Source organism: Physeter macrocephalus, chromosome 9, assembly GCF_002837175.3.
Source record: "Physeter macrocephalus isolate SW-GA chromosome 9, ASM283717v5, whole genome shotgun sequence".
Classification (NCBI taxonomy): domain Eukaryota; kingdom Metazoa; phylum Chordata; class Mammalia; order Artiodactyla; family Physeteridae; genus Physeter; species Physeter macrocephalus.
In genome coordinates, this window is record NC_041222.1 from 53,747,413 (window position 1) to 53,819,501 (window position 72,089).

The following is a 72,089-nucleotide window of genomic DNA, read 5'->3' on the forward strand; positions in this document are numbered from 1 at the left end:
AATATAGGCCCCAAATGGTGATTTGCAAGTCATTTTCATATTTCAGCCTCTTTGAATAGCCATGCTCACAAATGGAAATTTACAATATCGGGCATGCTTGACAATGGAAGGTCTGGATGCCAAGTGAGGAATCTACTTCTAAACGGATGCCAAAGCATTGTGTGTTCCACATATATTCATAACTGCCAAGCAGCCTTTCTAAGTGACTTTTTCTAATTCCTCTGCAGATTATGCTTCTAATTTTTAAAACAGTTAGTTAATAGCTATGGATCTCCCTCAAACTTTCCATTTTTCAAGCATGAAATTCATGTAAAGATTATTTCGCGTAGTTCTGAGAGCATCCCCTTGTCATTCACCATATTCTGAGAACCAATGTGCTCATTTTCTAATCCTTGTTAATCTGTCACTAATGTTGAAGGAAAAGAGCAGTTAACACTGGCAAAAAGTATTAAAATGATCATTTTTTTAATACCCTGTGTCTCTTCTCAGCTTGTTAATCATGGAATAAACACTACTATTTTCAAGTATTATATACAAAAGAGAGTTTAATAATTTGTTGCTATAGATAGGCAGAATCTCTCAAGGAGTCACATAAATACTTTAAACAACAGAAAGGCACAGATTGCAACAGGAGTAGTCAGGTATACTTCATGCTCTCTAGAACACATATCAACAAGAAAGGGTACAAAGTTTTAGACACATCTAAGTGTAAGATCTGGGGGAAAGCACTGTTGGATTGCTTGTCTAAATCTAGAATGATCCTAAAGAAATGTATATATATTTCAAATAAAAAACCTAAATATGAAAAGCAGATAATGTTCAATATTTTGTACAAGCAAAAGCTAGTGTCTTTAGTGGTAGTATGTAAAGATTCTGTTTACCTAAAATTTATACCAATTTACATTGTGTAATCTTAATTTAGGAACATCATTATTCACTCTTTAATTTTCATTGTGTCCAATTTATCTGTTTTGTTTTGTTGTCTGTGCTCTTGGGGTCATATTTAAGAAACGACTGCCAAATCCAAGGCTGTGAATATTTGCTCTTATGTTTTCTTCTAAGAGTTTTATAGCTTTAGCTCTTAAATTTAGTTATGCGTTTCATTTTGAATTATTTTTTTTGTATATGGTGTAAGGTAGGGTCCAAACTTCATTCTTTTGCTTGTGTATATCCAACTTTACCATTACTATTTTTGAACACACTTTCCTTTTCCCATTAAATAACTTAACCACTTAACTGCAGTATCAAGGTTAAAGGAAAAGAGTACTAAAAATAACTTTAGCTACTATAATTTAAGGAATATACAACATAAAAATAGGTAAATTGTGACATCAATAACATAAAAGGGGGGAGTAAAAGGGTAGAGTTGTTGTGTTCTTAACTAGAGAGGGATTGTAATTATTGGCATACATTATTTTATATATTGGTATAAAATCGTTCCATACTATCTTTTATCAGAAATGTAATAACTTCTGAATAATTTACATAAGGTTTGACCTATATTATGAATTAACCTTGAATAATTCTGCCCATCTCTAGGGTGCAGTGTTGACTAGTTTTCTCCATTGACTGAACTGCTTAAGACAATGGGCCAATGGGGATCATATCAGGCAGGGAAGACAACTGCTAGCACCTAGGAATATTAAATCAAGTAGTAAGCCTTTTCTAGTTTCTCCAGTTGCATTTGCTTGAGAAACCTATACCATTTTTTAAAGTCCTTAGGGCAATGTTCATGTCTGATTAACTTTCATTTTTTTTTTGCCTCTCTACCTCACATAGCACCTCTCATACAGTAAGTACAAAATAAGTATTTATAAAGTACACATAAATTATTTAATTAAATGTTAAGTTCTGCAATATATCCCTCCCCTAGGACAGCAATATGATAATTACAGATAACTAATAAATAATTGAATGTATTTAGAATTGTACCAAATAAAGAATCCTACTTTTCTTTTTTTTTTTTGTCTTTTCTTCTCATAGTTTATAATCCATTTAAGGATCCTCAGTCAAGAAAGAACAAGTCTTCTCCAAGTATTTGGCCTCTCCCTCTCTTTTTTTATTTCAAAATTCTTTATTGACCCAAGGAAAAATCATCAGGATGGCAAAAAAAATTCTCCCAGCTTTACTGGGATATATTTGACATATAAATCAAAGTTTAAAGCGTACACCTTGCTGATTTGATACGATTATATATTGCAAAATGATTACCTCCATGGTGTTAGCTAACACCTCCATCATGTCACATAATTACCATTTCTTTTTTTGTAGTTAGAACATTTAAGATTTATTCTCTTAGCAACTTTCACGTACATAATACAGAATTGTAAACGATAATCACAATGCTGTGCATTAGATGATTAAAACATTTTTTAACTGGAATTTTGCAACATTTGACCAACATCTTCTCATTTCTCCCACCTCTCACCCACTGCTAACCACTATTCTACTCTCTGTCTCTAAGTGTTTATGTATAAGTGATATCATACATTGTCGTTTTCTGTCTCTTTCACTTAGCATAATGCCATCATCACCTATCCAAGTTCTTGCAGGTGGCAGGATTTTCTTCTTTCTCATGGCTGAATAATATTCCTTTGTATATATATATTTTTCCCACATCTTCTTTATCCATTCGTCCATTCAAAGACAGGTTGTTTCCATATATTGGCTATTGTAAGTAACACTGCAATAAACATGAGGGTGCAGGTATCTCTTTAATATCCTATTTTCATTTCCTTTGGATATATCTCCAGAAGTGAAATTGCTGGATAATATGGTAGTTGTTTTTAATTTTTTGAGGAACCTCCATATTGTTTTCCACTATGGTTGTACCAGTTTACAGTTCCACCAACAGTGAACAAGGGTATTTTTCTCTCTTCATACTCACCAACACTTGTTATCTCTTGTCTTATTTATGATAGTCATTCTAACAGATATGAGGAGATATCTCACTGTGGTTATGACTTGTATTGCCTTGATGATTAGTCATGTTGAATATCTTTTCATGTACCTGTTGGTCATGTGTATGTCTTCTTTGGAAAAAACAATCAGATTTTTTGATTTTTGTTATTGAGTTGTATGAGCTCTTTATAAATTTTGGATATTGACCCCTTATAAAATACATGGTTTTCAAATAATTTCTTCCATTCTGCACATTGCTGTTTCATCCTGTTGACTGTTTCTTTTGCTGTGCAGAACTTTTCAGTCTGATGCAGTTCCACTTAATGATTTTTGATTTGGTGTCATATCCAAAAAACCATTGCCAAAATCAATGCCAAGAAGTTTTTCCCTATGTTTTCTTAGCAGTTTTATTGTTTCAAGTCTCATGTTCAAGTCTTTAACCCATTTCAAGTTAACACTTCACTTACAGTCATCAGAGGAAAAGGAACAACCTAATATGAGTTTAATGAATTAGAGGCATATTGCCCCTGAGTGCACATCAAAGATTCTCCCATTGTTTTGTACTCAGATATTATAAAAGGGCCTGAGGAAAAAAAAATCAAGTTGAATCCTAAGTCTCTTGAGAGGAAGTACCTGAGTGCTCTTTATTTCTTAAACACAAAATCTCTCAACTCTCCTGGGTAGATATGGAGCCATATTATACAGGGCTGTGGGGCAAGAATTTCAAAGTGGCTTACACCTATGTATTTCACAAATGATTTATCTTTGTACTTCATGAATGATTTACTCCTAGGTATTTCATCATGCATATGCTTTTTTGATCAAAAGTTTTGGGGCTCTAAAAAAAAAATCAGGATTTTTATTTCTATAATGTCTCAATTATACCCCCCCTTTTTTCTATGTTTGTTTCTTCTCTTTTTTAGCGGTTTTTGGAGTTGGTGTCAGGTAGCTATAGAGTATAATGGTAAGCAAAATGAGTATTTTGGTCTTATACATAACACTTGAAGTCCTGACTCCACTTGACATTTCTCTGAGTTTTCTGGATTGAGAAAATAGGCCTAGAGAAATACCATTGTTCTCTATATTGGAGTAAGAAATAAAATGTAGGTTTTTTTAAAAGATAAGGATAAGTTTAACTTTCTATATGCTGGATATATGGTGATTCCTGTGGAAATACTGAAGAGGCAGTTGGATATACAGGTCTTTGAGAAGTGAAGTCTGGGCTGGAAATATAAATGATGAAGTTGCTAAGTGGCTGAGGTCACATAAAGAAAGAACATTGAGCAAGAGACTAGAGTCCAGGCAGAGCACAGATAGAAGAGGTAACTATGTGAAGAAAGTGTTTCCAGATAGAAGATTGGAATACTGGGTAGAATGCTGTTGAATTCTCACATAAGACCAGGACTCAATGTTTCATTTGCATTTAATGACACACAGGGTATTTCATAAATTAATGTTTGTCTACCAAAAATTATTTTCCCATTCTCCATTATGAACATGTAGGAGATGAAAATATACAATTCATTTTACTTTTCCAGCTTCACTGAGATATAACAGACAAAACTTTGTATTAGTTTAAGGTGTACAACATAATAATTTAGTATATATTGAAAAATGATTATCACAATAAATTTAGTTAACACGTCCATCACCTCACAGATACATTTTGTTGTTGTTGTACTGAGACCTTATAAAATCTATTCTCTTAGTAACTTTCAAATATACAATACAGTACTCTTTATGGTCCCCATGCTGTACATTACATCTCAAGAACTTATTTATCTCTTAACTGGGAGTGCCTACCTTTCAACCACCCTCACCCGTATCTGCCCAAACCCCCTTTCCCCTGGCTCCTCACCTCTGGCAACCACCAATCTCTTCTCTGTTTCTGTGAGTTTGATATTTTTTAAATTCCAAATGTGAGATCATACAGTGTTGTCTTCAATTTATTTCACTTAGCATAATTCCATTTAGGTTCATCCAGACTGTCACAAATGGTAGGATTTCTTTTTCATGGTTGAATAGTATTCCATTGACTACATATACTACATTTCTTTATCCACTGATCCATTGTGGGACATGTAATTCATTTCCATGTCTTAGCTATTGAAAGTGATGTTGCAATGAACATGGTGGTGCAGATGTCTCTTCAAGATAGTGACTTCACTTCCTTTGGATATATACTCAGAAGTGGAATTGCTTTTTGAGGAACCTCCACAGTATTTTCCATAGTGGTTGTGCATTGTCACCAACAGTGTACAAGAGTTCCTTTTCTCCATGGCCTTGAAAACACTTGTTATCGCTTGTATTTGATGATAGCCATTCTAACAGGTATAAGGTGATATCTCATAGTGGTTTTAATTTGTATTTCCCTGATGATTAGTGATGCTAAGCACCTTTTCATGTTCCTTTTGTCCATCTGAATATCTTCTTTGGAAAAATGTCTATTCGGGTCCTTTGCCCATTTTTAAATTGAATTAGTTGGAGTTGTTTTGCTTATGAATTGTACTAGTCCCTTATATGTAAGATATGCAATTTGCCAGTATTTTCTCCCATTCTGTAGGTTAAGCTTCTATTTTGTTGATTCTTCCTTTTGCTGTGTAGAAGCTTTTAATTTGAGGTACTCCCACTTCTTTATTTAGCTTTTGTTTCTTATGCTTCAGGTGTCATATCCAAAAAGAAAATGCCAAGACCAATGTCAAGTAGCTTTTCTCCTTTGTTTTCTTCTAGTTTTATGGTTTCATGTCTTACACTTAAGTATTTTATCTATCAAGTTAATTTTTGTGAGTGGTGTAAGATAGGGAGGGGTCTAGCTTCATTCTTTTACATGTAAATATCTAATTTTTCAGCACCATTTACTAAGGAGACTCTCTTTTCTCCATTGAGTATTCTTGGCTCCCTCTCAAATATTAGTTGACTGTATATGCATGAGTTTATTTCTGGGCTCTCATTTCTGTTCCATTGGTCTATGTGTGTTTTTTATTGACAGTACCATACTGTTTAATTACTACAGCTTTATAATACAGTTTGAAATCATGATGCGTGATGTCTCCAGCTTTGTTCTGTCTCACTATTGCATTGCACATTCAGGGTCTTTTGTGATTCCATATAAATATTACAATTGTTTTTCTACTTATACAAAAACTGCCATTGTAATCTTAATAGGAATTTTCATTGACCCAAAAGATGGCTTTGGGTAGTGTGGCCATTTTAAAAATACTATTTCTTCCAATCCATGAACATGAGATATCTTTCCATTTTTTGGTATATTCTTCAGTCTCTTCATCAATGTCTTACAGTTTTCAGTGTATAGCTCTTTCACCTCATTGGTTAAGTTTATTCCTGAGTATCTCATTGTTTTTGATGGTATTGTAAAGGAGATGGCTTTCTTTTATCTTTTCAGATAATTCACTGCTAGTCTATATATGCTACTGATTTTCATATGTTGATTTTATATACTGCTGCTTTACTGAATTTGTTCGTTAGTTCTAACGGTTTTTTGGTGGAGTCTTTAGGATTTCCTCCATATAAAATCATGTTATCTGCAGAGATAATTTTACTTCTTCGTTTTCAATTTGGATGCTTTTTATTTCTTCTTCTTGCCTGATTGCTCTTGCTAAAATTTCCAGTACTATGCTGAATAGAAATGGTGAGACTGGGCACCTTTATCTTGTTCCTGATCTTAGAGAGAAAGCTTTCAACATTTCACCATTAAGTACAATGTTAGCTGTAGTCTTGTATAAATATGCAATTTTTAAAAAACTATATTCCTCATCTTATCTTGCAGATAGGGCAGGTGAATCCATGTAAGCCAAATTCCTTGGCCAGGGCTGACTCAGAAGGCAATTGCTCTTACACCCATTTTCTTTCTGCCTTCCTGCCCAGAATATGAATATAATACCTTCAGCAGGCCATCTTGCAGTGTGAGCATGGAAGCCACCCAATAAGGAATATAGAACTGAAAATAGGAGCCTAGATTTTTAATATATACCCCGCAGCTGCAATTCTGGCCTTTCTTGTTCTTTTCTCATATGAGAGAAATATAAGCCCTTAGAATGATAACACTACTGTTATTTTGGTTCTCTGTTACCAGAAGTTGAACACATGTCATATCTGATACAAAGTAATTATTACAGTTAGTAAGGGCTGTTCCTATTAAGTTGGAAGAAGACAGAAGAGAAGCCACTGAGTAGGTTAAGGAAATTAACTTATTTAACCATTACTAAAAACACAAAATAGGCCTGGAATTAAGTTAATCATTTGCAATACAGTGGTGAGAAGACAGATATGTTATTTGTCACTGTAGAGCTTATGGCCTAGTCACTGGCCATATTTCAATACCCCTTCACCTAAAAAGGTAGTGCTCAGAGTTTTAAACCATCATTTTGTAAATGAAGAGTTGATAAGTCTACCTGTGTATCTTTGAGTTTGCTTTTCCTTTTTCCTCTGGGTTTTTGTTTTTCTTTGTACTTGTTTGTTTCAGTCTCAACTGCCTCCCTTCTCTCTGCACTGCCTCACTGACAAATATATTATTGGAAAACATAATACTCGATTTCCATTTATCTGTCAATCTAGAGTAAGTTGTCTATGACTGAGGTCACAATTGACTTCCAAATGTGATTTTTAAGTATTTCTCCATAGTCATATTAACTAATCTTTCTCCAGTATAGGACAATGTTGACTACTCCCTCCTGGAAGGACTCTCCTTTTCTTGGAATTTGTAATGGTATTCTATTTTGGGATTCCTCCACTCACTTGGAATGCTCAATATTTATAGATTCATTTTTCTTAATGTCAGTGTCTCTCAACCTCCAACCCAGGATCTTTGCTATTTATTCTTCCTGAGAAATGATATCCATGTGTATGGCTTCAATTACCACCTTTGTCTTAATGATTTTCAACATTAGTAGCCCCTAGCCTAGACCTTGATTTTGAGATTCCTTTATTATTTAGTATAGTTTGCTATTACCGTTAGTTCAAGCTAGTTGGCCCACAAATAACTCAAATGCAATCCAATATAATCTATTTCTACATAATAAGCCATGTCCTATTTTTGTATAGTTTTCCCTATTTTCCCATTCCTCTAACAAGTATGTACATCTTTCCATTTTTCCTGTCCAATTTCCTATAGAAGTAAACAAAACCACCATCTGCAACTTTTTCAAGATGAACATATAATTATCTATGATTCAGTCCTCTCTTTTCATAAATCCTTAGCAGCCAATCGGTTACTTATAATCTACAATCAGCTTACAGACATATATGGAATCTGTTCTCTTTCCCCAAATCATTTCCATTATCTTATCTCATCTACTTTCAAATATTCAAAATAAATTTTAATAGGTACCTTTGCTCATAAATATACATTTGTATTTATTTACATATACACATATATATCTAAATTTCTTAATATCTCCTAACTTTAGCTGTGCATAACCATTTATTACTTTAAAAGTCCACATTTTTCTGTAACTCCAAGTCTTCGTATATTCTACACTTTTTCCCTTTATCTATTTTGAAAGTATCTTCTGCATCAAAATAATTATTTAATGTATATCTCTCTTACTGAATACTTATTGTCTCTTCTTTCTCTGAATCTTGGGTTCTATATTCATGCAGGTATAGGAGTTACAGGAGAAATGCCTCCTATTTTGGGAAACAGTTAAACTACTGAGATTTCTAAAAGAGCAGATATTCTGCTCTTCTTCATGTCCATGGTTTAAGGCTAAGAAAGTGGGCTAAGGAAGGTGGGTATTTGTCACAAGTTCTATTTTTCATGAAGCAAATGTCAAACTTCCTAAATTCCAGATTTTTGGTATTTAGCAATGTATCGACAAATAATGCTCGATAATTACATGTTAAAAAAATACAATGTAATGACACCCAGCACTTTTACACCATTCTCAGGTAAAGGTGTATAAGGAGAAATCATAGGAGCAGATAATGTTAACTGTCATGCATTCTAATGACTCTCAATAAGAATTCACTAATACTGATTAGCTGAGAGTTATTAGAATAGGAATAAACATACTATTTCTCATTAAGAGGAATTATTACTTTCTGGCATTCTGTTCAGAATAAAGCACATTGCTAAACTAAAGAGTTAAAATTTAACCTTTGTTCCTGCCTAAATATGTTAAATAACCCATTTTTCATTTTTCCTGACATCTGTGGCCAACACTGTTGCAGTCTCAAATAAGAACAGATTGTGTAACTCCACATTATTTTAGGAAATAGGTGTTACTGCAAGGGATAGAAGATAATGTAATCTGAAGAAATGGTCTTGCTCTACTGTTGTGACAAAGATCACACCTTCCATTCCATGAGGTCAAAGAATACTTCTAATAGATCTAGCATGGTATTCTCCCAAAATCTAAAATAGTAAGCAGCTAATACTAAAGTATATATTAAATGTTGGGCTAACATTAAATGAAGATATCTGTGAAATACTTAGGGCTGCAGTTTAGTCTTTAATATACTTTTAACAATTGAATTTCCAGAAAAAATATATATCATTTGTTCTATTATTCTTATTCTACTGAACATCAATTTAATATGTATATTTATTCGGTCACACATACAAACATACTTTTCTGAATCATTAGCAAAAAGATACCTATGAGTACATAAAACTCAAAGAGAAGGGAAAGAAAGAATATGCTAGTATTTGCAGGTTTCTAGACAGCACTGAATGCTAGCTTCTCTGATAAACCTATAAAGCAATAAGAACTAAGGTAGAGAAGAGGATTTATGCAGCTGTTATATCAGTGCCTCAATAACATTTACTCCTCATTTTACAGATACCCACATATGGATAATATTGAAATTTACATGCTAACCTGTCAGTTTTTCCATAGGTTTTTTAAAAATTATCTATTTTATATATATTAGTGTATATATGTCAATCCCAATTTCCCAGTTCATCCCACCACCCACCCACCCACGTTCCCCCCCTTGGTGTCCATACGTTTGTTCTCTACATCTGTGTCTCTGTTTCTGCCTGCAAACCAGTTCATCTGTACCATTTTTCTAGATTCCACATATATGCGTTAATATACGATATTTGTTTTTCTCTTTCTGACTTACTTCACCCTGTATGACAGTCTCTAGGTCCATCCACGTCTCTACAAATGACCCAATTTTGTTCCTTTTTATGGCTGAGTAATATTCCATTGTATATATGTACCACATCTTCTTTATCCATTCATCTGTCAATGGGCATTTAGGTTGCTTCCATGACCTGGCTATTGTAAATAGTGCTGCAATGAACATTGAGGTTCATGTGTCTTTTTGAATTATGGTTTTCTCTGGGTACATGCCCAGTAGTGGGATTGCTGGGTGCACAGTTTTTCATGTTATTAATATATAAAATGAAGTCCTTTCCAAAAATGTAATTATTTTTTCTACCAAATGATAAATGAAGTAGGCATTATTTCACAAACTTTACATGAAAGTTCAAACAGTAATTTAAAACCACTTTAATTCTCGTTTTGCTTCTTAATTTAGCAGTTTTTGCACATTATCTTAAAAATAAGTATAATGAAGATTTCTATTTACTAGAGCAAACACTGGCATTACATGTTATATATCAAGTTTAATATGCATTATAGAATACTTCTGAATTTAAATACACTATTTTGAATACAAGTATGAATATCAGATAAACATAATTACATTTTGAAAATCATATTTCACATTGCTAAAATGAATATTCATAAATCAAATTTTTATTAGAATTACATTTGATAAGAAAGTTTAAATCATAGCTTAATTATCATTGATCAATGCTCAGCTAGTAACTGTCTACAGTTTTGAAATGCTTTTTAATAACTATCTGCCCCACCCCTTGAGAGGCTACAGTAGGCTCAGCATAAAATTAATATTGTGTATTCAGTGCTGTTAGATTGATCATTTGTATACTTGTTTTGAAACTTGTGTTTAAATGCCCTCTCAAACTCCATTTAACCACAGATCTTGTAGTGTTAATATTCACCCCTTTCCCTTGACACCTAATCTAGTCTTTATTGGCTCTGATGCTAGGCAAGCACTTTAGTTTGCACAGATGGTAATTACCTGTATTTACGATACGGGTTTTGTGAATTGAAAAATCTAAAAAGGAAAAGAAAATAGTTGCAACTGCCTGAGGGTCAAACTTGTGGGAAAGCAGGAATACAAAATCCACAGCAGCTTTAGTGACACATCTTATGTATTTGCTGGTCCAGCAGTACATACATGTTGTCCCCTACTCTAATGTACAATTTGGTGATTCAGGTACTCTGAGATCTTCTATGATGCCTGCTATGGATTCCAGATTTCTGCTTACACAGAAGTTCTGGGTACAGTCCTCTCTATGGATGACATTTATCCACTGCTCCCACTACCAATTACCTAATTACCAATTACCAATTACCACTACCAATGTCCTAAAGAGTATTTCATTTATTTAGTTTTTCATTATCCAGTTGCAAGAGTCTCATACAGGTAGTATTCTCATTCCAGGTTACTTCATAGTTCCCTGGGCACTCTAAAGAGAGCTGTCTATGGCCAAAGAACTAAACCCAATTCCAGACATCTATGACCAAATGAGAACAAGTACTCCATTTTTACAGAAGGGGTGTGGGGTAGTAGCTTCCTATATGAGTGTATGTTCATCCAGCCTCCTTAGCAGTACACAGTTTTTGGAGATCCCTTTCTGCAGCATGACTTTCAGAACGCTCCAAAGCCAAAGACCACCATTACAACACACTGCTCCTGTGGGCAGTCCCCACCCTGTCTGACCTGGCCTCTGAAGCGACTCACATCTTTTTCTCACCATCCACAGTTTGCAGCACTTGTATCACAAATACAAAAACATATTTAACTGGTAATGGCTTGGCATGTAAAAACAATTAAAGACTTACATGATTCATATTTAAAATTTAGATCCTCTGTTATAAAAAAGCTGGATCATACTGCATAGCAGCTAGGGAAATAAGATTTTATTCTTTGAAATGAAGAATTTCAAGGCAACATTTCTTTTAAAAGATACCTAAATACTAGAGCAAAGGAAAGATACTATGCTTATAAGAAGGAAGTCTGATATTTTCAATGAAGTGTGGGGTTTGCATTGCCAAAATAAAAGGTGGGAAGCAAATTCTAGGTATAATCTAAATGATCAATATAGATTTATATTTATTTTTGTCTAGGGGAGAATATTGACCAGCATTATTAGAGCAAAGATATATATTGGGGATCTGAAAACAAAACTGAATAAGTAAAAATGTGATAGTAGGATCATAAATTCTAGGACAGGTATTTTTAAGTCAGTCTTAACTGGAGCAGGGTGCAGAGAGGAGAAAATATTAGTTTCATGATGAGTGAAACTTAAACTACTTTTTCTTTCTCTTTTTCTCTCTTTCAGAGAATCAGGCACAGTGGCCTATCAAGCAGTGTGGTAAAGTGGTTAAGGTCTTGAACTTTGGCAACAGAAATACGTGGATTGTCATTCTAAAGAGTCCTTACATTAGCTTTGCTAAATAACTTTACTGAATCTAGCTTTCCTTACCTATAAATTCAGGATAATGCTACTCAACCATATGGCTGCTATAATAAATAAAATGATAAACAAAAAAAAAACAAGCAGAAGATTTGCAAATAATATATGCCCATGAGTTAATAACTATTCCCATAGTATCTTGAAAATAATACTAAACTGGAAATTAGAATTTAGGGTTCTAGAACCTACTTTGTAAAAACTGCCCCTTTTGGCTTTGCTATTTTCTCCTGAATAATAAGAGCTGGATGAAATAATCTCTGAATATTTTTCTTGAGTATAATGTTTCATATGCCTTCAGGAAAAATTACAATAGTATATGATGTTTCTAAATGATAACTATATTTAAATTTTCATGAACAAATGCAAAATTGATACTTCTTCATTACCAGTAAGCCTGTAAGACAACCCTATCATTTAACTGTATCACTAAGAAAGCTGACAAATTTTATACGGTCATCATCACAGAATTTGACCCTATTACTCCAGTCTACTACTGAGGACCCTGTTACCATCTTACCTACCTCTTCCACAGTTTTAGGCTAAAAGCAAGAATAGTTTTTGGCACACTTTCACTCCTTAGTTAGAATCTACTGAATAAGATAGTGAATAAATCCATTAATTCTTAAACTAGATTTAAGCAACATTGTGAATAACATGCCCTTTTGTGCATTTGTCAAAAATCCATCAGATTTTACATTATGGCTTCTTTGTTGAAATGCATTTCCATTTTCAAACAACGAATATGTTAGAAACATAACTTATTCCTAAACATAGTATAGGGTGTGTCTAGATAAGGGAATCAAACTCATTGTTTTGGTAAGTGGTGATATTTTAACATCCAACAATGTTAAATGTTTATTATTCATTTAGCACTCAAATTAAAGAGATAAAAATGCCATTTTCATTTTTAATGTTATTTAATAGTCATAATGATTATGCCATTATAGACAAATTTAATAAACTATAAAAATTCATATTTAAAATTATTTGATGAAGAATGTAGTTTGTTAGAATTGTATTAAATTCTAGTCATGGTCTGAAATGCAAATCTTAACAGTGACATTGCAAGAAGACAAACATTATTTCTAAAATATTATGCCATGACTATGTAAAACTTAATTGAGCCCAGTAAAAATTAAGTCCAGTAAGATATTTATAATAGAATCATCTAAGTATTTTACATAATGGTGATTCTGAAAATAAATGATTCATAAGTGATTGTGAAATATCTAAAAAGCTTTATGAAAATCAAGAAAGCACAAGAAGTAATGCTTCTCTTATTTCAAGTCAAAAGTCTCAGACTGCAAAGATATTAAATTTCTGGACACTGAACAGTTGGTGTTATACCTTAGGTCCACCTGGGCACTGACCATTCTTTCTCCTTTCAGTTTCTTAATGCAGATTCTAACAGAATGTTGATGTGGGTTGCAAATAAAAGGTGGAGACACAGTATAAATGCATGATATTCCCTATTTTGACAGTGACAACAACAGAAGCATAATCCTTAAGCAGTCACCTAGAAAGAAAAGCTATGCATGGTTATCACCTCACTCTGTATAGCCATTTTGGTTCTATAAACTTCCATGTCATTGCCTGAACAAATAGAAAATTTACAGCAGATATCGCAGATTGTTTGCAAATGTAGCTGTTATAATATTTCCCATCCTTGTACAGATGCATCTCTGCAATGTGACTATATGCTATGACAATTAACAGGTGGAGCTTATTTCTCCATCCCCTTGAATCTGGACTGGTAGTATGTCTGGTTTGATTTGACCAATAGGTTATGGCAGATGTGACATTGTGCAATGTCCAAAAGCTACTGCAGCTCCTGCTCTACTCATCTTGATATCCGGAAGTTGAAGTGTAAAGAAACTCAGTCTAGCTTTTCTGAAGATGAGAGATTTTATAGAGAGACAGTCAAAGCCTACCACCAGAACAATCCATAGGCATGTTAAGTGAGATCATCTTGGATCACCTAGTCAAATGACTACAAACTTGTGAGTCACCAGAGTTGAGATCAGCAGAAGAATGGATCAGCTGAACCTAATTCAAATGATCAACCAAGAAAATCATGAGCAAATAAATGGTCATTGCTTTTAAGTCTCTGTATTTCAAGGTGGTTTGTTATGCAGCAAGAAATGACTGAAAGCTGGTGTGTGTGTATGAGGTTTTGTGTATGTGTGTGTGTATGCACACATGTATGTACATGCATATCTTTATGCATGTACCTAAGTGGTTTACTCCCACTGATCCACACATCAATTGCATGTATTAGGAAAACCAAGCCAAAGATTACAAATTTATCAAACTCTAATAACATGTTGCCATTATGATGTAGACGCCAACATAGTTTTTCCAATAGTGGAAGTCTTAACAATAGTATTTATTTTTACAATCGCACACATTTTTAGCATAATACAATGAGGTGGGTCTTAATACTACACCATGTTATTAAGACATATTTGAAATAAACCCTTTTGAATTTCATATATAAAGAACATACTGAATGTTCCCATAATAAAATGCCAAAATCCTACCTCTTTTTCTACTTCACTACATGAAAGTCTAAACTGTTCAGCAGTAATAACCTATAATGGAAAAGAATCTGACTGAATCACTTTGCTGTATACTTGACACTAACACAACATTGTAAATTAACTATACTTCAATACAAAATTTTTTAAAGAAAACAAAACTGTTCAGCAAAGTGATGTGTTATTTCTACAAACATTTATCAGTTGAATGAGTAAATAAATTATTCAAAAGATAAGCATGAGAGGTATATTTAATATGGTCACTAATGTCAATAAATATTTTCTTTTTTTTCCAATGATAATTTTAAGATGCTCTATATAGGAAACAAATGTGTATTTTTTTAAAAAAAGACTTTACCAAATGTATTTTAGCTGGAGGTCACCACTATAACAAAACTCAAGTCAATGCCAGTGGCAGAATGAGGTTGAATGCATAAAGCCAAAAGAAAACATAAGAGATTAAAATAGCAGATATATATATATATATATATATATATATATATTTTGTTCTAGAGCCTGATTATTTTTTTCTCTGTTTGTAGTTCTGATCTTAGTAAGATCTGTGTTGCCTTCAGATCAGGGTAAAAACGGAGACACTGCAGTGTAAGTTATTACCACTCACCTTGGAAAAGTCTGAAACTCTATTAGGGTGCTGTTAATTTAGCAAATATATGGTGATCTCAGTCACTAGTGGAAAAGTGAGAAATATACCTGGGATTTGTTGCAGAGTTTTTTGGGAAAACTCACTATTCAGTTAATGAGGTATGCTGTCCAATATAATCTGTTAGTCTTGTCATCATCAGTTAGTTTTTGAGTCAACTGGGTAAGAAAGAGAGCCTGGTACCAAGAACAAATTACTTGAATGAATCATTTACCAGTTACTATTAGACCTAATTATAAGACGTATCCTTGTTAGATTACAAATTCCTACATACATTTTCCTACAATGAGGAGGTGATATAACCATTTTATAATATTAAATATTAAATTATATTAATATAATTAAACATCTTGGTAATGATGACAATTATACTAATACAACTTTTGACATTATTCTTACTACTAACTTCTAGTAAGGGTTTGCATTGTTGCTTATAATCCTGGAAAACTAAGAAGCAGTTATTAATGTTCCCATTAGATGAAAGAAGAAACTGAGTCTTAGTTAAGGTTCAGTAGCTTCCAAGTTCACCTTGCTTAGTGACAGATCTGAATTTGAAACCAGATATACTGATTTCAAATCACTTATGTTTGTTTCATTAAACTAAATATTTAATACTCACTGACGTCAATGATTCTTTTAGATAATTACTGAAATAAGCCTACAAAGAAATATAAATCTATTCTACCAATTTAGTAACTGGAACAAAGTAATCTCACTACATAAATAGGATGTCAGATTCGACAGAACACAAAATTCAAAATATTTAAATAAAACTGTAATAGCAAAACATTCCCAAAGTAAAATGTCAAAGGTAATCACTTTAAAAATATTTTAGAAACTGAAAAAAAATTAAAGTTGTTTTTAAGACACTAGGCATTGTGAAAGAAAATACAGTGTTCCTGAGAGATGGGACACAAATGAGAAGAATACTATTACTGCCACAGTTTACAACCTTGAAAGTGTTTTCAAGCACAATGCAATGAGAAGGAACCTGGACTGATCAAGCAGATACCTTGAATAGGCAGAGACATCTGACAACCTATAAAAGTGAATGTGGCTAGATTTCATGGAGAGACTAATGGAAAGGACAGCTGCACAGCAAGAGAGAACTTTGGAGAGCTGTAGAAGGTTCTCTTAGATTATTGGTAATGAGACTGATTAGCACATGCTCATGAAGAAACTACCTGAGGCTAGGGAGAAAATGAAAAAAAAGGATCAGAAGGAACAGTACCTGATATTTACACAGAACTTTAAAAAAGTCTTCATTTTATGTTTGTTCTATTTCTATTTCTTTTTCTTTATTTCTACCAACCATGCTGGAAAACCTCATAATTCACAAGACACTGGGAAGAGTACTCAGAAGGGAATAAATTAGCTCTTGACTAAATGTAGCTCTTGTCCTGCCTGAAGAATCTTTCATGCAAGAACCCAAAGGGTCAAAGGGATTCATAGTAAGGGAGTCATACATAGAACTGTGTCCTAGGATACAAACAAAGTTCAGAATAAGTATAGGAATACAAAATTAACCCACACCCAACAAGGTAAAATGTACATTTGGCACCCAATAAAAGTGTCAGGTGTGTAAAGAAGCAAGATTATATGATCCATTACTGCAAGAAAAATCAATCAATCAATAACTGCTCACCATTGAAAAGATGTGAGAATTAGCCAACAAGAATATTAAAAGAGTTATTATAACTTATGAATACATATTCAAACATCTAGGAATGAAAAAGTACAATGTCTGAGAAGAAAAATAAGCTAGGACTTCCCCAGTGGTCCAGTGGTTAAGCCTCCACGCTTCTACTGCAGGGGCCATGGGTTCGATCCCTGGTCAAGGAAGTTGCATGCGTGTGAGGTGGCCAAAAAAAAAAAAAAAGAAGCTAGACAGGATTAATAGCAGACTAAATATTACAAAATAAAAGATTACTAAGATTGAAACCATAGAAATATAAGCTATCCCAAACAAAGAGAAAATAAAAATATATTACATTTATATATAATATAGGTATATGATTTATTATATATAGTAAATATATATATATAATAAAATACACACACACATATAAAGCATCAGTGAACCATGAGACAACTTCTAATAACCTATCACTCATCATAATGGTACCTTTTACCAAAGATGAACCTACTTTGACATATCTTAATCACTCATAGTCCATAGATTCCCTTAGGGTTCACTTGCTGTTGTACATTCTATGGATTTGGACAAATGTATAATGATACACATACATCACTATAATGACATATAGAGTATTTTCACTGCCCTCAAATTCCTCTGTACTCTGCCTATTCATTTATCCCCTTCCACCTCTGGCAACCACTGATTTTTTTCCCCCAACTTTTTTGAGATATAAATTGACATACAACATTGTGTAAGGTTAAGGTGTACAACATGATATAAACAACTTTTTAAAAGATAGTTGACTATTTAAATATAGAACAGGGCCTAAAACATACGCAAAAGTAAAATGTACAACCTCAGTAACCCAAAGAATAGGAAGAGAAGATGAAAGCACATTATTTTAAAGCTCTTATATTATCCCTTAAATTTAGACTGCGATAATTTAAAGATGCCTGTGATGAACAATGAAGCAGCCACTAAAATGACAAAATCAGGTGTTGTAGTCAATATATCAACAGAGGAGGAAAAATGTAATCATAAAAAATAAATAATCCAATAGAAGTCAGAAAGAAAAGAAAAATGCTCAAAAAATAGGACAAATAAAAACAAACAGAAAATTGTTGAATTTAAGCATAACTATATTATCTTAAGTGAAAAAGTAGTAATAAATATTCAAATTAAAAGGCAGACATTGTCAGATTGCATAAAAAAGACAACTATAAGAAATGTAATTAAGAAATAACATAGATAGACACACATACACACTCTAAAGGAATAAAATATTTGCATAAATCATCTCAGCCAAAATACTTAATAACTACTGTGGTGATTTTAACGTACGTCTACAAACTCCTTGATACTTCTCTGTCCAGTAGGTAGAAATTCATTCCCCTCTTCTTGACTGTAGCTAGATTTAGAGACTCATTTCTAACTAATAGAACATGAAAACAGAAAAATAGTAAGTTTACTGTAGGGAAACATGGCAGATGCTACCTCACCCAAATGATCAAAGTTAATATCACCACTGAGGAGTCATTTTGATATGCATTCCCTGATATGAGAGAAAGACACACAATGTCTGTGGTATTCTTCCTTACAACTCATAATCTCATTGTAATCATGAGAAAAAAACCCCTATATTCATCAAAATAACAGCGCTGATCTTTCAAAATGTCAAATTCATAAAGCTGAAAGACTGAGAAACTGATAGATGAGAGGAGGCTAAGGTGACATGACAACTAAAGGCAACATCATATCCTAAACTGTGCCCTGGAAGAGAAAGAGGGAAAACTGGGGAAATATATATGAGTATTTCAAAATTCATATATTCGAAGTCTGTTGTTTAGTTTATAACATTGCATCAATGTTAATATTTCAGGTTTGATAAAGGCACCATAATTATATAAATGTTAACATCAGGAGAATCTGGGTAAAGGGGATATGGATAGCCTCTGTCCTATCTTTGCAACTTTTTTTTTTTTTTTTTTCGGTACACGTGCCTCTCACTGTTGTGGCCTCTCCCGTTGCGGAGCACAGGCTCCGGACGCGCAGGCTCAGCGGCCATGGCTCACACGCCCAGCCGCTCTGCAGCATGTGGGGTCTTCCCGGACCGGGGCACGAACCTGTGTCCCCCGCATTGGCAGGCGGACTCTCAACCACTGCGCCACCAGGGAAGCCCTGCAACTTTTCTTTAAATTCAAATTCAATTCAAAATATAAAGTTAAAAAGATACTATTTGCAACAGAGTTATTAAAGTATATTTAATAAAAAAATAAGTATGATGTTAGAATGTCCTGTAAGCCATCACAGGTAAGCTTTGTTTGAAAAAACAATCAACTTACAAGTCGAAAATAATTCAGTTTGAAGTTACTTTATTAGAAATAGTACAGAAGTTAAAAAAATAGGTTACCTTAAGATCTCTGAATAAGGAATATATGTCTTCAGACAGTATGACACCATTATCCTAAGTGTTATAGAAGCATCTAGTGTTATAGAAGTGTTATAGAAGCAGGCTAGCGGGTGCACCTCTTGATTAAATGCCTCCACAGAGGGCATTTTAGATTCGGACATTTTAAAAGGGATTATTCAATACTCTCTTTTATTCAAATGTGAATGTAAATGTGAATAATCCCATATCTTTATCCTTCATACAGCAGAGAAGAGAAAGAGACCATATTTTTAAGAAAATCCAAGATGCTGGTCATGGGAAGCAGAAATGACCATTTTTCCAAATCTTTTTCTCAGGTAGGCCTGTTAAGTTTGAAACTGTGTATAGCATAGAATTCAAAGCAATGAGGCCACTGTCTACTAGGATCGCCTCTCACTCAGCAAATTCAATGAGACACTCCTTTATGTCAAGATACCATGTTTAATTGTTTCTGTAGCAGACAGAATACATTTCCTCATAACCAATTTTGAATTCCTATGAGGCTCTCTGACCATTTAGCACTGCCAGGCTTTCTGCAGTTTTGTAGTTTATCACTCTGTTGTATTTTCAAAAGGATTGCCTGAGGCAGTTAGCAGTCAAGTGAAGAGAGAGAAATAATGTGCATCTCATCTCAAGTCATGGTTGGCCCAATAAACATTTCTGGTGCTATATAATCATTTTATGCTGTTTTAACAAAAATGTGTAACAAAATCTTCACAATAGCTCAATGGGCCCACTTTCAAATCTTGCTGCACTCCTCAGGCAGATTCTTAGAAAGGGACAAGGAGAAATTTAACTATATTTACATACACAAAGATAATCCTTATAGACAAGAAAGAATTTAATAGCCCTTCAATTATCTGTGGTTAGAATGAGCTTAAATGCATCTTACCCTTATTAGAGAAACACAGTGTCATGTTACTTTGGCCACCACACAAATCTTAGAAACTATCAACTATCAGCAAGACGCTGTTCTTTCTGTTCTTAATTTTTTGTCCAAAATAACTCTGGATTGGTATTTTGGAGAAATTATATATATCAACTGCAGAAGGTAATTAAAGACATTATAGTGATTTCTGCCCAGTGAAATTCTTATTTAGAGGGCCATCATTGAAGTTGTACACAGCATACACTTCAGTCTTGAAAAGATTGGCAGCTCCCTCTGCTGTTTCTCCAGGTGAGGTGCGAGGAATCAAGGCTCACCTCTTTGTGTAATCTCCTTCCCTGTGATGCTGGACTTTCACAGCTTGTCAATTAATGGTCTTCAAGCTGGCAAGCTTTCAAATACTGGCTGACTTTCAGCAGTATGATGGCACCTTTAGGACACCTGCTTCGAAGACCAATCTACTTCAAAAGAAAGCCTGATACTGCTATTAAAGCAAGGCATGTGAATCACACCCTTTCTTTGAAGCTTTCTATTTTTGTGTATATCCGTCTGGTCTGTTTATAACAGATGCAGGCTTCTGAAAAGCAGTCCTGCTTGGCAATAAAACTTTGTGGCTTCAGAATCTAATTTCTTTTACATTTTTTGCAGAAACATTTTTTTACGAAGCACAGATTGGCTGGTATCTATTCTTCTAGACCTCATTCACATTTGCACAAACCAACTTCTTTAATTTTTTCCATCCTACTGGATACATTTCTTATAATAAAGTCTACATCTCTTTTAACCATGCTTTTGTTATTGTGACTACAGAGAAATGGGAAAGAAGCAGGTGCTATTGTCTCTCTACACAGAATTTTCCAGAAACTTGTCTGCATTTGTAATTCCCTTTTTGTATATTGAGAGAATCTTTTAAATAGCCTTGAATAAAAGTATTCATTATATTATGGTGGCTCAACAATTTTAGCTTAAAAGACAAGGATAAAATAACCTGCTTCATCTGCTAAAACATGTAGAAGCATAATTACTTTCTTTTCTTCCTAAAATGAAATTCAGCTCAAGAGTACAGAGTTCTCCATTATAAATCAATCTAAATATATAAGAAAATAAGAAAAGAACTAAATGACCTCACTCTAGTATCTGTCCTTAGAAATATTACTATTTATGAAAAAGAAGATACTTATTTTTTGAGTTTTTCTATATCAACTAAACATGGGTACTATGACTTTTCAAATGGACTATACTATGACTTTATTTTTTCCAACAAATATCTCTGAAACATGGTAAGTGTAGATTAAATATAAAGGGCAAAGAAAAATCTACCTCTACTTGAAAATAATGACTGTTCTTTGTGTCTAGAAGGAATTATTCTGTGTATAATGGTGATAATATTCTGCATCTCCTCTGAAGTCAGCTATCTGTTTTCACTGCAATGAGATGGAACGGAGAAAGATTTCTATGTACTCCAAAATGTGTAAGAAAATGTCCCTCTACCTTTTTCAAGGTGCTGTAAGGCAGTTATGAATGTTACACTTGAAAGGCTTACAATATTGAAAGGAAGATGTGTACATAAATAAAGTTCAATGGTTAAGAGCCCTACACAAATAAAGATGCAGTGCTTACAGAATTTGAAGCAAATAGCATTTAAGTAAATTGGAAAAATTCAAATTCTGAAACAGTATCATGAGAACAGTCTCTGTTTCTATATAACAATGAAGCAATCAAGTCAATTAAGAAAAAAAATAGTCAATTTCATCTCATAAGCAGATTGCAGAATTTCTCACACTGCTGTTCCTTAAAAGCTAGGCAGATCACTATCTATTGAGAATACTTCATAGATTTTAGAGCCTAGAACATGAAAAGATGGAATGAATAACACAAGGATACTTACACTTCTGTTGTTTGATCATTCAACTGTTCTCTATTCATTCAATAAAATTATGAATAGAAAAGCTTTATTGGCAAATTATGACCAGAAAATGTTGAAATGTATAAAGCTACATTGAATAAAATGGACATAAAGGATCATAACTTGAATTTTAAGAGAAATCTAACTTAGTACTTGGCCAAGGAGCATGAAAAAAATCAAACTGATGTGCATCAATTGTATGATGAGCTTATCAAGACAAGTGATAAAAATCAGTGGTTGAAAACAATAATAACTATTTATTATCCTTATCAAAAAAAAGAATCAGTTATGGGGTGCTATATAAAAATTATCTCCAGTGCCTGTAATATACTCTCTACCACTCTGAAAGTTTACTGAACTAACTCAGCCGCCTCTGATATGTGGCTGCATTACATCTGTCATCTTATGTTATTATAGTATTCACTGGAGCATTGTCCAAAGCCACTTCGTACAGCAGCTGAACTTCGATGGGACACTGAAATATTTCCTTGTCAGGTATCTAGCTCCTAGCTTACTATGCTGAGACCCAATAACTCTGTATTTCCATTTCAACCATGAACTCACACAATTGAAAAACAGGGCATAACAGACATACTTGCAGCTACCGAGACTGTGAATAGAAAACCAAATGACTCTATGATCAGATACCTAATTACGATCTACTGAAATAGTTTGGTGAAACAAACAAACACAAAGTATGATTCAAAAATGACTCTCAATCCTGGAAATCACTGATTCAGGGGATAAGAAATATCTCACATCTGTTTTTAAACGAACAGTGCTTTTGTATATATTTCTTGCCTATCTCTCTGCAAAGTATCTTTTTCTAAATTTTTTATTTTTTGATGTGGACCATTTTTAAAGTCTTTATTGAATTTGTTACAATATTGCTCCCGTTTCATGTTTTGCGCTTTTTTTTTTTTTGGCCACAAGTCATGTGGAATCTTAGCTCCCTGACCAGGGATTGAACTTGCACCCCCTGCACTGGAAGGCGAAGTCTTAACCACTGGGCGGACAGGGAAGTTCCTGCAAAGTATCTTTACAACAGGAAAAAAATGTCTCTTATTCGAAGTACAATACCTAATAAGTAACTGAAAAATTTGGCGCTTGACATTGTTAAATATGAAAAATAAAGTACACATTACTTACTAAACACTGAAAAAGATCTTTGGTAGAAATAGTTTTTAGAGCATCAGGTATATCTTGTTATTAATAAAGGGACAACAGATGCATTATCAACAGTTTAAAGTGTTTTTGTCCTTTTGCAGATGTTAAAAATAATTAACAGTATTTTTATCTGTATTACCCAAAGAACAATGAACAGTATGTTATTACACAAGATTTGATAGTTTCATAAAACATTCCGGTTGGCAAAAAGCTTTGCCATCAAATGTCAATACACCTATATGTTTGGACAGTCACTGCTATATGTTCTTTTCTACTGGTGGTGTTGCATATATTGTCTTTTACAGTTTCATGTTTTGCAGATGAAAAATGTAGAGTATGTTAATAATATAAATTTGTGTGCTGGCTCATTGGACCTTTCTTGATCCATTGAAAATGGCATATTATGTTACTAAGGAAACTGACCGGAAACTGTTTAGTACATCTTCTGTTCTCTGAATTGCTGTCTTCCAACTGTAAATCTTAATGCAATAAATGTTCACTATACACATCAACATGTGTTCTACATTGACTTTTCATGTTTGAAAATTCTGGTATCAAGATTTTGAACTTGCTGTCTTTTCTGTGCGAAAGTATGATCACACGAATTGAAAAGTTTATACCACCTGACTAAAAAGTCTTCTAAGGTTTTATGTCACACTTTCCAAGATAAAAATGACATATTTATATGATACTGAAAAGACAAACATATTGCCAGCTACTCATAGATATGCTTAGTAACGATACAATGATAAAAATGATCATAGAACAACATGAATCAAGTATGTCTGACACTGTATTTGTAATATTTACAACTAAAAAAGTGTTATAGAGCTGTCAAGGGTAACTTTTAAGACTCTTCCTTCACTGTAGTTTAGCTGCATTTAAACTTCTTTCCTAGGAAGTATATTTCTACTTAATGTGTTTTATGTGTCACATGCTTTTTAACTTAGCTTCACTCAAACAGCAAAGAATATTTTAGATGCCATGAACAAACTCTCTACTAGTTACGGCTTTAAACTAAAGCATGAAGTGGATGGAATCAAATGATTAACTTCATTAAAATGGTGACTCATATAATGTGATTTTAAACCAAATAGGTGAGTCTCATCCTAGATAAGGGTAAGAAGGACTAAAGCCTGGTTTGGTTCATGGACATTTATCATACTGGATTTAGAGTACAGCTCTGTATAATCTCTAAGGCAACCGGGTATGCTAAAATAAAGTATAATATGACTGCAATACTCCAGAGACTTCAAAATATGATCAAATTGATGTTTTTCTTTCTGAAATGATTGTACCAATAAGTAAAATTGCTAATAAATCAATAAATCCAAATATAACCATGGATGTTAAAACTATCAGTTCAAAATTAATTAGCCAATGAAGAGTGATAGTTCAAGAAGATAGTGTTTGATGCATTCTATTAAGCATATTTGTGAAGGAGCAAACCCACATTTGTGTGATTCATTAGCTCCTAGCATAACATCATTGTTTATATCCCTTTTGGAAGAGAGTCCTTATTTCTGTTCTATATTGAATTACTATCGAGGCTGGGGTGGGGAAAGCAAACATGTATTAACTATACACTTAGAGAATCAAACAGATTATCTTAAAAATAATTGTGTTCTACAAATACTAAGTTAATATGCTTTAAGTGTGACTATTATTGTTTCACATTTTCTAGACTGTTTCGTAAAAAGCATCACACTTTTAACTTTCTCCAGAGAGTATCATGTGCTGGTGGCTCTGTTTTCGAAACAAACACATAATGTTACTAATTATTTTCAAATAAAATATATTGTAGGAAGCCTTCAGAGAGAAGCACTCATTCTACCTCTAATGCCCTGAACAACTGCTTTATTGTACTCTAGCTTAAATGTGCTGGTCATGTATGTGCTCATACTAATGCATTTCTGCCACTGTATTTCATGCAATTGTGTGGCATGTTGTAGTCATGGAAATGATGAATCCTTGAGTTGCACACCAGGGTCATACTTGGCACTCATTTCCTGGGGTAAATATATATAGGGACAAATGCAAAGGAGACCAAGGGATATTATTTTGATCTAGCTCAAAAAAATAATACGGTGAACTCTGTGGACACTGGCAGACTGGGTTTGAATATATGACCTAGAGATCTGAGACTTAAAGAAACTCTTTAGACTGTCTTTGGCCTGGGAAGGAAAGACTCAGGAAAAAAAATGATAAGAATTTTTAAGTGCAAAATGTCCAGGGCCTACCAATATGTCAATAAATAGTAATGGTAATATTAAGAAACAAAACTTAAAACCAACAAGAATCTCTGTGCCAATACTGTATTAAGAGTTTACGTAAATTGTCTTCTTTCATCTTCAGTATTACCATGTAAAGTAAGTTGGCAGCTGTATTAACTCCAATTAAATGATGAGGACACAGATTTGTTTTTATTAGTGCTTTTATGTGATACTCATATTTTCTACCTCTTTTCAAATCTATTTCAGTAATTTTCATTTGTCTAGAAAAACATTCATTTTTCTTAGTTTTAGAAATTCATTGGAATAAAGTAATTCATTTTAATCTCATACATAAAGTATGTATCTATTTTCACTATAGTTTTTGCTACTTTTACTTTTTAACATTTTGTACTTTTCTCTTTATACCTTATAAGTTCTACTAGCAGTATGTCTCTTTTGTTGGATTTTAAGAAAGTCAGCTTTTAATTTCTTAAAGCTCTTTCACTGTGGATTTTAAATTTTCTGTTTATTGTTCTATAATGTAATTGATTTGTAATATGTGAATGTGGCCTGTAAGGTTCTGATCATTTAACACTTGTAAGGAAGTTCTATATGTCTTGATTAACACTCCAAACATAACTTGCCTAATTACTTAGTAAAAACCTCCCAATTCTTCACCTTACTATTTAGAGTTTTAATTTTTAATTAAAAGTTTTAATTTTGCTAGTTTACTGAACAGAGAAAAAATTAGTTATAATTTATATAATCAATAGCTGGCAACACTTTCTGAAATAATATGTCAATTTCTGAAGCACTATGATTATATTTTATTCCTCCCCTTTTTTGGTTCATTTACATACTTGCTAGTGATTATTTTTCAAAGTATGGAAAAATTTCTCTCATCTTTTTCTATCAGAAATTTCATGATTTTGCATTCACTCTTTCATGATACTTTGTGTATAAAATTCAGAGCTAATCATTACTTTCTAGTATTATTTTGAAAATATTATTTGGTTATATCACTTGGGAGTTCATAAGGAATCTGCTATAAATAAATAAACTTTCATTTATAAGCAATTTGCTTTTCTCTCTGAGAATTATATCTTGTTCCTTTGGGTCTTATAGCTATGACAATTGTATCTTATTTCCTTGCTGTTTTTCATCTTGCAGTGTAAAATTTCCTGGGGTGTGTTTATTAAGGTTTATTCTTCTAAGTTACTGGAATGAACTTTTGATCCAAAAACACAAGGTCTTAAACACTGGGGATTTCTCTGAAATCACCTTTTTGTATATTCTTTTAACATATTCATTCTGATATGGTTTTAAGAACTCTTGTAATATATATATTATAGTCTATTAATTTATCCTTCTTGACAGATGCTTTTATTTTCTTTAAATTTTGACATTGCAGATACCATTAGACCAGAAGGCAACATCAGAGTTTCCTGAATTTCCCTCCTCACCACAAACACATTAAGTGCACAGCTACACATGGAGCAATTCCCTCAGAGAGAAATCTAGAAACTAGGTGAGCGACTCCTATACATCAGGGGACTGAGAAAATATCCTCATCAAAATGCATAAAAAAGGCTGAGACACACTCTTACCTTAAACCCCAACCCTGACCCAGCACCATACAATCAAGAAAGAACCCCTAACTCCCAGCTTTCCCCTGAAGAGTTAAGGTTTGAACTGCACAATTATCACCCCAACTTTTAAGGACACCACCAGAGGGATGGGTTCCTAAAATACCTAGCTCAGAAAGCCAGCAGAGCTTGCATTCATGAGTCTCTCAGGAATATAGCAAACCAAGAAGCAGTTCTTAATGGGAATATGAGTCTTTACCATGGCTATCCCTGCAGGAAGCAGGGCAGAGGGAGCAGGCAAAAATGCCCCTCCCCCAGCCTTTCCATGAAAGGGATTTGACTGCATACCTTATAAGCTGCTGCCTGAGGATCTGCTTCTAATCAGCACACTTCTAGGTGCTGACTGTGATCCTCCCTGGAGCGTCAAATAGCCTGTGGGCAGTTCCCCGCCTTCTCCCTCATGCTTGCTCCAACAATAAAACCAAGCCAGTATCCCCCTGGAAGAATGTTTACATTTCTAGTGCCCCAATTTTTAAGACTCCCACCTGAGGGACAAGACCCTGAATAGTCTAGATATGATAAGTACAAACCTATCAATAACTACTTCAAATGTAAATGAACTAAATTATTCAATCAAGAGGCACAATGTAGCTGAATATATAAAAAAATCAATCCCCAGCTATACACTGATCACAAGAAACTCACTTCAGCATTAAGGAAACACATGACTGAAAGTGAAGGAATTGAAAAAGACAGCCCTTGCAAACAGAAACAAAAATAAAAAAGGGGTAACTACACTTATATCAGAAAAAACAAACTTTAAGCCAAAAACAGTGAAAAGAGATCATTACATAATGATAAAGGGGTCAACTCATCAAGAGAATACAACAATTTTAATATTTATGTAACCAATATCAGAGCACCTAAATATATTAAGCAAATATTAACAGATCTAAAGAGAGAAACAGACAACAATACAATAATAGTAGAGGACTTCAATACTATATTGTCAACAATAAATAGTTCATCCAGACAAAAGGAAAAAATCAATAAGGAAATACTGGAGTTAAACTCAGGTCAGGCCAGATAGACCTAACAGACATATACAGAACACTTCATTCAAGAGCAGCAAAATACACATTCTTCTACATTCTCCAGTACAGATTGTATGTTAAGTCACAAAACAAGTCTTAATTGTTTAAGCAGATAGAAATTGTATCAAGCATATTTTCTGATCATAATTGTATGAAAGCAGAAATCAACTAAAGAAGGAAACTGGAAAAATCACAAATGTAAACAGATAAAACATGCTCCTAAACAACCAATGGGTCAAAGAAGAAATTTAAAAATCTTGGGGACTTCCCTGGAGGTGCAATGGTTAACAATCTGCCTGCCAATGCAGGGGACACGGGTTTGAGACCTGGTCCAGGAAGATCCCACATGCTGCAAAGCAACTAAGCCCATGTGCCAAAACTATTGAGCCTGTACTCTAGAGCCCGTGAACCACAACTACTGAGCCCATGCACCTACAGTCCATGGTCTGCAACAAGAGAAGCCATGGCAATGAGAAGACCGTGCACCGCAAAGAAGAGTAGCCCCCACTTACTGAAACTAGAGAAAGCCCGAATGCAGCAACAAAGACCCAACACAGCCAAAAATAAATAAATAAATCAATTAATTAAAAATCTTGGAATGGGGGGAACCTTCAAGATGGTGGAGGAGTAAGACATGAAGATCACCTTCCTCCCCCCAAATACATCAAAAATACATCTACATGTGGAACAGCTCCTACAGAACACCCACTGAACGCTGGCAGAAGACCTCAGACTTCCCAAAGGCAACAAACTCCCCATGTACCTGGGTAGGGCAAAAGAAAAAAGGAAAAACAGAGACAAAAGAATATAGACGGGACCTGCACCTCTGGGAGGGAGCTGTGAAGGAGGAAAAGTTTCCACACACTAGGAAGCCCCATCACTGGTGGAAACTGGGGGTGGGGGTAGGGGATCTTCAGAGCCATGGAGGATAGCACAGCAACAGGGGTGCAGAGGGCAAAGCAGAGCGCTTCCAGCACAGAGGATAAGTGCTGACCAGCACTCAACAGCCTGAGAGGCTTGTCTGCTCGCCCGCCAAGGCAGGTGGGAGCTGGGATATGAGGCTCGGGCTTCAGGGATCAGATCCCAGGGATAGAACTGAGGTTGGCTGCGTGAACACAGCCTGAGCCACAGCTAGCAGGGAGGGAGTCCAGGAAAAAGTCTGAGCCGGACTAAGAGGCAAGAGGCCATTATTTCGGGGTGCGCGAGGAGATTCAGAGCACTGCCTAAATGAGCTTCAGAGATGGTCACGAGCCAGGGCTATCAGCGCAGACACCAGAAACAGGCATGAAAAGCTAATGCTGCTGCTGCAGCCACCAAGAAACCTGTGTGCAAGCACAGGTCACTATCCACACCTCCCCTCCCAGGAGCCTGTGAAGCCCACCACTGCCAGGGTCCTGTGATCCAGGGACAAATTCCCCAGGAGAACAAATGGGGCACGCCTGAGGCTGTTGCAACATCATGCCAGCCTCTGCCACCACAGGCTCGTCCCACATTCCATACCCCTACCTCTTTCCGGCCTGAATAAGCCAGAGCCCCCTAATCAGCTGCTCCTTTAACCCCCTCCTCTCTGGACGAAGAAGAGATGCCAGAGAGCAACCTACATGCAGAGGCGGGGCAAAATCCAAAGCTGAACCCCAGGAGCTGTGCGAACAAAGAAGAGAAAGAGAAATTTCTCCCAGCAGCCTCAGGAGCAGCAGATTAAATCTCCACAATCAACTTGATGTACCCTGCCTATGTGGAACACCTGAAGAGACAATGAATCATCCCAAAGTTGAGGCGGTAGACTTTGGGAGCAACTGTAGACTTGGGGTTTGCTGTACCTGACTGACCAGTTTCTGATTTTTATGTTTATCTTAGTTTAGTTTTTAGCACTTGTTATCATTGGTGGATTTGTTTATTGGTTTGGTTGCTTCCCTCTTTTCTTCCTTTTTATTACCTTTTAAATTTTTTTATTTTAATAATATTTTAAAATATTTTTATTTTAAATAACTTTATTTATTTTATCTTATTTTTTTCTTTCTTTCTCTTTTTTCTCACTTTTCTTCTGAAGCCAGGTGGCTGACAGGGTCTTGGTGCTCCAGCCGGCTGTCAGGTTTGGGCCTCTGAAGTGGGAGAGCTGAGTTCATGATATTGGACCACTGGAGAACTTCTGGCACCACGTCATATTAATTGGTGAGACCTCTCCCAGAGATCTCCATCTCAACGTTAAGACCCAAATCCACTCAATGCCCAGCAAGCTCCAGTGCTGGACACCCCATGCCAAACAACTATCAAGACAGGCACACAACTGCACCCATTAGCAGAGAGGCTGCCTAAAACCATATTAGGTTCACAGACACCCAAAACACACCACTGGAGGCGGTCCTGCCCACCAGAAAGACAAGATCCAGATTCATCCACCAGAACACAGGCACCAGTCCCTTCCACCAGCAAGCCTACACAACCCACTGACCCAACCTTACCCACTGGGGGCAGACAACAAAAACAACGGGAACTATGAACCAGCAGCCTTCAAAAAAGAGACTCCAAATGCAATAACTTAAGCAAAAAGAGAGGACAGAAAAATATGCAGCAGATGAAGGAGCAAGGTAAAAACCCACCAGATGAAACAAATGAAGAGGAAATAGACAGTCTACCTAAAAAACAATTTAACAGTAATGATAGTAAAGATGATCCAAAATCTTGGAAACAGAAGAGAGACAAAAAAAGAAACGTTTAACAAGGAGCTAGAAGAACTAAAGACCAAACAAACAATGATGAACAACACAATAAATGAAATTAAAAATTCTCTAGAAGGAATCAAGAGCAGAATAACTGAGGCAGAAGAACAGAAAAGTGAAATGGAAGATAAAATAGTGGAAACAACTACAGCAGAGCAGAATAAAGAAAAAAGAATGAAAAGAATTGAGTACAGCCTCAGAGACCTCTGGGGCAACATTAAACGCACCAACATTTGAATTATAGAATTCTCAGAGGGAGAAGAGAAACAGAAAGGGACTGCGAAAATATTTGCAGACACTATAGGTGAAAACTTCCCTAATATGGAAAAGGAAACAGTCAACCAGGTCCAGGAAGCACAGAGTCCCATATGGGATAAATCGAAGGAGAAACATGCCAACACACATACTAATCAAACCATCAAAAATTAAATACAAAGAAAAAATATTGAAAGCAGCAAGGGAAAAGCAACAAATACCATACAAGGGAATCCCCATAAGGTTAATAGCTGATATTTCAGGAGAAACTGTACAAGCCAGAAGGTAGTGGCTGGACATATTTAAAGTGCTGTAAGGGAAAAACCTACAACCAAGATTACTCTACCCAGCAAGGCTCTCATTCAGATTTGACAGAGAAATTTAAAACTTTTACAGACAAGCAAAAGCTAAGAGAATTCAGCACCACCAAACCAGCTCTACAACAAATGCTGAAGGAACTTCTCTAGGCAGGAAACACAAGAGAAGGAAAAGACCTACAATAACAAGCCCAAAACAATTAAGAAAATGGTAATAGGAACATACATATCGATAATTACCTTAAATGCAAATGGATTAAATGCTCCAACCAAGAGACATAGACTGGCTAAATGGATACAAAAACAATAACGGTATATATGCTGTCTACAAGAGACTCACTTCAGACCTAGGGACGCATACAGACTGAAAGTGAGGGGATGGATAAAGATATTCCATGCAAATGGAAATCAAAAGAAAGCTGGAGTAGCAATTCTCGTATCAGACAAAATACACTTTAAAATAAAGAATGTTACAAGAGAGAAAGGAGGACACTACATAATGATCAAGGGCTCAATCCAAGGAGAAGATATAAGAATTGTAAATATGTATGCACCAAACATAGGCGCACCGCAATATATAAGGCAAATGCTAACAACCGTAAAAGGGGAAATTGACAGTAACACAATAAGAGTAGGGGACTCTAACATCCCACTTTCACCAATGGACAGATCATTCAAAATGAAAATAAAAAGGAAACTCAAACTTTAAATGACACATTAAACAAGATGGACTTAATTGATATTTATAGGACATTCCATCCAAAAACAACAGAAAACACTTTCCTCAAGTGCGCACGGAACATTCTCCAGGATAGATAATATCTTGGGTCACATATCAAGCCTTGATAAATTTAAGAAAATTGAAATCATATCAAATATCTTTTCCAGCCACAATGCTATGAGACTAGACATCAATTACAGAAAAAAAACTGTAAAAAAATGTAAACACATGGAAGGTAAACAATACACTACTAAATAACCAAGAGATCACTGAAGTAAACAAGGGGAAATTAAAAATTACATAGAAACAAATGACAATGAAAACACTATGATCCAAAACTTATGGGATGCAACAAATGAAGTTTTAAGAGGGAAGTTTATAGCAATACAATGTTACCTCAAGAAACAAGAAAAGTCTCAAATAAACAACCTAACCCTCAAAGTCAGCAGAAGGAAAGAAAGCATAAAGATCAGATCAGAAAAAAATAAAAAAGAAATGAAGGAAATGAGAGGAAAGATCAATCAAATTAAAAGCTGGCTCTCTAAAGAGATAAACAAAATTGATAAACCAGTAGAGAGACTCATCAAGAAAAAAAGGAAAATGATTCAAGTAACAGAATTAGAAACGAAAAAGGAGAAGTAACAACTGACACTGCAGAAATATAAAGGATCATGAGAGATTACTACAAGCAACTCTATGCCAATAAAATGGACAACCTGGAAGAAATGGACAAATTCTTAGAAAACCACAACCTTCTGAGACTGAACCAGGAAGAAACAGAAAAAATAAAAAGACCAATCACAAGCACTGAAATTGAAACTGTGATTAAAAATCTTCCAACAAACAAGAGCCCAGGATCAGATGGCTTCACAGGCGAATTCTATCAAACATTAGAGAAGAGCTAATATCTATCCTTCTCAAACTCTTCCAGAATACGACAGAGGGAGGAACCCTCCCAAACTCATTCTACAAGGTCATCATCACCCTATACCAAAACCAGACAAAGATATCACAAAAAAAGAAAACTACAGGCCAATATCACTAACGAACATAGATGCAAAAATCCTCAACAAAATACTAGCAAACAGAATCTGACAGGACATTAAAAGGATCATATACCATGATCAAATGGGGTTTATCCCAGGAATGCAAGGATTTTTCAATATATGCAAATCAATCAATGTGATACACCATAGTAAGAAACTGATGGATAAAAACCATATGATCATCTCAATAGATGCTTAAAAATTTTTCGACAAAGTCAACACCTATTTATGATAAAAACTCTCCAGAATGTAGGCATACAGGGAACCTACCTCAACATAATAAAGGGCATATATGACAAACCCACAGCCAACATCGTTCTCAATGGTGAAAAACTGAAACCATTTCCTCGAAGATCAGGAACAAGACAAGGTTGTCTACTCTCACCACTAGTATTCAACATAGTTTTGGAATTTTGGCCACAGCAATCAGAAAAGAAAAAGAAATAAAAGGAATCCAAATCGGAAAACAAGAAGTAAAACTGTCACTTTGCAGATGACGTGATGCTACACATAGAGAATCCTAAAGATGCCACCAGCAAACTACTAGAGCTAATCAATGAATTTGGTAAAGTTGCAGGATACAAAATTAATGTACAGAAATCTCTTGCATTCCTATACACTAATCAAACTACCAATGGCATTTTTCACAGAACTAGAACAAAAAATTTCACAACCTGTATGGAAACACAAAAGGCCCCAAATAGCCAAAGCAATCTTGAGAACGAAAAACGGAGCTAGAGGAATCAGGGTCCTTGACTTCAGACTATACTACAAAGCTACAGTAATCAAGACAGTATAGTACTGGCACAAAAAGAGAAAATTAGATCAATGGAACAGGATAGAAAGCCCAGAGATAAACCCACGCACATATGGTTACCTTATCTTTGATAAAGGAGACAAGAATATACAATGAAGAAAAGACATCCTCTTCAATAAGTGGTGCTGGGAAAACTGGACAGCTACATGTGAAAGAATGAAATTAGAACACTCCCTAACACCATAGACAAAAATAAACTCAAAATGCATTAAAGATCTAAATGTAAGGCCAGACACTATAAATCACTTAGAGGAAAACACAGACAGAACACTGTATTATATAAATCACAGCAAGATCCGTTTTGACCTCCCTCCTGGAGAAATGGAAATAAAAACAAAAATAAACAAATGGAACCTAATGAAACTTAAAAGATTTTACACAGCAAAGGAAACCATAAACAAGATGCAAAGACAACCCTCAGAATGGGAGAAAATATTTGCAAACAAAGCAACTGATAAAGGATTAATCTCCAAAATATACAAACAGCTTATGCCACTCAATATCAAATAAACAAACAACCCAACCCAAAGATGGGCAGAAGACCTAAACAGACATTTCTCCAGAGAAGATATACAGATTGCCAACAAACACATGAAAGTATGCTCAACATTGCTAATCATTTGAGAAATGCAAATCAAAGCTACAATGAGGTACCACTTCACACCAGTCAGATAGCCATTGTCAAAAAATCTACATACAATAAATGCTGGATAGGGTGTGGATGAAAGGGAATCCTCCTACACTGTTGGTGGGAATGTAAATTGATATAGCCACTATGGAGAACAGTATGGAGGTTCCTTAGAAAACTAAAAATATAACCACCATATGACCCAGCAATCTCACTACTGGGCATATACCCTGAGAAAACCATAATTCAAAAAGAGACATGTACCACAATGTTCACTGCAGCACTATTTACAATAGCCAGGACATGGAAGCAACCTACGTGTCCATCGACAGAGGAACAGAAAAAGAAGATTTGGCACATATGTACAATGCAATATTAGCCATATAAAGAAAGGAAATTGAGTTATCTGTAGTGAGATGGATGGACCTAGAATCTGTCATACAGAGTGAATTAAGTCAAAAAGAGAAAAACAAATACCGTATGCTAACATATATATATGGAGTCAAAAAAGAAAAATGGTTCTGAAGAACCTTGGGGCAGGACAGGAATAAAGATGCAGATGTAGAGGATGGACTTGAGGACGTGGGGTGGGGGAAGGGGAAGGTGGGACAAAGTGATAGAGTGGCATGGACATATATACATTACGAAACGTAAAATAGCTGGTCGGAAGCAGCCACATAGCACAGGGAGATCAGCTCAGTGCTTTGTGACCACCTAGATGTGTGAGATAGAGAGGCTGGGAAGGAGACGTAAGAGGGAGGGGATATGGGGATATAAGTAAACGTTTAGCTGATTCATTTTGTTATACAGCAGAAACTGACACACAGTGGAAAGCAATTTTACTCCAATAAAGATGCTTAAAAAAAAAAGAAAATTAAAAAAAAATCTTGGAACAAATGAAAATGGAAACAGAATACACCAAAACTAATGGGATGCAGGAAAGCAGGTATGAAAGGAAAGAGTGATCAATGCCTACAATTATAAAAAAAGAAACATATCCAACCAATTAACTTTATGACACAAGGAATTACAAAAATAAGAACAAACTAAGCCCAAAGTTAATAGCAGGAAAGAAATAACAAATACCACAGGAAAATTAAATGAAATAGAGACAAAAAAAATCAAGATACAGAAAACTGACAAACCTTTAATTAGACTAAGGAACAAAAAAGACTCAAATAAGATATGAAATAGGAAAAATTACAGCTGATACACAGAAATAATAAGGATCCTAACAATGTAATATGAAAAATTATATGTCAACATATTGGATAACCTAGAAGAAATGAATAAATTCCTAGAAAGATACGACCTACAAAGAATGAATCATGAAGAAGCAGAAAAGCTGAACATATCAATTAATAGTAAGGAGACTGAATCAGTAATAAAAATCTCCCATCACAGACAAATTCCAAGACCAGATGGTTCCACTGCAAAAATTTTACAAAACATTTAAGAAGTATTAATACCAGTACTTCTCAAATTCTACAGAAAAAAATAGGAGGGAAGATTTCTAAACTCATTTTACAAGTCCAGCATTATCTTGTTACCAAAGTCAGAAAAGGACAGTAACAGAAAAGAAAATTATAGGCCAATATCCCCAGTCAATATAATTGCAGCAATCCTCAAGAAAATATTAGCAAATCAACATCCACAGTACATTTAAAAAGGATCACACACTTTGATCAAGTTAGGTTTTCTTTGCACACAAGGATGTCCAACATATGCAAATCAATAAATATGATACATCACATTAACAAAATGAAGGATAAAAATCACAAGATCATCTCAACAGATGCAGTAAAAGCATTAAACAGTATTCAACATCCATTCTTGAGAAAAAACTCTCAACAAACTGGATATAGAGGGAATGTACCTCAACATAATAAAGGCCTTATGAGAAGCCCACAGCTAACATCATACTTAGTGGTGAAAAGCTGAAAGGTTTTCCTCTAAGATCAGGCGCAAGAAAAGGATGATCATTCTTTCATTCAGAATAGTTCTGGGTTCCTATCCGGAGCAATTAGGCAAGAAAACGTTATAAAAGGCATTCAAATTGGAAAGAAGTAAAAATGTCTGTTTGTAGATTACATGATATTATATATAGAAAACCCTAAAAACTCCACCAAAAATGTGTTAGAAGTAATAAATAAATTCAGTAAAGCTGTGGAATACAAAATCAATACACAAAAATCAGTTGCAGTTCTATCCACTAACAACAAACTACAGGAAGGAGAAATTTACAAAATAACCCCATTTACAATAGCATCAAAAGTAATAGGGCTTCCCTGGTGGCGCAGTGGTTGAGAGTCCACCTGCCGATACAGGGGACATGGGTTCGGGCCCCAGTCCGGGAAGATCCCGCATGCCGCGGAGCAGCTGGTCCCATGAGACATGGCTGCTGAGCCTGCACTTCCAGAGCCTGTGCTCCGCAACGGGAGAGGCCACAACAGTAAGAGGCCCGCATAAAGCAAAAAAAAAAAAAAAAAAAAAAGTAATAAAATTCTAGGAGTAACGTTATGAAGAAGGTGAAATAGCTATACATTGAAAACTAAAAGACATTGATGAAAGAAATTGAAGAGAGAAATAATGGAAATATATAATGTTCTCATGAATCAAAAGAATTAATATTGTTAAAATGTCCTTACTACCCAAAGTGATCTACAGATTCACTGCAATGCCTAGCAAAATTCCAATGGCATTAATCACAGAAATTGAAAAAAATAAATCCTAAACTTTGTGTGGGACCAAAAGACCCCAAATAGCCAAAGCCATCTTGAGAAAGAAGAACACAACTGGAAGCATCACACTTCATGATTTCAAACATACTACAAAACTACAGTAATCAAAACAGTATGGTACTGGCATAAAAACATACACATCAATGGAATAAAATAGAGAATCCAGAAACAAGCCCACACATATATGATAAACTAATATTTGACAAGGGAGCCATAAATACTGAATGGGTAATGGATAGCCTCTTCAATAAACAGTGTTGTGTAAATTAGATATCCACATGCAAAATAATGAAGCTGAACCCCTATTTTACACCAAACATGAAAATCAACTCACCAACTGAATGTTAAGACTTGAAACAGTAAAACTTCAAGGAAACTGTAATGTAAGTAGTTGATATTAAGCTTTTGTTTTGTACCTGAAATTTGCTAAGAGACAATTTAACTGTTCTCACAAAAAAACAAGCACGCAAACAAACAAAACAAAGCGAAAGGGAAATACGTGAGATAATGGATGCTAATTAACTCAATGGGGAGAATGTTTCCACAATGTATATGTATATTAATCATCATGTGGTACACTTTAAACATATTACAGTTTACTGTCTCAATTATATCTCAAAGTTGAAAAAAATTTTTGACATATTTTACATTAATTTCTCAGATCTGTCTTCCACTATAACAGCTGTTATTTGTATCAAAGATCTTAGACAAACACCAAAGTTATTTAATTTTGCCTACTTATTTGTTCACAATTCACTTATTTTTTAAGGAGGTAATGTCACCATTCATTAAAAATTTTTTGCTTTAGTTTACAGTATTTGACATACTTTTCAATATAACTATTCCACTAGATTACAGATCAGCATTAACAGATGAAGTTTTGCAATCAATTTTGTTAATGGTAAACACTAACTCTGAATGCTAATTAAGAAAAATATCCCTCCAAAACAATTCCATTCTTTACAGTATTACAAAAAAAAATTGTATTACATTTTAATTTTTATATTTTAAAATTATTAATTAAAATTTGTGGGTTTTTCTCTCTTGTTTTAGAAGCATCTATATAACATCCTTGAAAATGTTGCTGACCTGAGATCTATAGTATGCTATTTTTTGTGTAAGGAAAAAAGGGAGAAATAAGAAAATACTTATGTATCTGTAGTTCTGAACAAAAAGGCACAGGAAAGGTAACTGAGAGATTAATGAAACTGATTACTTGTAGGGCATGTGTAGAAATCGGATGGAAAGGACATAGGAAATTAGTAGGAAAAAACACTTCTCTGAATACATCTTTTTGCATAGTCCTGCCATTTCAAACCATTTTAATGCTTCACATACTCATAAACAAATGAATAGATAAATACAATCCATAAAGAAGAGATGAAAACCTATATAATTTAACACAGATTCAAATGAACCAAACCATATTTCAAATCAACATAATCACACTAAGGGAATAAAAAATAATTAACCAAAGTAACTTTTATATACAGAATTAGAATTATATATCTTCATACTAAAGACAAAAAAGAAGTCCAAACAGATATTAAACTCTATGTAGTAGGTTTACTTTTGCAGAGGTAATAGCACTTCTGAAACCACTTTTTGTACATTCAAAATTTTAAGACAAGTGAATATATTTTGAATAATGGGAACCAGATTCCTCAGTGTCAAGCATAGGGAGTTAAAAATATGGAAAGGACCAAGGATAGCAACATTGTGGCATTTCATTGGGATTGGAGTTATCGGCATAATTTGATGGTTTTGTCTAGGAATTTTTGCATAGCATGATGTAGAAATTGATATAGATATGCGTGGGTGAATATATGTTGTAAAAATTACACATCTTAGATAACTCTACAGAGCATAAATATGCAGAACTTTAATACAGATAAAGGACATGGTACAGCAAGAGAAATAAATCACAGGCAAGCTTTGGGGTACTAAGAGACTTTCAGGCATAGTTACCCAGGATCCTTTATTAGTTTCACAGGAGGAGTTTTATTTCTAGATTATGAACCACCAAATTTTGCATGCAGAATCTTTATTTCAGTAGAACTCAGGAAAACAGCTTTATTGGGGGGTTTTTAATGCTCCATTTGCTATTTAGTCAAATCACGTTGTCCAACAGGCTTGAACAGATTTAAGCTGTCAATTTATACATCCTTAAACTAAGTAAACTAACTGTTCCTGGGTGTGCTTATATGTCTGTGCATGCACACATTTGATGTGTTTATGTGAATATACAGTTATATTTTATATTCTAACTCTGTCAGTTGAGAGGGTTTGGATGTAATGACACCTTAGTAGCAAGGAAAACAACTAGCACCCACATTTTGGTTATTGAATATTTTTTTATTTGTTTTTTTGTGTTTAAAAATAATTTGTAAAAACACTTGGAAAGTCAAGGAAACCCTCTGCCTATATATGTGTTGCATATATTCCTTAACTTTGTTGGATGTTTGTTTGCTATGTAGACATTTTATAATTTTATGTAAATAAATTTGCACTTCTGTTTTTTTAAGGGCTCTCGCTTTGTATTTTGTATATTCCCAATGTTTCTGTTTTCAACTGGAAGACTCAAATTGCACCTGAAAAAGGCTGAGAGTGGAGAGAGAAACTCACTATATGTTGGAAAAACACGACTTAGACCTATATATATTAAATTTGAATATATACAAAATGTAGACAGCCTTAGGACATTTATATAATGAGAACTACATCTTCAATGTTTTATGAATTCTTTCCTTACATCTTGGTTTTAAAGTTAGAAATTTTCAGAATCAAATTTCAATCTAAATTACCACTAGTTGTGATTCTATGAAAGATTATTTCTTATACAGAAAAAAAAAGTTGTCATTCATCAATAATAAGCAATCTGTACAATTTTAATGTAAGTCATGAAAAAATGAGTCACCTGCAGCCCAATGAGATGAGAATGCCAGTAAATAATCTTGCTATAAATACTGCAATAAGGGATTGTCACAATATAGTCATGTTTTAGCTGAATCACTAGAGTGAGCACACACAGAGAGGAGGGACATAAGAGATAGCACAGTTTTCATTTTCCAATACAATCCCAGCAGTTAGGCAGGGGAAATTTAGGGATTCATAGTATTGTGAAGCTTTTTTGTTTTTTCTAAATGTAGATAATCACTGATATGTTTAAGATGGAAATTTAATACCAATGAACTCTAATGGAAAGTTTAAAAGAAGAAAAAATAAAATCCATGGAGTAAGGGGTCTGTTGTCTTCATTGAGAATATAATTTTCCTAGAAGAAATCTGCTAAGATATTCTTCCTTTACCAAACGTAGGAACTGCCCAAATAGGTCCTTCTATCCTACAGGACGTCGAATTCAAACTCTCAGTAACACCAACGTATCAGGAGTAGAGGGTGTCACTGAAGCCAAAGATCTTAAGAGTGTGAGGTCACTACATATCAGGAGCAATCCTAGCCAGTGTAAAGGGAGTTGGGGATGGAACAAGTAAGTCTAGTGGTGTTTGTGAGACGAGAAAGACAACAGTGGCCTGTCCACATGCAGCTACAAGGGAAGCCTAAGCCAAGTCTTAGAAGAAGAAGAGCTGGCCAAAGGGAATCAATGCCATATTGAGGGGAAGCAGAATATGGGACCCCCAAATACACCACTTCTGCAGGTGGATTATTTTAAGCTGAAGACATCAAGGCCCAACAGACTTTGGAAGAGTTGTTTACCTTCCCCTTAAACTGCCTAAGATAATTTAGATAGAGGGCCTGTATCAGGAGAAAAATAATACCAAAGATAAATTTTTATGAGAAATACTTATCTGCATGGTATGGCAAACATTTGCTTACCAAATCTTCATCTTTCTGTAAATTGTCTGCCTCCTCTCTGAAGCTTCAGATGCCTACCCCCTTCTCCTGAGCTCTGGATGGTATATAAGTGTCAACTGCCTGACTGTCTATAGGTCTCATGTCTTTGGGAATCCTGTACGTATGAAATTTTTCTCCTGTTAATTTGTCTTACGTCAATTTAATTATTAGACCAGTTAAAGAACCAAGAAAGGAAGAAGGGAAAAGTTTCCCTACCCTACAATATGAAACAGATACAGAGTAAATTATAAGGAAGGGTGAATGTAAAAAAATGAACCCAGCATAAGATCATATGCTATAATCATCAAGATAAAGAAAAGGTAGTGAAGTAACAATAACTGTTTCAGTGCTAAGCATGTATATATTGTGTTAAGGTTAACAGACATTTACAATGCAATTATATCTGATGGGGTGATATTTGGAAACATTAAGCAATTTTCTCCTGATATTTTTCTCTTCCTGTTGTTATCAGTTATTCTCCAAGATATTCATTGCCTCTAGAAATTGATATGATAGTTGAGCAGAAACAAAAACAAAAAACACAACGACTTGGGTTTCAAAGGTTTAGTATACAAGATTACTCAGCATTAAAAAAAAATAGTAAGATTTTCTATGTATAGTAACATGTCATCTTCAAACAGTGACAGTTTGACTTCTTTTCCAATTTGGATTCTAATTCTTTTTCTTCTCTGATTGCTGTGGTTATGGCTTCTAAAACTATGTTGAATAAAAGTGGAGAGAGTGGACATCCTTGTCTTGTTCCTGATCTTAGAGGAAATGCTTTCAGGTTTCAGGTTTTCACTGTTGAGAATAATGTTTCCTGTGGGTTTGCTGTATATAGCCTTTATTATATTGAGGTATGTTCCCTCTATGCCCACTATCTGGAGAGTTTTTATCATAAATGAGTACGGAATTTTGTCCAAAGCTTTTTCTGCATCTATTGAGATGATCATATGGTTTTTATTCTTCAGTTTGTTAATGTGGTGTATCACATTGATTGATTTACCTACATTGAAGAATCCTTGATTCTTCAAGTGGGATAAATCCCACTTGATCATGGTGTATGATCCTTTTAATGTGTTGTTGGATTTGGTTTGCTAGTATTTTGTTGAGGATTTTTGCATCTATGTTCATCAGGGGTATTGGCCTGTAATTTTCATTTTTTGTGATATCTTTGTCTGGTTTTGGTATCACAGTGATGGTGGTCTCGTAGAATGAACTTGGGAGTGTTCCCGAACTGCAATTTTTTGGAAGAGTTTGAGAAGGATAGGTGTGTTATAAATTTTATCTAAATGTTTGATAGAATTTGCCTGAGAAGCCTTCTGGTCCTGGACTTTAGTGTGTTGGAAGTTTTTAAATCACAGTTTCAATTTCAGCATTTGTGATCGGTCTGTTCATATTTTCTATTTCTTCCTGGCTCAGACTTAGAAAGTAGTACCTTTCTGAGAATTTGTCCATTTCTTCTAGATTGTCTAATTTACTGGTGTATAGTTGCTTGCAGTAATCTCTTATGATCCTTTGTATTTCCTTGGTGTCAGTTGTAACTTCTCCTTTTTCAATTCTAATTTTACTGATTTGAGTCATCTCCCTTTTATTCATGAGTCTGGCTAAAGGTTTATCAATTTTGTAATGTGTATGGAAACACAAAAGACACTGAATACCCAAAGCAATCTTGAGAAAGAAAAATGGAGCTGGAGGAATCAGGCTCCCTGACTTCGGACTATACTACAAAGCTACAGTAATCAAAACAGTATGGTGCCGCACAAAAACAGAAATATAGATCAATGGAACAAGATAGAAAGTCCAGAGATAAACCCATGCACCAATGGTCACCTAATCCATGATAAAAGAGGCAAGAATACACAATGGAGAAAAAACAGTCTCTTCAATAAGTGGTGCTGGGAAACCTGGATAGCTATATGTAAAAGAATGAAATTAGAACATTCTCTAACACCATACACAAAAATAAACTCAAAATTGATTAAAGACCTAAATATAAGACCAGATACTATAAAACTCTTAGGAAAACACAGGCAAAACACTCACTGACATAAATCACAGCAAGATCTCTTTTGATCCACCTCCTAGTGTGATGAAAATAAAAACAAAAATAAACAAATGGGACCTAATTAAAAGCTTTTGCATGGTAAACCATAAACAAAACTAAAACAGAACCTACAGAATGGGAGAAAATATTTGCAAAAGAAGCAACCAACAAGGGATTAATCTCCAAAATATACAAACAGCTCATGCAGCTCAATATAAAAAAAAAAAAAAAAAAAAAAAAAAACCCAAACAACCCAATTAAAAATGGGCAGAAGACCTAAATAGAAATTTCTCCAAAGAAGACATACAGATGACCAATAAACACATGAAAAGATGCTCAACATCACTAATTATTAGAGAAATGCAGATCAAAACTACAATGGAGTATCACCTCACACTGGTCAGAATGGCCATCATCAAAAAAATCTACAAACAATAAATGCTGGAGAGGGTATGGAGAAATGAGAACCCTCCTACACTCTTGGTGGGAAAGTAAATTCATACAGTCACTATAGAGAACACTATGAAGGTTCCTTAAAAAGCTAAAAATACAGTTACCACATGATCCAGCAATCCCACTCCTGGGCAACTATCCAGAGAAAACCTTAATTCGAAAAGATACATGTACCCCAATGTTCATTGCAGCACTATTTACAATGGCCAGGACATAGAAGCAACCTAAACGTCTATCTAAGGAGGAATAAAGAAGATGTGGTACATATATACAGTGAAATATTACACAGCCATAAAAAAGAATGAAATAATGCCATCTGCAGCCACATGGATGGACCTAGAGATTGTCATACTGAGTGAAGTAAGTCAGACAGAGAAGGACAAATACCATATGATATCACTTATATGTGAAATCTAAAAAAAATGGTACAAATGTATCTATTTACAAAACAGAAATAGAGTCACAGAGGTAGAAAACAAACTTACGGTTACCAAGGGGGAAAGGGGGAGAGGGATAAATTGGGAGATTGGGATTGACACTACTATATATATATAAAATAGATAACTAATAAGAACCTACTGTTTAGCACAGGGAACTCTACTCAATACTCTGTAATGACCTATATGGGAACAGAATCGAAATAGAGTGGATATGTGTACATGTATAACTGATTTACTTTGTTATACAGCAGAAACTAACACAACACTGTAAATCAACTATATTCCAATAGAGATTAATTTTAAAAATAATAGGAAATAAATATATGATACCTCTAAGATAGACCAATCATATTTGCAATAAAAGAATACTAGAGTGAGCATGATGAGTCAGGAAGGAAACAAGAAAATATTAGGTATTGGTATATCAGAGAAAGCAAAGACCTAAACCCTGCCTCTGGGAGCTCTTCAGAAGTCATCGTGGAAAAGGAGCAGTAGAATAATGCTTGTGCTATACAGATATATTCCCATCTTCCCAGAAGATGTAGTATAAAGGTGAGATTCACAGGCCTTTGACAAAGGAAAGAGATGCTATATAGCACACACATGGCCCCAAACTAGAATGCCAGAGATGATATCAAAGTCAGCATGCACAAATGATGATGATAATATAGATGTGCCTACATGCACATTTGTAAGCACCCCACCCCACAATCTGTATCCAGTTCAGAGCAAAAGGGATTCATCAAATTGCTATGTGGTTATACATCTGCCACCAACAGGGTTTCAAAGCAGAAATTTAGATAAATTACGAAAAAAAAAAACAAGGCAAACATTTCAAAATGTTACATTTTCTGCATCTTTCAGTTTACATTTAGAGGAAATTAAAAACTGTAAATGCAAAGTAAGTCAGAGAATCTCTTTAACCAACTGGAAAGAATCATTGTGAGATGAATAAAAATACATAACATAGGTAAGGGAACAGGAAGGAAACTAGAAACAGAACTGAGAATTGTATTTACCTATTAGTGGCTAGAAGATTGTATTGGCCACATTGTGAGAACAGATTAAGGACCAAATAAGGATATAAGTTATTATCTCCACAGTAATTAGTTATACATGAAACTAATTAGTTATATCTGCAGCCGTTATTTGTCTGGAAATCCCTCAAATAGTTCACAAATGGTCTTGTTTAGGTCTTCTCAAATGATTTTTTTCAGTTGATTCAATATTTATTCAAAAAAACTTACTAAGAAATCAAATACCGTGAAGTTCTGAATAAGACAAAAAAAGAACAGGCCCCCTCTCTCATGGGACTTATAGCTTACATAGGGGACATATAGTAAACAAATAGTTGCATGAGTAAGTTTTAAATTTCAGCCACACTTACTTGCTAATAAAGAATTTGAAGTAAAGAAGTCAACAAATAAGACAATGATCTACCAAGGATGCAGGTGCAGGGGAACTGGAGGTGACGGTGAGTGAAGTGTCTCTCGTGACAGTGACATTTAAAATGTGACCTTGAAGGTCAGGCTTCTAGACAGATGGGTGAGGTAGAAAAGGAGAGAAAATATTCTAGGCAGAGAGATCTAAAGGGTGGATGGACCTAGAGTCTGTCATACAGAGTGAAGTAAGTCAGAAAGAGAAAGACAAATACCGTATGCTAACACATATATATATGGAATCTAAGGAAAAAAAAATGTCATGAAGAACCTAGGGGTAAGACGGAAATAAAGACACAGACCTACTAGAGAATGGACTTGAGGATATGGGGAGGGGGAAGGGTAAGCTGTGACAATGTGAGAGAGTGGCATGGACATATATACACTACCAAACGTAAAATAGATAGCTAGTGGGAAGCAGCCGCATAGCACAGGGAGATGAGCTTGGTGCTCTGTGACCACCTAGAGGGGCGGGATAGGGAGGGTGGGAGGGAGGGAGATGCAAGAGGGAAGAGATATGGGAACATATGTATAACTGATTCACTTTGTTATAAAGCAGAAACTAACACACCATTGTAAAGCAATTATACTCCAATAAAGATGCTAAAAATAATAATTAAAATAAAAAATAAAATAAAAGAATTTTTAAATGGAAAAAATATATATATTTTATGGTTGGATTTAAATATTCTTCATTAATAATTAAGTCACCTTATTTGAATTAGGTGATCATGAATGGCTAACAGGCCAGAGGCTTGGTGTTAATAGAGGTAACTGAGACCACCAGGCTTCTATTTGAATAGATACCCATCTGTACCTCTTAGTAAGTACCATCCTCATCTGTACCTCTTAGTAATAAGTACCATCCTCTTAGTATCCTTAAGAATACTTAATATTTTAAAGACAACATTAAGTATTTTACCCCTAGAGGTCTACACTAATACTCTTTTACCTTAGGACTTCTAATGTGGATTGAGAATTTTAGATTAAAGACAAAATTTGTATAAAAAATAAAGTGCTGTTTCAAATTAAGAGAAATCATGTGAAACAAATAATTTCTTTGACATCCAATATTCATTTAAAAGAGAAGTGGAGGAAGTGAAAAATAAATTATTTAATTTTAAATTAATAATCATGCTATTAAACACTCCAAGTGGTAATAAAGCCACATTGGCTGTAATATCATATGTAGTTTTATCTTTTATGATTTTAGTTAATAATGCATGTCTTTTAAAAGAGGAAATAAATACTGTAAAATTTCAGTATACTGAGAAGTTCCTTAGTTATTTAGATCAAAAATAATTTTGAAGGGTCTTGAAAAATTTACACATTTCTCAATAATGACAATTTTCATGATATGAGAAATCAAGTCTCATTGCTTCTGCAAGGTAAATCTAATGTTATCTCCCAAGTGTTTGAACAATACTTTCAATATTTTTTTTTAAATCAAGGGTGAGGGAAAGACACACATGACAATCCACTTTTCAAAACGTAAAGCAGGGATACTAATATGTGTATTTTCTTACATAAGTCACTGGGATGATTACTGATGAAAACCAAATACACACTGGATAAATGGTTTTCTAATAAACTGGATTTTACATTTGATTTTTGAAATCCACAGATACTGGTAAAAGTTTTGTGAATAAAAAGTGTTTGGGCTTCCCTGGTGGCGCAGTGGTTGAGAGTCCGCCTGCTGATGCAGGGGACACGGGTTCGTGCCCCGGTCTGGGAAGATCCCACATGCCACGGAGCGGCTGGGCCCGTAAGCCATGGCCGCTGAGCCTGCGCATCCAGAGCCTGTGCTCCGCAACGGGAGAGGCCACAACAGTGAGAAGCCTGCGTACTGCAAAAAAAAAGAAGTATCTGCTTGTTTCAAAAACCATTTTTCTATGATTTCTGTAGAAATACTATTTTTAATGTAGAGTTATGTCTGGACAGTACCACTTTACTAGAAGTATACTTTCTCATGTATTCTGTGTAAAAAATTGTTATACCACCTATGACTTTCCTATCCAGGTAAAACATTCCCAAGAACTTCACGTAAAACAATTTTTAGATAATTCGTCATCCTGCTCCCTTTCATCTGAAATAATTTAATTTTTTTTGCTTTTAACTTATTTTCAGTCATAAACATTGAGGATCAGTTACTGATAAGATAGGTAAGACTGAATCAGTTTGTTAACTAATGACTGGGAAATCAACTGAATCTTTATAGACTGTAGATACAGAGGTTTAATCTGGCATCAATGCAAAAGGATGTAGGAGATGCTGAAAGTCAGAAGACAATACTAAGGACATGAGTTACAGTGTGACAAAGTGAAAATACAGGAGTGACTGAGTTATACTGAAGGCAGAATTCATGTTATAAGGCGAATGATTAACTGTGGAAGATTACAACCCAATCAAAAGTTAGAGTGACTATGAGTACAGAAGTAGCACTAACTGAAATTTGAGGATTAGATCAGGTTTAGGAAACAGATGAAGTCAGACTGAAGCATGTGGAAATTGAGATATCAGAAAGATACTTAGAAATATTCTGAAGGAAATATGAAATTTAAAAGATTATCTTCAGAGTAGGTATGCCTAGAAGTTTATAGTCTAGAATTCAAATGATTAGAATCGAGAAGAGATTTTTGATTCCAAGAGTATTTCTGTCAGCTACTAAAACACCATAAACTGAGTGGCTTAAACAACAAGAAATTATTTCTAACAGTTCTGGAGACTGGGAAGTCCAAGATCAAAGTGAGGATAAATTCAGTGTCTGGTGAGAGGCTGCTACCTGGTTTGCAGATGACAATCCTTCCATTGTATCCTCACATGACAGAGAGCAGAAAGAGAAGCACTAATTTTTATAAGGCTTTTTATAAAGGCACTAATCCCATCATGAGGGGTATAACCTCATGATCTAATTACTTCCCAAAGGCTCTATCTCCTAACACTGCCACTTGGGGAGTAGAGTTTCAATACATGAAGGGAGGTGGATGGCAAATATGCAGTCCATAGCAAGGAGAGAGGATAAGATCACCAAGGGCAAACTACGGACAGGTAAAAATGTTGAGGAATATGTAAATATAAGAAACGGGAGAAAGAAATAACAACTGAAGAGATTAAGAAATAATCAGAGAAGTAGGATGAGCATGATATAAAATTCACAGAAAATGACAGATCAAGAATACTGAGAATAGGGGACACTTATCAAGATGACAGAGTAGGAGGACATGGAACTCAACCCCTCCACCCCAACAAAACATCAAAAATACATCTACATGTAGAACAATTCTCACTGAAAACTAACTGGAAACTGGCAGAAAGACTTCTGTACAGCCAAGACTGTAAGAAAGATCCACACATACTTGGGTAAGAAGGGAATAAAAGCAATCAGTTCTGGACCAATGCCCCTGGAGAGGGACTCAGGAGAAAAGGGAGAATAAATGGGCAGAGATCTGCTCTGAGAAGTGAGCTGTGAGATCCACAGATTGGGCACTCCAGTCCTGGGACCTTACACAAGGGAGACAGGTCCCCTTGGCTGGTTGGAGGACCACTGGGCAGTGAGAAGCCTGGACACCACTCTTGAGGAGCAAGCCTACACTGGCTTGCCCTGAGAAAGGGCAGAAGGGCAGAGAAAGGACTGCTGTAGTGGCTGCCGAGATTTCTGCTACCACCTTGGTTTGTGCCCCAGGCCCAAACAAGCAAATGCCCCAGCCCTGCTTACTCAAAGTAACAGAGTGGCACTGGACCTAGGGTTGACACACCAGAGAGAAAACTGTACCCTAGGAGGCAGAGGCAATCTGGTTCTGGTCTGAGGATGGAGCTTGGGTGGGGTGGCTGTGGCAACAGAAATCTGTTGCTTTTCTATACACTAATATGTCAGAAAGAAAAAGCAAAAAATCAATCCTGTTTAAAACTGCAGCAAGAAGAATAAAATACCTGGCAATAAACTTAACCGAGAAGGAACCTTAACCTTAACCTTCTCGGTTAAGTTTATTCCTATTCTGAAAACTATAAAACATTGTTGAAGGAAATAGAAGATGATTCAAAGAAATGGAAAAATACTCTGTGCTCTTTGATTTGAAAAATTAATATTGTTAAAATGGCCATACTACCCAAGGCAATCTATAGATTTCATTCAATTCATATCAAAATAGCCATGACATTTTTCACACAATTAGAAAACATAATCCGAAAATTCATATAGAAACAAGAAGACCCCAAATTACCAAAGAAATCTTGAGGAAAAAGAACAAAGCTGGAGGTATCACCTTGCCAGACTTCAGACTCTACTATGAAGCTACAGTAATCAAAACAGCATGGTACTGGCACAAAAACAGACACATATATCAATGGAACAAAACGGAGAGCCCAGAAATAAACTCATGCACCAATGCTCAATGAATCCACAATAAAGAGGCAAGACTATCAGGCACATGAAAAGATGCTCAGCAATTCTAAGCATTAGAGAAATGGAAATCAAAACACAGTAAGATATTACCTCCCACCTGTCAGAATGGTGCCATCGAAAAGTCTACAAATAACACCACATTGGCAAGGATGTGGAGAAAAGGGAACCACTGTACACTGTCAGTGGAAATGTAAATTGGTGCAGCCACTATAGGAAACCTGTATGGAGGTTCCTCAAAAAACTAAAAATAGAACTACCATAGGATTCAGCAATTCCACTGCTGGGTATATATTCGGAAAAAGAACAAAAATACTAATTCAAAAAGATATATGCATCTCAGTGATCACAGCAGCACTATTTGCAAGACCCAAGATATGGAAGCAAAACAAATGTCCATCAACAAATGGATAAAGAAGATGCGGTATATATAAACAATGCAATATTACTAAGCCATAAAAAAGAATGAAATTCTGCCATTTGCAGCAACGTGGATGGATCTAGAGTATATTATGCTTAGTGAAGTAAGTCAGACAGAGAAAGATAAATTCTGTATGATATCACTTATATGTGGAATACAAAAAATAAAACAAATGAATGTATATAGCAAAAGAGAAACATACAGATATAGAAAACAAGCTAGTGATTCCCAGTGGGGAGAGAGAAGTGGGGAAAGGAAAAACAGGGGTATGGGATTAAGAAATACAAACTACTAAGTAAAAAATAAACAACAAGAATATATTATACAGCACAGGGAATTGTAGCCATTATTTTTTAATTGTAATAACTTTTAATGGAATATAATCTGTAAAAATATTGAATCACTATGCTACACACCTGAAACTAATATTGTAAATCAACTAGACTTCAATTTAAAAAATTTTAAAAAACAAAGAATACTGAGAATGGAAATCATGTCTAGTATTAAAAGTTATTGTTAATATATACCAGATCCTGTACAAGTGCTTTATATACCTTATCTCACTTACAATCACAGAATCTCTTTAAAAGGTTAGTATCAGCCACATGAAGTAACAAGTCTCAGGCAGTTTAAGTAAATTATCTACAGTTTTATATCCAGAAACTGGCGAAGCTGAATTTTAATTTCGGGCTTATGTGAGCGTGGCTTAATCACTAAACTACATTACCTTCAATACTGACTGTAAGCTAAGACTGAGAATGAAAAAGGGCCAAAGGTACTTGTTAACTGAACAGTCATCTTTTAAAGAGCAGTTTGAGAATATTTACCAGGACAGAAGCTCAGTCACAAACAACTGAGATGTGACTGGGCAGTAGACAGTGCAGAAAGCGACAAGAAATTTAGCACTGAAATAAAGAGATAGTTTAGTTTGATAGGTTACTGGAATAGAATGAGGAACATCTTACATTAAATGCCCTTTTTTTTTAATGATTAGGGAAACTAGAAAACTGCTGTGTGTTAACAGAATCATTTCACATTCGTGGTATAAGTGGTTCTACGGGTCACTGACTCAGAGATGAGAGCTGACACAATTGAACAGCAACTTATGCTCACCGCTGCATCACCAGGAAATGACCTAAATTAGGTAGCCCTTGTTAAAAGTAATTACATACATGAAATTAAAGAAAGTGAAATGTTAAGATACTATATAGAAATCAAAAAGAATTGTACTAATCTGGTAGAAAATAATATTTGTATTTGTATAAGAAATATTAGTATCCATAAAACTCAGACCGTACCACTTCCTGGTATGGATGTATAATTTATAAGAATCTGAAAAAATACACATATTCTTATAAAGAGACCCAGGATGATGACTTTTAAAATTTAAAAGAAAATGGTAGATCCTTGATTTTATTTTTCAAATTCCACGACATTAGTAATTTTACAACAAACTGTGGTATATTATAGTAACATCATTTATAGCATGTCTGGCTAAGAGCCACTGTTGGGGCACTTGTGAGTAGATTTGTATATCTGATATTTTAATTGAAGATTCTAATTAATTTGACATCATTATTTGAACTTTGAAAGAACTAAACCTATTAGAATATAAGATAGGACACTGGTGTATTTTGCAACATTTCAACTGATATGGCCCTTAAAAATGTAAGGGAAATTTATTATTTATTAACATTTGTAATTTCATTTTCCTAATGCACAGAAGTACTTTTTCACGCTGTGGTAGTTAGCATCTAATTAAAGCACATAGTCATCTACTCTAATACACTGAAAGAAATTTTTGACACAAATAATAAATTTTTAAGACAATATTCAAGTATAAACATATACACAAAACACATTAAATGGTGGTCTAGGGGCAGGGTAAGGGAAAGGGTATACACACACACACACACACACACACTTTGTCTAAGTGTGGTCGTATGACCAAGTTATCATCAATGGAATGAGAGTAGAAATGAAATGTGCACTCACTTGAGAGCCTCCCCTGCCCATAGGAAATTGTTTCTTTGGGTCTTCTATCCTTCCAAATATGAGGTCACCCAATTCTGATTATGTTGAAGAACACAATCATCCTGGGAAGACCAGAACAATATGAAAGAAGAAACGTGGGTCCATAAATAATCTCATAAAACAGTATTGCTTCAGTAGCCTAGATCTGTCAGATTGTGATGGAGGGGGGCAAATAATAATTTATCTTATTTAAGCTACTGCACTGTTTTAAACTGGATCAGAACTCCAAGGGAAAATGTATAAAGTGTATGTGCTTTGTCAATTACCAACATAAATAGACAGTATTCACATGCAGGCTAAAACTTCTGTACCACTGCCTAACACCAAGAAAGCATAACGGAAGTATCCCTGATTATGACAATTGCATCATCTTTTGGGAAAAGACTAAAAATTATTAAATAGTAAAACTCACCTAAAATCCTCCATTTTCCTTTTTAATTATATAAATTAGAAAAAGAAAATTCTTCTGCCTATTCTTTCAAGTATGTACCCCACAGGCACCCACAGTTATCACTTTGGTGTCTTCTCTCACCCAGGTCATAGAAGTCCATCTCCATGTAAAAACATATATACCTGTACATAACATATTTACAAAATAGAATAATATGACACATAACATTCATCAACTTAATTTTTCATTTACAAAAATATCATGAATATATTCCTAATCCGGTACATAGGGATCTACGTTAATATTTTTTGGAAATGCTCCTTAGTATTCTATTCTATTCCTCTACTATATTTAGTCATTTACCATGGTCATTTAAATTGTTGCCAACACTTTGCTATTATTATGTTTCAATAAATTATACATAGGTAGATAGATAATGTCTCTATGTATTAATGCTACTATTTTTGCAGCTAGAATCCTATAAGTATTATTATCCTGCCACAAACAAGCAAAATTTATCCCAAAATCTTGCCTCTAAGATGTTGGAACCAAGTTATACACACATAACTAATATATATGAACGTCTATCATCCACTCTCCTACCACCAAATGTTAGGTTTTCGCCTTCAGAATGTAATTAACTAATTAAATAGTACTTACAACTGGGCAAGATCAGACACACACAGTATACATAAGTAAAAGTATAAGGAAAATAAATATACAAAGTTCACTGAGATAAAGTTGCTAACAATTGGGGTATGCTGTTTTATATATATATATATATATATATATATATACACACACACATATATATACACAAATATATATATATTTGATATATATTTAACTTACCATCAAAAAGGAAACAATAATTACTTTTCTTTTTAACTTTTCAAAAGACATTTGGTGTAAATATTCTCCTTTTGTTCATATTGTTCATATTGATGCCTCTAGAAGCATCAGATGGTGTAATTTGGAGTTTACCCTATCACAGTAATTGAAATATGATTATATCCAAATTGCTTTCACAATTACTAAGGCTTGAATTCAATTATTTTGGTTAACATGAGTAGTAGCGGGGCACAACCACAAAAATAAATAATCTATTCCCTGCTGGTCATGGCAAGGAACCAAATACTACATAGGCACGAAGCTAATACAAAGGACATTAACTCTCAAAGATCCCCATTTGGAATTCTGTAATAAAAAATTAACATAAAATGAAGAAGTTGATCTTGACTGAAAATAACTTTATATTTCTCTGGTATATTTCTATTTTCCTCTTCTACTTTCTGTCTCTTTATTTGTGGGGTAGCGGAGCTAAGTGGTTCTTTTTAGAACTAGTAAAAGAGAAATGGCTAGAAAACACAATCTAGTATAATAACTGAGAAACCTGAAGTGATGTTAAGGGAATGGGACTTTAAAAGAGAACACTTAGCGAACCTGACTTTCCCAAGATCTGAATTACAAAAATGGGAAAACCCAATGGAAAAGAGACTAGTGAAAATGTGTGCAATAAAAATGAAATACACAGTGTGCATCACCAGAGAAATCAGAACAATAATAAATACTCTGTGAAATGCAGGCTTTGTCATTCAGACATCAGAAGCCTTTATACCAAGTGGCAAATTCTTTAAATGAAATGGAAGCAAATCACACATAGAGGGTATTGTTCAATTTAAAAATTTATAAGATCCTTGATTCCTCACACAAAAGTAATACAGTGCAGAACAGCACAAAATTACCATTCTGCCCTCATGCTATGCCTAAGGAGTACATTACTGGTAGGAAGACAGGTTTCAAATGATATCAGAGAAATGTATAGAGCAAATGTGCATACAAAATTTCCAGTTGTGCTTGTTTAATCGGATTCTGGTAACAGCAGCAAACAACAGTAAAGAAAGCATGGAGGGGTTTCCCTGGTGGCGCAGTGGTTGCGCGTCTGCCTGCGGGTGCAGGGGGGCCGGGTTCGCGCCCCGGTCTGGGAGGATCCCACATCCCACATGCCGCAGAGCGGCTGGGCCCGTGAGCCATGGCCGCTGGGCCTGCGCGTCCGGAGCCTGTGCTCCGCAACGGGAGAGGCCACGGCAGAGGGAGGCCCGCATACCACAAAAAAAAAAAAAAAAAAAAAGAAAGCATGGACACAGTGTTAATGAGATTCAAATAAATCAGACATCACTGGTGGGCTGCAAATAAACGATAAGCCCCAGTACATCTGCATTTTAATCAGCCTGATCACAGTTTTCATGAATGTGCCAAAGGGACTGTTCTTTGCTCTGTTTTCACAGTGAGTGAAAGGCAACAAAAGGAACAGTTTTGATTCTCACACTTCCTGACAGATGAGTCACATGGGATTAATGCTGGAATTCATTAAAGCTAGAATTCTAGCTAAGGATCATATTTCACTTGATATATGCATTACCATTTTATAAATGTGATACTTAGGAGTCTGGTTAGCTAATTAACTGATTTTTGACAACTGGGCAGAACCTGAATACTCAGGTGAGTATGGTGTGTGTGTTGGTGTATGATATGCATAAATATATACCTAAACGTACATAAACACACACATAACACAATGAATGCCACTTTTCCAAGGAAAATATTCTGAACCATACACAACAAAATATCAATTTTGTTGTCACTGAATAAAAGGTGGAGCTTCCAAATACAGTCGTTCTCATTATCTAACCATGCATTAGTCAAGTCTCTAGAATTATAAGGTTCATAAGAAGAAAAATTGTTTTATTAGGCAAATATTTACCAATGAATTAACTACTTAAAAAAGAGTCTCCAGTAAATACTTACCACTTAACATTAAAATTTAATCAAGATGGATGTTGCCTGTCAATCTTTTACTGAATCTCGGATGCAGAGAACATCTGACAGTATAGTGCAAATGCAAAAGAAAATGAGACCGACTTTACATTTTAGATCTTGAGAAAGATGCAAGATTTCTTGAGGTTGATGAAATTGTTGTTGGAGAACTGCCCAAATCATCTACAAGGCATTGGCATAGGAGTCTTTTTGAGAATTAAAATAGGTGCACAGTTGAAGAAGTTAATTTGACAACAATGTTTGACACTTCAAAAGAAAATGGTTTGAGGATCAAAAGATCTAAGACCTTTGAAAAAGTGTTAAAGATCCTGAAATGTTCTTCCAAATAACACTTTTCTGAACATGCTTTAAAAGTGAAGATGAAACAAGAGATGCTTTATCACACCATCATATAATACCTTCAGAAACAAAATTTAATCACTAAATACTTTATTCATGTTTTAAATATCTGTCCTAATTATTAGGTCATACATGTAATTATAAATCAAAATTTTGCTGAACACATGCAAAAGGAGTTTTTACAAATTAAGCTATATTTTAAAGATAATATTCCAGGCAAACTCTTTTTCACATTTTACTATGAATTTACCCTTGAAGTGGACCCTCTTTCAGTCATTTTTTAAAGAATAATATTTATCATTAGATAATAAATGCTATCTGTGCATATAAGTTAAAATCACTGTCTGAACTTATCTGATTGACTTCTTTAGGTTAAGATGTCAACCATTTTGTTAGGCTAGGTATGAATAAGACACAGCCGCCCTACAGAAGTTCACAGTTTATTGGAAAAGATATTCATGACAACAATAACAATATTCTATTGTGATAAGCAGAACAAGATTTGTAAATTCGAAAGTGATATGAAAGTGGATAATATGGTATTTTGGTGCACAAAAGACCACAGATACTATTCGATACAGAAGCATGTTATGTTGTGTTCTTTTATCTGTATCTGCTTTTCTTCATTGTGAAGATTCATTTCATAGGGATATGAGTACATGTGCTTATATATTTATATAATAGTTTACATTATCTATGCTTTCTCATATTTTAAGCCCATTTTTTCTCTCTTTGCATGTATAATTTACTCTAGGTCCAACCACATCTCTACAAATGACCCAATTTCCTTCATTTATATGGCTGAGTAATATTAATTACTATATTATTATGTAATATTAATTACATAATATCCATTGTATATATTATATCCCACCTCATTAAATCAGCTTGGAGAATTTAAAAGGACATCATAACTGCAGTTCTGAAAGATTCCAGGATCAGAAAGGGCTGTGTAAAAACATGCACTTGGTTAGAGAATGATAAAAAGAAAAAAAACATAAAAATGTTAAAATGTTTAGATATAGACAGCTGCTTTGAAAATCTAATGTGAAGCTTTAGAAAATCTTGTTTTTTAAGATAAAAATGTAGCTGCTCATTTTAGGGGTGGATACATCATGAAATAAAACAAACAAAAACAATTAAATGAAAGGAATATCTAGTAGCAAGAGTAAACATGTGGTTGAAGACGTCCATGGAACGGTGGGCCTAGGCCCACAGTTGGCTTCATGGTGTGTGCCCTGTTCAAACAGGTCCTCATGCTTAGAGGGGCCCTTATGCTTGGTTTAGGGCTCTGCTGCCTATGTTTCGAGATTCTTTCTCATTTTAGACAGTGCAGTAACATTTTGCATCGGACCCTGTAATCATGTGCAAGGCAAAGCTGTTACATTTTTTTCAAATAAATCAGTGGCCAAAGTAAAACAGTGGAAATTCTTAAAAATTAGGTTAACAACTTTAAAGTTTATGCTTAAAAGTACTCCAATATTCATAACCTTCTTCACATGAGTTATTCTCTCTGAAAATGGGGATGTTTTCAACGTTCTCACTCTTTCTCAAGCAAAGACACAATAGGGTATATAAGACTCAAAAACACAAAGGCAATCTGCTCATTTACTTGAGGTATTCTTTGGTTCCCATCTAAGTCTAAAAATGAGATTCTAAAACATTTTGATTTTAGGACTCCTTTATACTCTTAACAAGTATTGTACACTCAATCTCTTAAAAGAGCTTTTGTTTTTGTGGGTTATATTTTAACATATTACTCTTTAATAATTCAAACATAAAATTTAAAATACAAATTAGTTCATGTAAAATAACAAAATTATATTATGTGTTAGTAAAAATAACATTTTGTGAAAAACAAATATATTTTTTTCAAAACGGGATTTCTGGTTACTGCTATAGAATTCAGAGTTGGAAAGAGTATCACTCACACCCTTACAATAACAGCAACAATAAAACCCAGACTAAACTGAAATAATGACGTATTTTATCAACCAATTACAGAGCAGAGCAAACAACTGGCCCCGAATCTAAGAGACCAATGCATGCAAAGAGAAAGGTGATATGAGTACTCACTGGGGGAAAACATAACTAGACACCAGTAAAATGTCTGTAAAATACAAGTTCTAGAAAATAGTGTTAAGTTATTTGGGGTTGCAGAAGTTGGAGAGACAGCCACCGACTTGTAGGCTCTCTCTCTGCAGACACCACTAGGCACACATAAAAATTTAGGGAGAATCCTACAAAAATTTTTGTTTTGGCAACCAGAGGGAGGGAAAGAGAAGCTATGAAGGCCGGACACAAATCTCTGCCTGAATCCTTTCACTATGTTCATTATGGCACAGAAGAATTAATAAGTTGGGAGAAGGGCACTGGTGAAAATACAAAGCAGTTGAGGGAAGGAAACAGAATGAAACAATCCTGAGGGAGGGGCAAAAGAATGAACAGGGCCCAAAACTACAGCATGGCAAGGGGCAGAACTGTAAAAGTCACATTCACAAGACCCAGGGTCACTGTGACTGCGGAAGACTGAAGCTTCAGAAAAAAACAGAGACTATCCTCTCTTTTCCCCCTGCCCCACTAGTCTATAACACCAAGCTAACAAGTTTCCATTCATAAATGGCTGCTGAGTAAGGAATCAGAAATAAATAAGCACAAAGAGATTTAACTCAGCTGTCATGCCTAAAGTCCAACAGACAACAGACATTATTCTGGCAAACCAACCCCTACTGTGAACAACAGGTATGGCTGCAGGAATTTTTTTCTTTTAATTGGAGTATAATTGCTTTACAATATTGTGTTACTTTCTGCTGTACAATGAAGTGAATCAGCTATATGTATATATATATATATATATCCCCTTCCTCTTGGAGCTCCCTCCCACCCACCCCCCATCCCAGCCATCTGGGTCATCACAGAGCACCGAGCTGAGCTCCCTGTGCTATATACAGCAGGTTCCCACTAGCTGACTACTGTACACATGGTAGTGTATTTATGTCAACCCTAGTCTCCCAATTCATCCCATCCTCCCCTTACCCCCGTGTCCACACGTCCGTTCTCTACAACTGAGTCTCTATTCCTGACCTGCAAACAGATTCATCTGTACCACTTTGCTAGATTCCACATATATATGTGTTAAAATACATTATTTTTCTCTTTCTGATTTACTTCACTCTGTATGACAGACTCTAGGTCCATCCACATCTCTACAAATGACCCAATTTCCTTCATTTATATGGCTGAGTAATATTAATTACTATATTATTATGTAATATTAATTACATAATATCCATTGTATATATGTACCACATCTCCTTTATCCATGCATCTGTCAATGGACATTTAGGTTGCTTCCATGTCCTGGCTATTGTACATAGTGCTGCAATTAACATTGGGGTACATGTGTCTCTTTGAATTCTGGTTTACTCAGGGTATATGCCTAATAGCGTGATTTGAAGTGTACGGTGCACAGATGTTAAACACATAGTAACAAATCTCAAACCCTGCCCAACTCCTAGCTAGATTAACTCAAACCCCAGCATTAAGACCTAGCAGAAAGAAAGTCATGTCCGTTCCAGGTAGAAAATCTACTTATCTAATTTTCTACTGTCCTATCAAAGTTTCACCTTTCAATAAAACTGTAAAAAATAGTATAAAGCAAGCAAAAATAACACAGTTCTAAGATACAAAGCAATCATCAGTACCACATTCATATATGAGAGATGATGGAAGTCTCTGAAAAAAAAACTGAAATAACTAACTTGTTAAAAAAATCTAATGGAAAAGGTAGAAAACATGCAAAATCAAATGAAAGACGAAACCTGTAAGAAAAGTTCAAATATAAATGCTAGAAATAAAAGCCACAGCAACAAATAAATAATGCCTTTGGCAGACTTTTCAGAAGACTCAAAACAGCTGAATGAAGTATTAGTAAACTTGGAAGTTAGTCATTAGAAATAAAAGCAAACAAACTGACAGAAAGAAGGAAAAAAGAATGAAAGAACAAAGAACAGAGCATCCAACAGCTGTGGCACACCATCAAACCATCTAATGCAGACAAAATTGGAATTTCAGAAGGCAAAGGTGGAGAGACCATGGCAGAAAAGTATATTTGAAGAAATGGTCATGCTTTTCCCAAAATTTATGTCAGACACCAAACTAAGAATCCAAAAAGCTCAAAGAACTCCAAACAATGTAAATATAAAATCCCTCCACACAAAAACATACAAACCTAGGTATATCATATCCAAATACTGAACAGAAAAACCTTGAAAAAAGTTTTAAAAGAGACATAGTACAGTGCAGGAACAAAGACAAGAATTATAGCAAATCTAATAAAAACACCATGAAAGGCAGAAATCAATGGAGTAGCAGCTTTAAAGTGTTGAGACAACAACACACAAGGAAAAAAAAAACCCACAAAGTAACTAAAAACCCAAAATTCTATAGAAGCATACGTCATTTTATTATTCTTTGTTTTACTGCACTTCTCAGATATTGCGTTTTTTAACAAATAGAAGGTTTGTGGCAACTCTGCATAGAACAAGTTTATAAGTGCCATTTTCCCACAGCATTTGCTCACTTCATGTCTCTATGTCACATTTTGGTAATTTTTGCAATATTTCAAACTTTTTCATTTGTTATAGTAATCTGTGATAAGTGATCTTTGATGTTACTTCTATGTCTTCCTGAAGGTTCAGATGATTGTTATTAGCATTTTTTATTAATATATGTACATTATTTTTATACATAATGCTATTGCACTCTTAATAGATGACAGTATAGTGTAAACATAACTTTTATATGCACCAGGAAAACAAAAAATTTATGCAACTTCCTTTACTGTGATATTAACTTTATTTCGGTGGTCTGGAACTAAACCTGCAGTATCTCTGAGGTATGCCCATATACAGTGAAAATTGTGAAAAATGGAGGAAAAAAATTCTCAGACTAAAAACAAACAAAAGCAACTAAGAGAACTCAGAACTAGCTGTATTAGTTTCCTACTACTATGTAACAAATTATCACAAGTGCAGTGGCTTAAAATAACACAAATGAATTTTCTAACAGTTTCCATGGCTCTGTAGCCTGGTTCAGCATGGCTGAGTTCTCTGCTCAGGGTCTCACACAGCTGAAATCAGTATCTTGATCAGGGCTGCTATCTCATTGGAGGATTCTTGTCCTCTTCTATTCTCATTCACATTATTGGAAAATATCACTTCCTTGCTGTTCCAGGACTGAGGTCTTCATTTTCTTTCTGGCTGTTGATCAGCGACTATTCTCAGCTCCTAGAAAATGCCCATCATTCCCTGCTACAAGGCCCGCTCCACAGAAATGAAATTTGTTTCTTCAAGGCCAGAAAAAGAATATCTCTGCGACTCTGAATCTCTGACTACCTCTGTTTCTAACTTCTGGAACAGATTTAAAGGGCTCATAACATAAGGTCAGGCCCATCCAGATAATCTCCTTCTTGGTAAATCAAAGACATGATTAGTAACCTCAATCACACTGGTAAAATTATTTTCCATGTCATAGAACATAACCCCTAGAAGATATTACTTATATTCACAGGTTCCACCCACACTCAAGGGGAGAGAATTATGCACTATGCATACTCCAGGTGGTGGGAATCAAAAAGTCACATTTGTTAGTATCTCCACTGATCTCATCATAGTCTTTCAGTATTGGGAAGCTACCAAGCTTAGATGGTAGGAAAAAGTTTTCCAAAATTCTAATTTTACCCTGACAACTCAAATTTTCTCTCTAAATAAATATTGTCAGTTTACTTGAAGTGGCAGACCCAATTTGTTCTTTTGCAAGAAAATATCTGCCAAATAGCAAGTTTTCATAGTTTATTTATCAGTTATTCTTTCAAGTAAAATGGTGTTACAAACAATAGAGGCTATTTTGGCTTGCAACTCAATCAACTGGTACTTTTTCCTCTGAGAACCATCACACTTCAGTATGCAGCAGAAGTGCTAAATTTGTACATCCTATTTTGTCACACAGACACACATAGACACATATAGAAACACTCAGGTGTTGAGATTTAATAATAATAATACATTTGACTATTTCATCATGGGCACTTCAGTTGAAACTTACTTTTTAAATTTGTAGTTCATGACAGTAGAGAGTATAGTGACTACTAGTAAATTTAGCGCACTATTTAATTTATGCTAAGGTGACAGGAATTTTTTTCTTCCATTGCTTTTGCACCATTGGTGCAAATTTCAACACAATCAAAATGCAAATAATGCCTTAATATTCCTATGAGAATAATTCTGAACTTGCAGAGCTCCTGAAATGATTTCAGAGACCCTGTAAGTCTGCAGACCATATTTAAAGAACCACGGCTTGATTTTATGCATAAATTACATATGAGCAGGCTACGTCCTCTGATAAATAATTTCCTGTTTCTAAATTAACCTTCTATAGAGGGACTACACATCTTAGTTTGCCTGGTATATCACTTGATCATTTATCTGTTAACTCATCATAATGTTTATAAGGTGACTTTTTTTTAACATCTTTATTGGAGTATAATTGCTTTACATTGTTGTGTTAGTTGCTGCTGTATGGGGATATATGTATACTTATAGCTGATTCACTTTGTTGTAAGGTGACTTTTACTCTTAAAAGTGCCCCAATACAGAAAATAAATTATATGCTCCTCTCATGATCTATAGTAGACATCATTTATGTGGATAAAAACATGCTATAAAATACATATTCTGCAGCAGAGACACAGGAGAGTGTCCTCCTTAAGTCATTTCACCTTACAGAGGAAAATGCATGGGTTTGTTCCCCAATAAAAATTTGTATTGGATTACACCAGATTATGAGCATGCATTCCAAACCTGTAGACCAAGCACGTAGACCTGAGATCCCTGGATGGCTGTTGCATTATTTGCAGGGTCTGAAAATTTATGTGTCCATCATACATTCTTTGGAAACTGAATAAATTTTACAGATAAGTACCATTATTTTTAAAATACTATAATTTATCATTTTTAAGATACACTTTTATTGCTTAGATAGTTAAGGAAAATTACTGCCAATTAAACGAGGAACTGCTATTGATTTTAAGACAAAGCCCATTTTCATTCAGACATTAAAACGTGGGGAAATGTTTGTCTTAAAATTGATAAAATGCAGTATAATATTGCTACTTTGCATATGGCAACACATGAATAAAATGACATTACTGAAACTCAAGATTACACTTTATAAATATCCTTACATTCAAGCTAAATATGTACCAGTATATCAATTGTCCTGTGTAAGTCTTCACAATCTCTTCTGAGATTATAATTTAACAAGTTTGGATATTGTGCAATATCTTTCAATTTTTTACCATTTTTAGGTCATATATGTTTGTAATTTTTAAATATTTGTGTGTGTGTAGTAATTTCTGAATTTGAATTTTTGTAGAAGTGCTTTAATCATAATTGTTTCATTTACTTACTCTCATCTTACCGATTTATAGTGAAAGTGCTATGGTTCCAGAACCCTTCCCAAAGATAATATTCACTCACTTTGATTTATGAATACTTATTTAATAATCCATTCAAGGGTGTTTAGTTAGGCACAAAATTGAAATAATTCTACAATTAATGCTTATAAGGAAAGTTCACTTTAACAACTCAGTATCTTTCCTTAATTGAAATTAGAAGGCACACACTTGGCTCTCAAGCCTAGTGTATATAAATAAAAAGACATTATAAAGTCTTTAATGCATATATAGTTAAATTTAGCTGAAGATTTTTTTTTTAATTTTTTTTGCGGTACACGGGCCTCTCACTATTGTGGTCTCACCCGTTGCGGAGCACAGGCTCCGGACGCACAGGCTCAGCGGCCATGGCTCACGGGCCTAGCCGCTCTGCGGCATGTGGGATCTTCCCGGACCCGGGCACAAACCCGTGTTCCCTGCATCGGCAGGCGGACTCTCAACCACTGCGCCACCAGGGAAGCCCATAGCTGAAGATTTGAAAGATAATCCTAATCCTTATCTTTTCTTGGGCTATGGTTTCAACAGTGTCATTCAAAACAAAAGAGTCCTCATTCTTCCATGAAATACAAAAGTATACACATTTGTCTTTTATTGCTTTTGTTGGGCTGGTAGCATCATAGCACCTTTTGCAGGTTACCCACAGGGGCCTTCTTAAATACCCAGATCCCGGAACCAAGAACATTACATCACAAATGTTAGCACCCCTTAGAGGTCTCCTGTCCACCACGAGTTGGGGCAGTAAACCATAGTGGAAGGAGATCTATATACTTCTCCATTCCCAGTAGGGACCTCACATTTTTATTTTGCAATGGGCCCTACAAAATACGTAGCCTGCCTTGGGAATAAAATGTTAAGTTTTCATATGTTCATTACCTTGATTGTGACAATGTTTTCATGGGTTTACTCCTGTCAAAACTTACCAAATCACAGACTCTTTAAATATGTGCAAATTATTGTATGGCAAATATGTTTCAATAAAACTATTAAACAAAATCCAAGAGCAATGAAAAAAATAGGTCAGTTTAATTCCAACTGATAAACCTGTATGTAAACATCTGGTTCTACATGTAATTTAGATAAAAGAAGAAGAATATTTTCTCCACACCCTTGGAAGGAAAACAACTGGCAGCACCTTATCAACAAAGATGGGCTTTGCATGTATCAAACACATAACACAGGAAAAATTACTTTTCATTTTATATTCACATGCTAAAATAAAATGGTAAATTTATAAGACTAGCTTGTGCTTGGATCAGGCAACAATAAAGCCACACTGGCGTTGTTTCAAATCACTGCAAAAGATTTTATGGCTGGAAACTTGGTTAGATTAAAAGGAAGCAACCAAGTATGAGGGATATACAGTTTCTTTGAAATAAGTAATTCCAAAGGTATGTGTTTCCAAAAATCTAAAACACTGAAGTCTTCTTGTTCTCCCACTTATCTATATGCCACTCAGAATAAATAATTATCAGAATTTCATTTTGTTATCTTCTCTATCTCCTATTATGAGGACGTCATATCTTTAGGCTGGAAGATCAGGAATTTCACTTCCTAGCATCACGCTGGAATTAATCTGGTATTGCTGTGGTTGACCATGGCAGCATCTTGTTACCTCCAAACAGTTTCTTACTATGGCCGCCAAAGAAGGGTGAGATTATCCAATTTAAAATTGAAGAGGGGGAGCTGTCAATATGTACTACAGAATATTAAACATCAGTTTAACTAATAAGATGGATTCGCTTGACACAGTATTACCAAGACAGAATATAAATGATATATATTATATATCATGTACATAGAACATGTATTTAATAATAATAAAGAACCAGACAATCAAAAAGTAGCTGCTGGATGATGCCATTTAGTTATCTTTCTATGTGTTCATTATGTATATAAATTTATATACAAATGTATATAAATTTTGTATGTATACAAATATATTCACAAAAAATTGATAAATCTATTATCCTTTAAGAGGTGTCTTAGACTGGGGGAGTAGCCAAGGAGAACCATTACACTGTTAAAGTTGTTTGAATTATTTTACAATGAGAACGTTAATATTTATTATGTGTATTTTAAAATGATTTTCAAAATTATACATGAATGTGCTTTAAAAAAAAGGGAAGCATTATGCAAAAAAAAAAAAAAAAAAGGCAAACAACAGAATCTTCCACAATTTAGAGTTCTTACTGTCAGTACAGGGATGAGCAGCAAAGAATATACCAGAGCTATAACACAAGAAAACTCATGAAAGAGTTATCAGGGATGCTGGATAAGTATTCTAACCAAAACAGAAAATAATGTGCCATGAATTCAGAACCACTTATTAAGGAAAAGCAGTATGTGTTATAAAGGGGACATTTATGCCTACAGACTTCCTGTCAGTCCACAGCGAGAGTACAACTAAAAGAAATTTCCTCTTTAATCTTCCTCCATGGCAGAGAAGAATTTAGTGACTCATTGGAAATAACATTTGTTGAATGCACACCAAATTCTAGGTGTTGTGCTAGGCAGAGGGATTCAAAATATATGGGATATCTAATTGCTGTGACAGAATAATGGGATGCCTTGATTGAATTATTCCAATTTTCCCATTATTATAAAACACACTGATTTGACTGCCTAAAAGTTACTGCCTTATATACATTTTCAAGATTGCTTCATTGATATTTGGATACAAACTAAACACAAGAAAAAACGGAATTGCTATTGATACATTTCTAGATTTTTGTGTTTAATATTTATTTAACACAACATTTTCCAACTAAATCATGAACACAGATATATTGTTTCATTCCTAACTTTCTCACTCAAACAGATGGTGGTGTAGAGCTATTCTAGAACTCTAACAGGATTGAGGCAAAGTCTCTAAGCAAAATTATTTTAGCCTCTGTGCTTAGGGCTCATGTCTTTAATACTCCAGTGGATCTAAAATAGAAGATCAAAGAGAAAATCAGTGAAGCTCACCCAAATGTCAGAATTGGCTGTACTTATAGTTAACGTGCAAAAATGGACAGACTTGCATGATATTATCATCAGGATATGAAATTAAATGCTGCTTATGACTGCATATATAATCAAATGAAAATAAATATCATATTTAATCTGAATACCTTTAATATTTCTAAGTCCACACATAAAGAAGTCACATCTTTACAGTGTTTCAGAAATGTCAATAATTTTGGGTACATTTATGTTAACTGTGCAGTTTACAGCACATAAACTAGATACTCTCTGATATCCTACTCAAGTTGAAATTTAACACATGTTAAATTTCTATGTCCCCTCCTACAGGCCTAAAGTATATGACAAACTTTTGTATGTCAAGTTAACCACACAGTCCATTTTAAAGGGAATAAACTGCAGAGAAAATGCTATTTTGATTGTTTAACAAAATTTAAAAAGATGATTTTTCCCCAAAACAAGCTGGTTAAAGATTTGTTTTGGATAGCAAAAGTGCTCTCAATTTTAGTTTTTTTCATCATTTGTCATAATCCAAAATTGGAGCTGGATTTGAAGAATTAAGAAAACAAATTAAGAAAACAAATGAAAGCATGGCATCTAAATCGAAAAGAAAGAGGTAAAAATGTCTCTATTTGCAAGTGGCATAATAGTATATATAGAAAGCCCTAAAAACTTCACCATAAAACTGTCAAAACAAATTCAGTAAGGTTGCAGGATACAAACGCAATATACAAAAATTAGCTGTGTTTCCATGCACCCCAATGTTCATTGCAGCACTATTTACAATAGCCAGGTCATGGAAGCAACCTAAATGCCCACAGACAGACAAATGGATAAAGAAGATGTGGTACATATACACAATGGAATATTACTCAGCCATGAAAAGGAACAAAATTGGGTCATTTGTAGAGATGTGAATGGACCTAGAGACTGTCATACAGAGTGAAGAGTGAGCAGCCCATGTACATTGGACCAGAGTCCTTCATTCCTGAGTATCCAGGAGAGAGCACATGCCGTTCTTAATTGTACTTATCAAAAGTAAACAGTTTTCAACTTCCATTGGTTCAGCCAGGAGCCTGGGGAAAGGACCTGTATCTTTGACTTTAATTCAATCAAGCCAGAAAGAGCAGGCAGACAACAATTTTAAAGAACTGCTTGGAAAAGAGAAGTTTTAGTATTTTACATATCTCAGCCTCCCACCCTGAAGATTTAGCCACCTACTTTTGTGCTTTGCGGCACAGTGCTCTCCTAGCACCTGCAAGCTATCCCACAACTGGCAGCTGGACCTCTTGACAGGGGTCTAGCCTTGAGGGTGGGAATGAAGGTGTTTTATCTACAGAGGGAATTTTCTTAAAATCTCTGTCTCCAAACAGAAATTAAGAAAAATACACCACTCCCTTATGTGATGAATCCAAATTTATACTGAATTAAATTTCCTTTTGTTACCATTGAATGTTCATTCCTGAATGAAGATTGTGCTCATCTTGGGTCTATTTGCCCAGATTCCTTCCTCTGTCTACCCTTCAGATCAGAGGGCAGACCCCTTTGTGCTCAGGCTCCCAGTCCAGGAAGCAAGTTTTCACCATGTTGTACCCTCACCAGTAGTGTTTTCCTTATTGGTTCACGGTCTTCATGGTATTTTCTATATCTGTGTACCACTTATACCATTATTTACTAATTTAATAGTAAGTTGGTTTTTATATTAAATAGACTTTAAAAATGACTATGCAAAAAAAATTAGCTGTGAATGCTAATTTTTGAACTATGAGAAAGAGAAATTTAAAAAATTTACAACTTACAATTGCATCGAAAAGAAAAAAAAAAAAAAACTAGGATTAAATATACCCAAGGAGTAGAAAGATCTCTACATTGAAAAATATAAGACACTGATGAAAGAAATTAAAGACAACACAAATAAATGGAAAGATATTCCAGGCTCATGGATTGGAAGAATTAATACTGTTAAAATGGCCATACTGCACAAAGAATGTAGTACTATGTACTACAGATCTAATGTAATCCCTACCAAAATTACAATGGCAGTTTTCACAAAAATAGAAAAAAAAATCCTAAAATTCGTATAGAACCACAAAGATCTCAAATAGCCAAACCTATCTTGAGAAGGAAGATCAAAGCTGGAAGCATCATGTTTCCTTTTCTGATTTCAAACTATATTATAAAATTAAAGCAATCAAAACAGTATGACATTGGCATAAAAACAGACACATTCAATGGAACAGAATAGAGAGTCCAGAAATAGAGCATGTACATATATCGTCGATCAATTTACAAAAGAGAAGCCAATAATACAAATGAGGAAAATACTGAATCTTCAATAAATTGGGGAAATTGGACAAACAAATACAAAAGTATGAAATTGGACCCCTCTCTTACACTGCACACAAAAATTAACTCAAAATTACTTAAAGACTTGAATGTTAAGATTTGAAACTCTAAAACTCTTAGAAGAAAATACAGGGGGTTACCATTGGTCTTGGCAATGATTTTTAGGTTTTGACACCAAAAGAAAAGGCAAGAAAAACAAAAATAAAGAAGTGGGACTATACCACACTAAAAAGCTTCAAAGGAAACCATCAACAAATAAAAAGGCAACCTACAGAATGATAGAAGATATTTGCAAACCATATATCTGATAAGGGGTTGGCATCCAAAACATATAAAGAACTCATATAACTCTATGGCAAAAACAAACAACCTTATTTTAAAAATGGTCAAACTAAACAGACAGTTTCCCAAAGAAGACATACAAATGACCAACAAGTACATGAAAAAGGTTCTCAATATCACTAATTATCAGGGAACTTAGAATCAAAATCACAAAGGGATATCATCTAACACATGTTAGAATGACTATTATCAAAAAGACAATAGCAAGTGTTGACAAAGAAGTAGAGAAAAGGGAACACTTGTACACTGTTGATAGGAATATAAATTGGTACGGTCACAATGGAAAATAATATGGAGGTTGCCCAAAAAATTAAAAATAGAACCACCATCCACCAATCCCACTTCTGGTTATATATCCAAAGGAAATGAAATCACTCTCTTGAAGAGATACCTGCACTCCTGTGTTCACTGCAGCATAATTCATAATAACCAAGAGATGGAATCAACTGAAGTTCCACCAGTGGATGAATGGATAAAGAAAAGGATATGTGTGTGTGTGTGTGCATATATTATATATATATATATATAATATATACACACAATGAAATATTATTCACCCATAAACAAAAAGGAAATCCTGCCATTTGCAACATGGATGACCCTTGAGGGGACAGTATGCCAAATGAAATAAGTCACACAGAGAAAAACAAATACTGTGTGATCTCACTTACATTTAGATTCGAAAATAACCAGTCATAGAAACCAAACAGCTTGGTGGTTGTCAAAGTTTGGGTGGGGTGGGTGATATGGAGGAGTAGGTCAAATGATACCAACTTCCAGTTATAAAATAGATAAGTTTGGGATATATAATATACAGCATGTTGATTATAGTTAACAATACCGTATTGTATATTTGAAAGTTGCTAAGAAATTAGATCTTAAAAGTTGTCATCACAGGGACAAATCGTGTAATCATGTGAGGTGATGAATGTTAACTCTACTTATTGTGGTAATCATTTCACAATATATACATACTCAAAAGATTATGTTGTACACTTTAAACTGATATAATGTTATATACCATTTATATCTCAAAAAAGTGGAAAAATGAAAGATGACAATGAAAGTGGTCTTCAGGTAATTTCTAAACAAACAACTTCCACTAAAAGCAAATGAATATATAATACATAAACTATGTATTCCAAGTAAGATGACAAAATTTTATTTAAGATAAATGAACAAGTATGTCTCTCAGTTTTATCCTTAAAAGAGTAAATTTATTACTCCACAGCTATACATATTTCCATCTTTTTTTATTCTATTTCATCTTTATCATCTATATATACACATGATTATATTAAATAAGAACATGAAATCAGAGATAAAAAATGTGACTAAATTTTAAAAATCATTGAATGAGTTAAAGGTCTTAAAGATGAAAAAAATATATTAAAATGTTGCTTAATAATGTCAAAAGTTCATGTTGCTTCAGAAGAAATGAAAGTGTAACCAGATGAAGAAATTCATAAGTTTCTGAACAAATCACTACTGAAATAAATTCTTAAAAGGAAAATAAAGAAATATGCTTTAAATTAGGAAGCTTTCATCAAAATGTATTATACCAAAAACAGTAAAATAGAGCATGAGATCCAAAATCATACTTTCAAAAAAGGTGAAAATAAAAGTTGATGCATAAATTGTGACCCACTCTTTATAGGGAGAAAAGAAAAGAAAATGGCTAAAGCAATTATCAACCCCATTTTAAAGAAGTTCAGTAAAGGTGTGAGTTCAACAGAATGAAAGCACTGGAAATGCAGGAATGTAAAGTCACTGGGAAACCTAATGGAGTTTCAAAGCCGAAGAAGGAAATCAATGCACATATTTTTAAGTGCATTATTGTTTTCATTCATTAGAGCATCTTTCAACAATTAAACTTTTTCCCATCAAAGTAAATGATACCCTGAGGGCTTACCATGGTTAATATACCTTGAGAAACTTAGCAATTCTCTTTTTCTCAGCAATAACGTTTTGAAAATTACTGGTTTTTTGTGTGTGGAAAGCACTTTACACATATTAGGTCATTAATAAAACTACTCCTATGGGAAATAAGTGAAACTTTTTAAGTTAGATTTGAACACTTCTTGTAAACACGCACGCCTACAATACAGTGAAACAGACACACATTATAATTTTTTAAAATCATTATTGCTACCTCACTTGTTAGATTATTTGGAATAGTGTGTCTATAGAGATTACTCTAATAAAGGCAAATAAATATTTTCATTCAAAGCTCAACTTGGAAACATGAGAAGCTCAGCTGGGATTTACATAGCTAGAGTTCTACTTAAGAGCATGTCCTGAACATGCTACTGTTTTATTTTAATAGAAAAAATTCAATTGCATAGATTTTTATAAGGTTTAAAACGTTTATTGAAAATGTTGTCTTCATATTTTCTACTGATTCTTTAATATATATATTGATACTTGATAAAAACATAGTAAGATATTACTTACTCTTTATAGCAGGCATTCT